The 65800-nt window shown below is 44.2% G+C and overlaps 2 protein-coding genes across 2 annotated transcripts in view; both read left to right on the top strand.

The window, feature by feature from the left end:
- LOC121544755 (cysteine-rich motor neuron 1 protein-like) overlaps nt 1–6494 on the top strand; it is a 153238-nt gene extending 146744 nt beyond the window's left edge. The window contains exons 15-17 of the mRNA XM_041854874.2: nt 5490–5612; nt 5903–6093; nt 6205–6494. Coding sequence (XP_041710808.1) covers nt 5490–5612; nt 5903–6093; nt 6205–6390 — 500 coding nt within the window. The 3' untranslated portion in view covers nt 6391–6494. The remainder of the gene's footprint in view (nt 1–5489; nt 5613–5902; nt 6094–6204) is intronic.
- Nucleotides 6495–24031: 17537 nt separating this feature from the next.
- On the top strand, nt 24032–64655 carry slc24a4a (solute carrier family 24 member 4a). The gene is made up of 17 exons (XM_041854876.2): nt 24032–24945; nt 28333–28446; nt 50467–50543; nt 51245–51319; nt 51475–51559; nt 52455–52558; nt 55023–55097; nt 58462–58487; nt 58570–58623; nt 58835–58926; nt 62166–62335; nt 62769–62925; nt 63299–63465; nt 63717–63831; nt 63977–64089; nt 64215–64280; nt 64356–64655. Exons 1-17 carry the CDS (start codon nt 24783–24785, stop codon nt 64506–64508), a joined length of 1806 nt encoding a protein of 601 aa, XP_041710810.1. The 5' UTR covers nt 24032–24782; the 3' UTR covers nt 64509–64655.
- Nucleotides 64656–65800: the final 1145 nt, after the last annotated feature.

Here is a 65800-nt window from a genome sequence, read left to right as displayed (position 1 = left end):
TAATATCATCACCTCTTGAAGAGCATAGTCAGAACTACACATTTCTGATTATTCCACATTTAGCTCTATCATCAGAGTTATACAGCAAGTAACTGCATGCTTTTCATGATAAGTAAACATCAATTGATCATGTAATTTCAGATACGTGAGTGTAGCCTATCCATTTTGGCATGTAGCTAGCCAGCTAGCTAAGCAAACAACGTGCAATTTAGCTTGCTTCATCTGAGATTAGGCTTTTGGAAAGAGCTTGCCATCGGCAAGTCCCCGTCCTGGTAAAAATGGTTAATCGGAATACTGTCATCACCACTATAGATGGCAAGCAAATGAAACAATATTTGGATATAGCCATATAGTTTATCCCCTGAAAGTTAGCTTGTTAACTAGCTATATTGACGTGATCTGTTGTTAGCTAGCTAGCCAATTTGAGGTGGTCTATCAATCAATGTAGCCTATAATGTCTGTCAGCAGCAATCATGATTAAACACTCTTAAAAGCAATGTTGAAAAGGGGATAACGTTAGCTAACTTTGCTAGGTAAGCCTACGTTGGTTGGCGAAAAAAGGACATTAGGTCTACTTAAGGGCAAATGCGCCCTTCTGGTGCTTGACAGGCAGAGGCCACTAAGGATGTGAAATAACCTAAACCACTCATACTTGTCATGTATAGTTCACTTTTATTTTATTTAACTCAAATATCCAATTAATGGTGGCCAATATTGAGAGATATCGTGAGGCTACCCTCACGTATCTGAAATTACATGATCAATTGATGTTGACTGATCATGAAAAGCGTGCAGTTATTTGCTGTATAACTCTGATGATAGAGCTAAATGTACGCAATTGTTTTTTGAATGATTAGGGTTTGACTGGTGATGTCTAGTAAATTAGCATGCTTTGCTTAGGCTAGGATAATGGCATTGATAATAGCTCCCTCTCTGTTCTCTCTCACCGCCCGGCCCTGGATCGATGAGATGCAGTAGCAGTGTAATTAGCTTTGAGGAGAACTACTTTATCTTCGCTAGATTGTGCCAACCTGTCACTCCAAGCAGACTATAGCAAATGTTCAAAGTATTTGAACGAAAACAAAAACTATTTGAACCCAGGTCTTCTGCAATGCCCCCATAATGACAGCCACGCTTGTGGTGCCCAACAATAGCTGATTGAACAGTTGGAGAAGAGGGCTGATGAAGATCAGACAGAGTAATTGAATCCCTTATTGTGATTGGCTGGAGAGTAAATACAAAATGTCCCCTCTCTTCTCAGATTCAGGCTCAACTAATGAAAAGCCGAAGGTCACTAACTCACTGCAGCTCGCTCACCGAAAATGTTCCCGAAAATCTACCAAGTTTCAATACCAGGAATAATTAATATTATCCAGAGAGTCCCGTAAAATACCTACAAAATCAGGTTCTCCCCAAGTAAGAGTGGTGCTGAGCCACTATGTAAAGATTACAGAGCAAATGAAACTGATATTTAGTAATGATAGAGGAACCATCTTTGATCGCCAAAGACATTGTTGTGAATTGCGAAACAGGCCGTTCATAAATTCAGAGCGTTATCATGTTCCTCAATGAATTCAGCACATTTCAGCAGTAAGGCTATCTTATTACAATAGGCCATCTCGACACAGAGCACACTCAGGACGCACAGAGCGCACCCCGACTATAGCGTTGTCGAATCATACAAACTTTGTGTAACGGCGGTCAAACTAAAGTCAAATGACCAAAGTTGCTAAGCTTGCTAGATAACCTCCTTCAACGAATGACAGAATATCTCCTATATTTGGCAAAATCGAATTGGTGATTATACAGATAGAAGATCAGCTCATGAATAACAGGGAGATAAAAAGATTAAATAGTTTAAATATCAAGGTACAGTGGCTTACGAAAGTATTCACCCCCCTTGGCATTTTTCCTATTTTGTTGCCTTACAACCTGGAATTACATTTGTTTTGTTTTTTTGGGTTTGTATCATTTGATTTACACAACATGCCTACCACTTTGAAGATGCAAAGTATTTTTTATTGTGAAACAAACAAGAAATAAGACAAAAAAACAGAAAACTTGAGCGTGCATAACTATTCAGCCCCCTCCCAAAGTCAATACTGTCAGTGTTGGTGTGGGTGCGTGGAGAGGAGTCAGACGCAGGACGCATAAGCTAAGTCGAACAGGACTTTACTAGATGCACAACCAGTACAAAATAAAGTGCCTCTAACGAGGAGGCAAAACGACAACGCAACCCAGTGCGTATTAATAGCAATGCCAGAGTACTGCACAGGATACCACCAACAGACAGGAACTAAAATAACACACAACTAACGAACACAACCACAGGAAACTTATAAGGCACATAATCAAGACCAAACGGACACAGGTGTAACAGACAGACCAAACCAAACGAACATCGAAACATTCAACGGTGGCAGCTAGTACTCCGGGGACGACGAACGCCGAAGCCTGCCCGAACAAGGAGGAGGAGCAGCCTCGGCAGATTCCGTGACAAATACTTTGTACCGCCACCTTTTGCAGCAATTACAGCTGCAAGTCTCTTGGGGTATGTCTCTATAAGCTTGGCACATCTAGCCACTGGGATTTCTGCCCATTCTTCAAGGCAAAACTTCTCCAGCTCCTTCAAGTTGGATGGGTTCCGCTGGTGTACTGCAATCTTTAAGTCATACACAGATTCTCAATTGGATTGAGGTCTGGGCTTTGACTAGCCCATTCCAAGACATTTAAATGTTTCCCCTTAAACCACTCAAGTGTTGCTTTAGCAGTATGCTTAGGGTCATTGTCCTGCTGGAAGGTGAACCTCCGTCCCAGTCTCAAATATCTGGAAGACTGAAACAGGTTTCCCTCAAGAATTTCCCTGTATTTAGCGCCATCCATCATTCCTTCAATTCTGACCAGTTTCCCAGTCCCTGCCGATGAAAAACATCCCCACAGCATGATGCTGCCACCCCCATGCTTCACTGTGGGGATGGTGTTCTCGGGGTGATGAGAGGTGTTGGGTTTGCGCCAGACATAGCGTTTTCCTTGATGGCCAAAAAGCTCAATTTAAGTCTCATCTGACCAGAGTACCTTCTTCCATATGTTTGGGGAGCCTCCCACATGCCTTTTGGCGAACACCAAACGTGTTTGCTTATTTTTTTCTTCAAGCAATGGCTTTTTTCTGGCCACTCTTCTGTAAAGCCCAGCTCTGTGGAGTGTACGGCTTAAAGTGGTCCTATGGACAGATACTCCATTCTCCGCTGTGGAGCTTTGCAGCTCCTTCAGGGTTATCTTTGGTCTCTTTGTTGCCTTTCTGATTAATGCCCTCCTTGCCTGGTCCATGAGTTTTGGTGGGCGGCCCTCTCTTGGCAGGTTTGTGGTGCCAAATGAATAATGGATTTAATGGTGCTCCGTGGGATGTTCAAATTTGTTTATATCCCAACCCTGATCTGTACTTCTCCACAACTTTGTCCCTGACCTGTTTGGAGAGCTCCTTGGTCTTCATGGTGCCGCTTGCTTGGCGGTGCCCCTTGCTTAGTGGTGTTGCAGACTCTGGGGCATTTCAGAACAGGTGTATATATATACTGAGATCATGTGACAGATCATGTGACACTTAGATTGCACACAGGTGGACTTTATTTAGCTAATTATATGACTTCTGAAGGTAATTGGGTGCACCAGATCTTATTTAGGGGCTTCATAGCAAAGGGGGTGAATACATATGCACGCAACACTTTTCCGTTATATATTTTTTCGAATTTCTTGAAACAATTTTTTTGTTTGTTTTTCACTTCACCAATTTGGACTATTTTGTGTATGTCCTTTACATGAAATCCAAATAAAAATCCATTGAAATTACAGGTTGTAATGCAACAAAATAGGAACAACGCCGAGGGGAATGAATACTTTTGCAAGGCACTGTATCTTAACGGGGACCAACTCTGTTTAAAACATATCCATATATTCTCTCATAGCGTTTGTTGATCACACATTCTCTGCCGAAGCGCTCGTATGGGCAGCAAGTATGGGAGACCGGGGATGCTTGTAACACTTTTTGCATTTTCGTCAATTTCTCAGAGATTGTTTGAGCTACTACATTCAAAATGTGATAGGAACAACTTCCACCTGTCTGTTACAAATTGGTATAGGTATTATCTCTCTAAATAAAACAAATACAAGGAGTGAAATGTTGCAATTTCCCCCACCTCCTGGGTCAGATGTAACAGGGCTTGGAGTGAAATGTAACAGTTTGAAGAAATGCATGTGTGTGAGAGAGTTTGAGTGAGAGAGTTGTGTGTGTGTGTGTGAGTGATTAACCCTCCATTAACTGCCTTTCTCAACTAAACAACAACATCTGAACTAAACAACTGAATGTTTGTTTGTGTGTGTGTGTTTGAGAGAGACAGAGCGGTGGTGTGTGAGAGTGAATGTTGGACATGTTCTTACAACTAACCCAGACCCTCAATTTTATCTACATGTTAAAACTTTAGCATTGCTAAATTACATTAAAAACCTGGTTATAAACCTGGTATATGTTTGGTGAATCTAACTACAAAGCAGTTGATGCCATCACAAAAACAAACAAACAATTACATTCTTACCTCCAAATCTGCAGAATCTATTAGTCTTGCTTTGTCACATGAGGGTTGACGACTAAACTGAGCATGTGCACAGTGAGTCACATGATTCTAGCTTGTTCCTGATTGGAGATATTGAGAGTGTTATAACTATCCCGTGTTACAACCATCCCCGGTCTGCCCTACGGGGAAAATGTTATCACGATATTTTGACATGCATAGGCAAGAGAAGTGCTTTAATAATGCAATCTATGGATTACAAAATAAAGTTAGGAATTTTTATGCGAGACAGGATTTAGGATTTGGGGTTTCAGTACGATTTGGGGTTTCAGTGGGATTGGGACTGGATAGGAAAATAGCCTAAGCTCTAGGACAGGATAGAGTTTTCCCTCATTCCTTTCTGAATTGTTAACAGACTTCATGTCTGTGACAGAGATGCCTATGTAGTGAATTGTGCATAGGCCTATCAAATGTGTGACTGTCTGAAGAGTCACAATGACAGCTCAATGAGGCACACATTATTTTATAGGCTGTAGGGGTTTCCTGTAGGGTTTATTAACTGCATTCGGGTCGCGTGTGCAGTCTGGCACTGTCAATTATCTGTGTGCTTTGAATTTATGGTGACTTTGTGTGAAGTAAATCCGCTAGGCTAAAGGCTTCCATGAGACAACCTGTTTGGATAATGTGCTATTATATTTTTTGCTAATCTGATGCTGCGCGTGTTGTGTATTTTGTGGAATTGCATTAGTGGCGACATTGTAATTTCCCGGGTCTTGTCATTTAATTTTTTCAGGAAATGTGAAGAGTGTTCCCAGTTACCGATGTTAATCCCTACTCACCACATATTTCAATATCACTCCTTCTAATTCCTCCCTCTCTCTCTCTCTCTCTCTCTCTCTAACCGTGTTTTTCCATATTATGTTACAGAGATGTACGCACCAGCCCCCACCAACATGCCCATCGAGAAGACTGACCAGCACAGAGACAGGAAGCAGCACCAGCCTGCCTGGCCCACCCGCAGTGAGAACGACATCATGCCCCAGTTCAGAGGTCAGAGTTCAAATCAAACACTTCCTGCTCTGATAAATAGACACATGCGCACACACACACACACTGTCTGTCTCCTCAGTGCTGCTGTAGCTGCTAAATGTTTCTGCTGTCGTCCATATGTAACTCTTCATCTCCCCACCTGGAGCAGAGTCTGCTGTTTCCTTTTAACCGCTACATATAAAGGCAAATCCTACACTGCACCAATCGCCAGTTAATGGATAATATATTAACATCTTGTGATACAGACTTTTTTGGTGTCTCATAATGTTTGTGTGCTGCCTCTGTCACAGGGAACTTTGGTAGTCTCCAAATGCCCTATCTGGATGGGAAGACCCCAGTGCCCAGAGAGGACACCATGCTGCACTCTGTGGCATGGGTGGCACTGCCCATCATCATGATGCTGTTCACCATCACAGCTCTGCTCTACATCAACCAGAAGAAGCAGTGGATCCCCGTGCTCTGCTATCGCACCCCCACTAAGGTAGGGGGAGCCATTACCCACATGTATGCCTTGTTGGTTTCTGTACTGCTTTACTGCAGGCTGTGTGTTGTTGTTGTTGTAATATGTAATGTGTGTGTGTGTCCTCTGCAGCCCACCTGCCTCAACAACCAGCTGGTATATGTGGACAGCCAGAAAGGCACCAAGGTGCAGGTGGACAGTTCGCAGCGCATGCTCCGGATTGCCGACCCTGACTCCAGGTACAGCGGTTACTACAGCATGCAGAAGCAAAACAACCTCAACAACCTACAGGCTGACAATTTCTACCAGACTCAGTGAGACAGAGAGACTGGCCTCACCTGGCCCCGCCTCGTGTCCAGTACTCAGCAGTCAGCAAGCAGCCAAAGAAAGAGAGAGAGAGAGAGAGAGAGAGAGAGAGAGAGAGAGAGAGAGAGAGAGAGAGAGAGAGAGAGAGAGAGAGAGAGAGAGAGAGAGAGAGAGAGAGAGAGAGAGAGAGAGGAGAGAGAGAGAGAGAGAGAGAGAGAGAGAGAGAGAGAGAGAGAGAGAGAGAGATAATTACCTACAGTACCGTCACAACAACTATTACTTACCACAGATGGACGGAAAAATTACACCAAACCTATCAATGACAAAAGAACTAGCAAAGACAGTTAAATGACAGTATCCTCAAGATGAATAACTAACCAAACAAAATAGAATGATGATGATTTTAAACTACAGCTAACACAATGGAAGTGTATGTGGGTCTTTGTGAATGTGTGTGTTTAAAGTTAGATATACATCTTTGCGATTAGGACAAACTGGGTATTTTTCAAAGTATGGTATTTTCCTGCATTCCTGCTTCCTTGAAAAAGGCCTTTGAAGAGATAAACAGAATAATTCAAGCTAGTGTTTTCTGTTGAACACTGAACTTCTGTTGAACCGCTGACTGTCTGTCAAATCAAAACACACCCTGTGAGAAAGATGCTAGAGGAACGCTGTGGCCAGTCTGAGCTGAGCCATGGCAGGACGGACTGACGACTGCCAGACTCTTATGTGGCGCTGAGCCGAAAGAGAGAGAACGAGAGAAAGAAAGAGGTCACAGACAGAACTCAACTGAGCACCTCTCTCAGGTCTGTTCAACCTGGACTATTCCTCCCTTCTTTCCTTCCTCCTTTTCCTCCCCTCCTTTGAAAACGTTGAAATTGGTTTGTTGTCTTGTTTTCCCCCGTGGAACGTCACCTGTTAGATAGAAGGTGGAAAGGAAGAAGAATAAGCGTCACTCACTCCATTTATTTTCCTTTGATATTCTGCTCAACATGTAAAAGTGTTATTTTCCTGGTCACTTTCAAATCTCCATAATGTTTTGGCTAAATGTATTTTACATCAAAGGGCAGGCTGACTCTGACTTTCACACAATCCAAACAATGGTGTCTTTTATTTGGATAAAGAATAAAGGGGTTCGGGTTGATAAAGGCAGGATGAAGGTACCCACTGGGCACAGATGTCAATTCAACGTCTATTCCGCGTTGGTTCAACGTAATTTCATTGAAATGTAGTTCTTGAGGATTAAGGATTTGAGCATATGGTTTACAAGCTTTTCTGCTTTGTTTCTGTAAGTCCTGTTTTCCACTGAGTTACACACACATAGAGCGACTATTTAGCTCCTTTAGGAAACACTGAGGATACAAGAAAACATAGAATCAAAGAATATGTTCAAATTTATTTTCTCTCGGGGTCTTTGAAGACGAGCTACAGTAAAGTAGCTCTGATATTTTTATCCTTTTGTTTTGTTTTACTGGCTGTGAGACTAACGGTCTCCTCTTCTCGATATTACCCAAGCACCTTTGTCTTCTTTTATTAATTGCAAAACATTATACAGTAGGAACACGTATGTACATATTACTGCTAAAGATGAAAAATACATGAAATATTGTGTGATTATATACAGTATGTATGTGTGTATGTGTATGTTGTTTATGCATATATGTACGTGTGTCAACACACATGCATGCACACATGATTTTTTTCTTCACATGTACATTTCTCAATTAATTTCCTATTGAATGTATTTATGATTGAAAAAGAGATTTTATCTAATAATGGAAAACATGATGAGAACAAGCATTCCATTTGTGTTGCTTGTTTGAAAAGAGGAGACATAGAGACAGGACAGGACAGAAAAAACACAAACATCTTATTCAATAATTTTTTCCCTCATTTATTTGATGTCATTTTCATTTATTTATTTTTTAAACAAAAGCAAAGGTCTATGAGGGCTTTGTTTGATTGGTCTGTGAGTTCCCTATCTATTTGAGTCAATCTGTTTCCCGGAATGAAGCAATGTCCGAAATGCCAACCATATACAGTTGGGAAAAAAAGTATTTAGTCAGCCACCAATTGTGCAAGTTCTCCCACTTAAAAAGATGAGAGAGGCCTGTAATTTTCATCATAGGTACACGTCAACTATGACAGACAAAATGATTTTAAAAAATCCAGAAAATCACATTGTAGGATTTTTAATGAATGTATTTGCAAATTATGGTGGAAATAAGTATTTGGTCAATAACAAAAGTTTCTCAATACTTTGTTATATACCCTTTGTTGGCAATGACACAGGTCAAACGTTTTCTGTAAGTCTTCACGAGGTTTTCACACACTGTTGCTGGTATTTTGGCCCATTCCTCCATGCAGATCTCCTCTAGAGCAGTGATGTTTTGGGGCTGTCGCTGGGCAACACGGACTTTCAACTCCCTCCAAAGATTTTCTATGGGGTTGAGATCTGGAGACTGGCTAGGCCACTCCAGGACCTTGAAATGCTTCTTTCGAAGCCACTCCTTCGTTGCCCGGGCGGTGTGTTTGGGATCATTGTCATGCTGAAAGACCCAGCCACGTTTCATCTTCAATGCCCTTGCTGATGGAAGGAGGTTTTCACTCAAAATCTCACGATACATGGCCCCATTCATTCTTTCCTTTACACGGATCAGTCGTCCTGGTCCCTTTGCAGAAAAACAGCCCCAAAGCATGATGTTTCCACCCCCATGCTTCACAGTAGGTATGGTGTTCTTTGGATGCAACTCAGCATTCTTTGTCCTCCAAACACGACAAGTTGAGTTTTTACCAAAACGTTTTGGTTTCATCTGACCATATGACATTCTCCCAATCCTCTTCTGGATCATCCAAATGCACTCTAGCAAACTTCAGACGGGCCTGGACATGTACTGGCTTAAGCAGGGGGACACGTCTGGCACTGCAGGATTTGAGTCCCTGGCGGCGTAGTGTGTTACTGATGGTAGGCTTTGTTACTTTGGTCCCAGCTCTCTGCAGGTCATTCACTAGGTCCCCCCGTGTGGTTCTGGGATTTTTGCTCACCGTTCTTGTGATCATTTTGACCCCATGGGGTGAGATCTTGCGTGGAGCCCCAGATCGAGGGAGATTATCAGTGGTCTTGTATGTCTTCCATTTCCTAATAATTGCTCCCATAGTTGATTTCTTCAAACCAAGCTGCTTACCTATTGCAGATGCAGTCTTCCCAGCCTGGTGCAGGTCTACCATTTTGTTTCTGGTGTCCTTTGACAGCTCTTTGGTCTTGGCCATAGTGGAGTTTGGAGTGTGACTGTTTGAGGTTGTGGACAGGTGTCTTTTATACTGATAAGTTCAAACAGGTGCCATTAATACAGGTAACGAGTGGAGGACAGAGGAGCCTCTTAAAGAAGAAGTTACAGGTCTGTGAGAGCCAGAAATCTTGCTTGTTTGTAGGTGACCAAATACTTATTTTCCACCATAATTTGCAAATAAATTCATTAAAAATCCTACAATTTTATTTTCTGGATTTTATTTTCTCAATTTGTCTGTCATAGTTGACGTGTACCTATGATGAAAATTACAGGCCTCTCTCATCTTTTTAAGTGGGAGAACTTGCACAATTGGTGGCTGACTAAATACTTTTTTCCCCCTGTATAGACAAGTGAGTTCTGAGCTGAGCAGTACCAGGCTCTCTCAATCTTTTATTCTTCTCTTTCATTTGTCGCTTCTGAAGTCAAAACTATTGAAAAGTGGGTGGACGTAAGCTATGGGAGAGAGGGTGGGAAGGAGGGATGGAGGAAAGTAGGGGTAGTAGTCGACTTTTGATAGTTTGTCTTGGGTGTATCTTAATCTGGCTGACAAAAATTTAAGTAGAATCATACATCTTGGCACTTTTATATAGAAGATAACCTTTTTTGGTTGTTTTTTTAAAACATACTTTTCATTGAAAGAGTTGCCCTTTGTTTTTTTCTGAGCCCTGTGAGACCCAGTGTTATGATTTAGATCCAGTTGTTTCTGAATATTTGATCTACAAAACCTACATTAATTTAAAACTCTCACAGTTATTGTATGCAGGCACTGCATTTCTGTTTATAGGTGAGGATTTCTGACAAGGACAAGAGGGGTAAATATTTACCTTTCAAAACATTAATTGTAGCTGAAGCTTGCTCTAAGTTTTCTCCTAACTTATATGTACAGTCGTGGTCAAAAGTTTTGAGAATGACACAAGGATTGGTCTTCACAAAGTTTGCTGCTTCAGTGTTATGAGATATTTTTGTCAGATGTTACTATGGTATACTGAAGTATAATTACAAGCATTCCATAAGCGTCAATGGCTTTTATTGACAATTACATTAAGTTTATGCAAAGAGTCAATATTTGCAGTGTTGACCCTTCTTTTTCAAGACCTCTGCAATCCGCCCTGGCATGCTGTCAATTAACTTCTGGGCCACATGCTGACTGATGGCAACCCATTCTTGCATAATCAATGCTTGGGAGTTTGTCAGAATTTGTGGGTTTTTGTTTGTCCACCCGCCTCTTGAGGATCGACCACAAGTTCTCAATGGGATTAAGGTCTGGGGAGTTTCCTGGCCATGGGCCCAAAATTTCAATGTTTTGTTCCCCGAGCCACTTAGTTATCACTTTTGCCTTATGGCAAGGTGCTCCATCATGCTGGAAAGGGCATTGGTCGTCACCAAACTGTTCTTGGATGGTTGGGAGAAGTTGCTCTCGGAGGATGTGTTGGTACCATTCTTTATTCATGGCTGTGTTCTTAGGCAAAATTGTGAGTGAGCCCACTCCCTTGGCTGAGAAGCAACCCCACACATGAATGGTCTCAGGATGCTTTACTGTTGGCATGACACAGGACTGATGGTACCACTCACCTTGTCTTCTCCGGACAAGGTGTTTTCCGGATGCCCCAAACAATCGGAAAGGGGATTCATCAGAGAAAATGACTTCTTTGCTGTCCTTCTTGACACCAGGCCATCCTCCAAAAGTCTTCGCCTCACTGTGCGTGCAGATGCACTCCCACCTGCCTGCTGCCATTCCTGAGCAAGCTCTGCACTGGTGGTGCCCCGATCCCGCAGCTGAATCAACTTTAGGAGACGGTCCTGGCGCTTGCTGGACTTTCTTGGGCGCCCTGACGCCTTCTTCACAACAATTGAACCTCTCTCCTTGAAGTTCTTGATGATCTGATAAATGGTTGATTTAGGTGCAATCTTACTAGCAGCAATATCATTGCCTGTGAAGCCCTTTTTGTGCAAAGCAATGATGACGGCACGTGCTTCCTTGCAGGTAACCATGGTTAACAGAGGAAGAACAATGATTTCAAGCACCACCCTCCTTTTAAAGCTTCCAGTCTGTTATTCTAACTCAATCAGCATGACAGAATGATCTCCAGCCTTGTCCTCATCAACACTCTCACCTGTGTTAACGAGAGAATCACTGACATGACGGCAGCTGGTCCTTAAGTTCATTTTCATGGCAAAGAGGGACTTTGCAATTAATTGCAATTAATCTGATCACTCTTCATGACATTCTGGAGTATATGCAAATTGCCATAATCAAAACTGAGGCAGCAGACTTTGTGAAAATTAGTATTTGTGTCATTCTCAACTTTTGACCACGACTGTATTCTCCAGACATAGGAAAAACATACTCAAATCTACTGTATAATCGACAGGTACTGTATGTGAATGCTTTTTCAAAGAACAGTTGATTGGTTTGATTCTCCGACCATTATATACAGGTATATCTATCATCTGGACACAAACTACAGTCAAACCTTACTTAAATACACAATCCACATAAGTTCCGATCGGTGAAGTGATGGATCATAATAATTGATTTGATTAAGGACCATAAGTTCTATTACACTCGCATCACATTGGCTGTAGGTTGCAGGATGTGGCGCTACAACTCCTATGGCTGAGTAAAGTCATACAGGATATGCATCTTATTCAAAATGGGTCTTACAGGGTGAAATCTTTGTATTTTTCAGTGCATCCTCCAAGTATTGTTGTAAATACTTGAGTATCACTTGCCAAAATAAATAAAAATAAACATTGGAAAAGAAAGAGAGAGAGAAAAAATTAGATGTAATTTATTGTGTTAAATGACCTAAATAATTTATTAATGAGCAAGATAATTGAACATGAACATAACAGGGCTTAAACGATGATGCAGCTGAAATTGTGAAACTATTTTAGTGTTGTGTTGGTCTCTCAAAGAGCATTTAAATAAGGTTGTACTTTAGGTAGGTGGAGAAGTTGGAGGATCACAAGCTTCCACATCTTTTCAGGGTTTTTGGTCATGTATGGACCTGCCTTAGCCTGATCCCAGATCTGTTTTTACTGTCTTGCCAACTCCTATGGTCATTGTCACGCAGTTTACTGTAACACAATGTGACAATGAACATGGAGTTGGATAGCTAGACAACACAAACACATCTGATCAGGCTACATCTGCCTTGTCCAAGGAGCACAAAAGCCTGATGCCCTGACGAGCATTTAAAGATAGCCCGTTGAGATGGAAATATCTCTCTGTCCCCATTCTTTCCTGTTAATCCTTTTATTTACACAACTACCAATCCCCTTTAGAGTCTGTATATTACTGTTGTTTCATGCTTATGTAAAAAGAAAAAAATATGTTGATATTGATAATGAGGATATTGCAAAACAAGATTTATTAAGAGGATAGATGAATATTTGACTGAATTTCCCATAGCACAGTAGATTATTTTTTGCAAGTTCTTGTATTATTATTTTTTGTTTCTTTGCAGCACAATAAATAATTTGAAAAAAGCTGTGTGGCTCTTCAGTGCAATCATTATTAGTATTAATAGTACTGGTGTTGTCGTTCTTACCTCTCAGAGAATTTGACACAAACCTGTCCATCTCCTCTGTGATTTCTGCTTCAGTGCTTTCTGCCTCAAGCATAAAATGTCAAAGGTGCACTTTTTGGGCTATTTTCTGCTTGAGGAAGAAATCTCTGTGGGTCTAGAGATAGTCTAGAGGATAGGTTCAATAAATAAATAAATCAAGAGGCACAAAAACACGATTCCACCTGCAGCACTTTGAAAAGATACCAACAGGTCAACCCATTTAGCGATTACTCACTCAGTAAGTTGGCTGAATGCTATGGCACCAAAACATTTTCAGACCCAGCCAGCCAGCTGAGGCAGATAAATAATGTGTGACCACTTCCAGTTGTCTGCTAAGTGATACAGTACCTGGCCCTGTATGTCTCAGTTAACAAGAGCGTAGCGCAAGGTTAAAGGTTCAACTCCCGCAGGGATCACAAACATACTACAAAGTTCGTTTTGGATAAAATAGTTCGCTTTTTCCCCTAAAAATGTTTACCCATGGATCTGCCTGGTCAAAGTACAACCCATAAGCCTTTATTTATATATGAATACATTTTCATACAGCAGTTTAAGGTGCTTTACACACAAGAGAGAGTATTAAGTAGCTATAATGACCTTGGCACTCCATGTAGACTTTCCTCTAACAGAAATGTTCATAGGAATTGTTTCCCAGTTGCAACAACTGAAAATAACACTGAGTCAAGAAATGAGATTCCATCTCTCATTTTTAACAGTATGTGGTAATGTATCTTCTCAGTAATGGACCAAAGTCAATGTCAGTATGTCTGGTGGTGGGTGAATAGGGACTGGACATCAGGGTTCAATTACTATGTCACATTATCTGGTACTGTGCAGCACATGCACAAATGTCAAGTACAAGCCACAGGGAGGAGACACAGAGCTTTTAGAGAACCATGATGGCACATCAAAATAGGCTGATATCCCCTTTCTAGTTCCTGTACCTTTTGCATTACATTCACATATTACATGTCTATAGTTATCCCTTTAGGATTAGTTTGACTCATGATCTGTTTACTAGATACATGTTAAGACATGGCATATGTGACTGAATATGTTGATGATAGTAAGACTAATTCATTCATAACCTCAGTCACATCCATTCGGTGATGATGATGTTGTATAAGTACATTTTAAAGTGTTGCCAAGTGGAATATTGCAGTCAGCCATCACATAATGTTTTCTAGTTGTTGCATAAGGTTATTTCAATTATTCATATTTGAATGTTTGGATAATGTCACACCAGCTTTCGCTTTGGCTCCACCTCCTGTCCAGCCCAGGCGTTCGGCGTCGCCGGCCTTCTAGCTGCTGCCGAACCTGCTGCTGGCAAACGCCCTTTACTCATCCACACCGGACTTGTCTCGTCATCATTATACACACCTGGTTCCAATCCCCACTCTATCACTGTATATATACTCCCTCTGTCATTTGTCTTTGTCGGTCATCGTATATGTTGCTTGTTTTCCTGAGAGGGAAAACAAGCACTGTGGGTTTCGTCCCGCTTTAAGCTATGGTGCTTTAATAAATTCAGTAGTTCTAATCTTGCGACTGCCTCCTGCCTACTCCTCTCTACACTTGTGACAGATAATCCACAGCTCTACCTTTTTTACCATTTTCATAATTGACCAGGCATGCCAGAAATGTCCATCAACTAATCCTCTTACTTCATCCCTAATGCCGACTCTGTCACAGAAGCCCCTATGTTAATGTAACAAGCGGCTCAGCCTGGCAGTGAGTATAGTGTGTATGTGTACCAAGGCAAAGGCGCTACCTCCCTCCCTACTGGCCAGAAAGTATAGGCTATAGCCGTGGGCAGCAGCATGCACTCAACAAGTGTTGTTTTTTCTGATGATAATATCTGTAAACTAACGTTTCTATCTCTAAACAGGAATCATGATTCTTTGACATTTGAGGAGAGAGATTCTTGGAAGTCTTATACACACAGTACCAGTCAAAAGTTTGGACACACCTACTCATTCAAGGGTTTTTCTTTATTTTTACTATTTTTTACATTGTAGAATAATAGTGAAGACATCAAAACTATGAAATAACACATATGAAATCATGTAGTAACTTAAAAAGTTCTAGATTATATTTTTAAGATTTTGATGACAGCTTTGCACACTCTTGGCATTCTCTCAACCAGCTTCACCTGGAATGCTTTTCCAACAGTCTTGAAGGAGTTCCCACAAATGCTGAACACTTGATGGCTGCTTTTCCTTCACTCGGCGGTCCAACTCATCCCAAACCATCTCAATTGGGTTGAGGTCGGGTGATTGTGAAGGCCAGGTCATCTGATGCAGCACTCCATCACTCTCCTTCTTGGTCAAATAGGCCTTACACAGCCTGGAGGTGTGTTGTGTCATTGTCCTGTTGAAAAACAAATGATAGTCCCACTAAGCGCAAACCAGATGGGATGGCGTATCGCTGCAGAATGCTGTGGTAGCCATGCTGGTTAAGTGTGCCTTGAATTCTAAATAAATCACAGACAGTGTCACCAGCAAAGCACCCCCACCTCCATGCTTCACAGTAGGAACCACACATGTGGAGATCATCCATTCACATTTTAGTCATTTAGCAGACGCTCTTATCCAGAGCAACTTACAGGAACAATTAGGGTTAAGTGCCTTGCTTAAGGGCACATCGACTGATTTTTCACCTAGTCAGCTCGGGGATTAGAACCAGCGACCTTTCGGTTACTGACACAACGCTCTTACCCACTAAGCTACCTGCCGTCTCACAAAGACACGGTGGTGGGAACCAAAAATCTCAAATTTGGACTCCACCGGTCTAATGTCCATTGCTCGTGTTTCTTGGCCCAAGCAAGTCTCTTCTTATTATTGGTGTCCTTTAGTAGTGGTTTCTTTGCAGCAATTTGACCATGAAGGCCTGATTCACGCAGTGTTCTCTGAATAGTTGATGTTGAGATGTGTCTGTTACTTGAACTCTGTGAAGCATTTATTTGGGCTGCGACTTCTGAGGCTGGTAACTCTAATTAACTCCTCTGCAGCAGAGGTAACTCTGGGTCTTCCTTTCCTGTGGCGGGCCTCATGAGAGCCAGTTTCATCATAGCGCTTTATGGTTTTTGCGACTGCACTTGAAGAAACTTTCAGTTCTTGAAATGTTCCGTATTGACTGACCTTCATGTCTTAAAGTAATGATGGACTGTCGTTTCTCTTTGCTTATTTGAGCTGTTCTTGCCATAATATGGACTATCTTCTTTATTCCACACCTACCCTGTCACAACACAACTGATTGGCTTAAACACATTAAGAAGGAAAGAAATTCCACAAATTAACTTTTAACAAGGCACACCTGTTAATTGAAATGCATTCCAGGTGACTACCTCATGAAGCTGGTTGAGAGAATGCCAAGAGTGTGCAAAGATGTCATCAAGGCAAAGGGTGGATATTTGAAGAATCTCAAATATAAAATATATTTGGATTTGTTTAAACCTTTTTGGCTACTACATGATTCCATATGTGTTATTTCATAGTTTTGATGTCTTCACTATTATTCTACAATGTAGAAAATAGTACAAAAATAAAGAAAAACCCTTGAATGAGTAGGTGTGTCCAAACTTTTGACTGGTACTGTATAAGTCGACATATTTTGTGATTTCCAGCTAATGTGGTCAAGGATCAGTCCTAACAGTCAATGGATTGCCCTTCACATCCTCGTGAGTTCAAGAGAAGTTTCTTTGAAATCACGTTAAGTAGTTTTACAATGCTAGTCATGGATTAGCTGGAAGTGCTAACTAACATCATTATAAACCACTACACTCTGTAGCTCAGTTGGTAGAGCATGGCGTTTGCAACGCCAGGGTTGTGGGTTCGTATTCCCACGGGGGGCCAGTATGAAAATGTATGCACTCACTAACTGTAAGTCGCTCTGGATAAGAACGTCTGCTAAATGACTAAAATGTAAAAAATTTACACTCACTTTAAACGCACGCACAGACTGATAATCCCCACAGTGTTGATACTCTGACTGGTGCCTCGTCAGCTGACATAACTCACGCAGAAGTTACCCACCCTCCTCATACACTCGTGGAGAATTCAAGCTATTCACATGACCACACTGAGCCGGTCAGGGCCTTCTCTGAGCTGCTGAGGGAAGGAAGGCAAGGTGGAAAACACTGCTGCCAGATTGACACTGGTTCAGCTTGTTTTGTTCAATGAATGTGGGATGAATTCAACTGCTTAACTATTTGTGTTGGTATATCTATAAAATCAGACACCAGCTATAAGAGGCTTATAAAGGTACTATATATAGCTAACAGTGTATTTTTTCAAGGAATCAAAAATGGCATTCAATCTGAAAATTGCATTGAATGTCATCATCATCATTTATGTTTGACAGGAGTTTTGTAGCTAGTCCCTTATTGTCTTTATAATAACATTTGAACCCTAATCATTCATGAGCCTGTCATGTGACCATGGCTGCGACATATGATGATGACGCAGACGTAAGGCTGGGAGTCAGTCAGTGGCCAAGGGTATACAAACTGCCAATCACCTTCAGTCACCTTGAAACCTACCAGCCACTGTGCTGCTAGCTACCGTCTATAGACTATTAAATCTTCCACCATTACGTCTCCATGTCTGTGTCCCAAATGGCACCCTATTCCCTATTTAGTGCACTATTTTTGTCCAGGGCTCACACATATTCTAAATATTACTGATTTAGTGCACTCATTTTAACCAAACTTAAGTTGTGCACTTAGGGAAAAGGGTGCCATTTGGGACACAGCCCATGACTCTGATCTCTGACTCCTGACCAACAAGTGCAATATAACTGTCACTGCCATGTGCAAACATGACAAGATGCAATGTGATGTGTGTGACTTCCTCTTCCAGCGCGCAGTGTCATGTCATGCTGCATCCCTAAATGTGCCCTCCGTATGACACTGAACTAGGCTCATTGACACATCATATGACACAGGCAGCCCAATTCAGATATTACAGTGAATTATAAGTTAAATAATCTGTCTGTAAACAATTGTTTGAACAATTACTTGTGTCAAAGTAGATGTCCTAACCGACTTGCCAAAACTATAGTTTGTTAACAAAAAATGTGTGGAGTGGTTGAAAAATGAGTTTTAATGACTCCAACCTAAGTGTATGTAAACTTCCGACTTCAACTGTACATGTACAGTCGTGGTCAAAAGTTTTGAGAATGACACAAATATTAACTTTCACAAAGTCTGCTGCCTCAGTTTTTATGATGGCAATTTGCATATACTCCAGAATGTTATGAAGAGTGATCAGATGAATTGCAATGAATTGCAAAGTCCCTCTTTGCCATGAAAATGAACTTAATCCCCAAAAAACGTTTCCACTGCATTTCCGCCCTGCCACAAAACGACCAGCTGCCATCATGTCAGTGATTCTCTCATTAACACAGGTGAGAGTATTGACGAGGACAAGGCTGGAGATCACTCTGTGATTGAGTTAGAATAACAGACTGGAAGCTTTAAAAGGAGGGTTGTGCTTGAAATCATTGTTCTTCCTCTGTTAACCATGGTTACCTGCAAGGAAACACGTGCCGTCATCATTGCTTTGCACAAAAAGGGCTTCACAGGCAAGGATATTGCTGCTAGTAAGATTGCACCTAAATCAATCATTTATCGGATCATCAAGAACTTCAAGGAGAGAGGTTCAATTGTTGTAAAGAAGGCGTCAGGGCGCCCAAGAAAGTCCAGCAAGCGCCAGGACCGTCTCCTAAAGTTGATTCAGCTGCGGGATCGGGGCACCACCAGTGCAGAGCTTGCTCAGGAATGGCAGCAGGCAGGTGGGAGTGCATCTGCACGCACAGTGAGGCGAAGACTTTTGGAGGATGGCCTGGTGTCAAGAAGGGCAGCAAAGAAGCCACTTTTCTCCAGGAAAAACATCAGGGACTGATATTCTGCAAAAGGTACAGGGATTGGACTGCTGAGGACTGGGGTAAAGTCATTTTCTCTGATGAATCCCCTTTCCGATTGTTTGGGGCATCCGGAAAACACCTTGTCTGGAGAAGACAAGGTGAGCGCTACCATCAGTCCTGTGTCATGCCAACAGTAAAGCATCCTGAGACCATTCATGTGTGGGGTTGCTTCTCAGCCAAGGGAGTGGGCTCACTCACAATTTTGCCTAAGAACACAGCCATGAATAAAGAATGGTACCAACACATCCTCCGAGAGCAACTTCTCCCAACCATCCAAGAACAGTTTGGTGACGACCAATGCCTTTTCCAGCATGATGGAACACCTTGCCATAAGGCAAAAGTGATAACTAAGTTGCTCTGGGAACAAAACATCGACATTTTGGGTCCATGGCCAGGAAACTCCCCAGACCTTAATCCAATTGAGAACGTGTGGTCGATCCTCAAGAGGCGGGTGGACAAACAAAACCCCAGAAATTCTGATAAACTCCTAGCATTGATTATGCAAGAATGGGCTGCCATCAGTCAGGATGTGGCCCAGAAGTTAATTGACAGCATGCCAGGGCGGATTGCAGAGGTCTTGAGAAAGAAGGGGCAACAACGCTAATATTGACTCTTTGCATAAACTTAATGTTAATTGTCAATAAAAGCCATTGACGCTTATGGAATGCTTGTAATTATACTTCAGTATACCATAGTAACATCGGACAAAAATATCTAAAAACACTGAAGCAGCAAACTTTGTGAAGACCAATACTTGTGTCATTCTCAAAACGTTTGAACACGCTGTAGGTAAGGGTAAAAGTGACTAGGCAATCATTCAGGTCAAATATATTGAAATGTATTTTTTCTCATGGGATGACTGGAAAAACTGTTACATTTTTTGCTCCCACTCCTCTGCTCCCTACAGCGTAATCGAATCCCAGGGGAATAAAGAATCCTCTGAGTGGATATTAACGGAGGGTATTGACTGAGTAGGTTGATGCTATAATATACATTATTTAAAACACTCGTTTTTAAGAGGAGAAAAAGCAGAGCCCTGACTCATGTACCTATTTTTGTTTTTGAGGGAGCACCGATGGCCGAATTCGATATCTTTGAATCATTAATGCATAAAAGAAACCATATCTTAAATCCTATATTTTCAGCATAGGCTACAGATGGATAAAATAGCGGGGGCCTGTGCCCCTCTAGATTTAATGGGCTGGTAGTAACAGAGACCAGTTGGTTGTAATATATCTGGTTATATGACATCTCCTCAACCAGTAAACCATTTACAACCAAATAATTACGTTATTTAAACTTTTGCTAGCTGGGATAGGGGGACCTGAATGAACCACAGGGTTTGGAGGGTGATGCAGACATTGAACACAACACACTGACTCCTATCTGTGTCATAATATCCGTGCCAGTGGTGGCTGGTGAGGGGAGGACGGCTCATGGTAATAACTGGAATGGAATGAATTGAACTGTATCCAACTCCTGGAAACCATGTGTTCGATACTGTTCCATTAACTTTGTTCCAGCCATTACAATGAGCCATCCTCCAATTCAAAGTGCAACCAGCCACCACTGATCAGTGCAAGATATCAGTCAACGCTGCAGTACCTGAAGAGCACTGGGTCTCCACACAAAAAAAAAAAAAGTTGAAAGGATCAGGGGTGGCTACAATCAGCAGACCAGTCATCTGAATCCAGGCCAGGCCATGGCCTACAATCAGGAGACCAGTCATCTGAGTCCAGGCCATGGGCCAGACAAAGCCTCAGCTCTATGACATCATGTGACGTGCCACCCAGAGAGAGAGAGAAACACACTTCCTTCTTTGTGTTTCTCACGGCAGTAGTCTGGCAGTAGCAGCAGGGACAGGCAGTGGAGCACCCACCCACCTTACTGTGCCACTCTGTGCTCAGTTGGTATAAGACCACACCAAGCTTGTGGGTTCAATTCCTTCAGGGATCACATACACATACTAAAGGTTACACGTATTGGCCAAGGTCGTGGTTTCAATTCATGTGGGGATCTCATACATATACTGGAAACGTATTCGCTCACTGTATTTTACGTTGCTATGGATAAAAGTGCCTGCTGAGTGGCATATTGGCCTTTCTGTTTTAGAGCACTCATATGCGTCATAAGCAGCCAACTCCTTCACAGAACATAGAAGACACAATAAGCATATTTAATCATGACCTACAACAATAACACCATGCTGAGAATAAAATACTTATAAATTATGCATAGTAGAACGCTTGCTGTGGTGCTTGGGGAGTTAAGACATATCCTGAACTAATTTTTATATCTATGTAACTTATACAGTGGGGAGAACAAGTATTTGATACACTGCCGATTTTGCAGGTTTTCCTACTTACAAAGCATGTAGAGGTCTGTAATTGTTATCATAGGTACACTTCAACTGTGAGAGACGGAATCTAAAACAAAAATCCAGAAAATCAAATGTTATGATTTTTAAGTAATTAGTTTGCATTTTATTGCATGACATAAGTATTTGATCACCTACCAACCAGTAAGAATTCCGGCTCACACAGACCTGTTAGTTTTTCTTTAAGAAGCCCTCCTGTTCTCCACTCATTACCTGTATTAACTGCACCTGTTTGAACTCGTTACCTGTATAAAAGACACCTGTCCACACACTCAATCAAACAGACTCCAACCTCTCCACAATGGCCAAGACCAGAGAGCTGTGTAAGGACATCAGGCATAAAATTGTAGACCTGCACAAGGCTGGGATGGGCTACAGGACAATAGGCAAGCAGCTTGGTGAGAAGGCAACAACTGTTGGCGCAATTATTCGAAAATGGAAGAAGTTTAAGATGACGGTCAATCATCCTCGGTCTGGGGCTCCATGCAAGATCTCACCTCGTGGGGCATCAATGATCATGAGGAAGGTGAGGGATCAGCCCAGAACTACACGGCAGGACCTGGTCAATGACCTGAAGAGAGATGGGACCACAGTCTCAAAGAAAACCATTAGTAACATACTACGCCGTCATGGATTAAAATCCTGCAGCGCACGCAAGGTCCCCCTGCTCAAGCCAGCGCATGTCCAGGCCCGTCTGAAGTTTGCCAATGACCATCTGGATGATCCAGAGGAGGAATGGGAGAAGGTAATGTGGTCTGATGAGACAAAAATATAGCTTTTTGGTCTAAACTCCACTTGCCGTCTTTGGAGGAAGAAGAAGGATGAGTACAACCCCAAGAACACCATCCCAACCGTGAAGCATGGGGGTGGAAACATAATTATTTGGGGATGCTTTTCTGCAAAGGGGACAGGACGACTGCACAGTATTGAGGGGAGGATGGATGGGGCCATGTATCGCGAGATCTTGGCCAACAACCTCCTTCCCTCAGTAAGAGCATTGAAGATGGGTCGTGGCTGGGTCTTCCAGCATGACAACGACCCGAAACACACAGCCAGGGCAACTAAGGTGTGGCTCCGTAAGAAGTGGCCTAGCCAGTCTCCAGACCTGAACCCAATAGAAAATCTTTGGAGGGAGCTGAAAGTCCGTATTGCCCAGCGACAGCCCTGAAACCTGAAGGATCTGGAGAAGGTCTGTATGGAGGAGTGGGCCAAAATCCCTGCTGCAGTGTGTGCAAACCTGGTCAAGACCTACAAGAAACGTATGATCTCTGTAATTGCAAACACAGGTTTCTGTACCAAATCTTAAGTTCTGCTTTTCTGATGTATCAAATACTTATGTCATGCAATAAAATGCAAATTAATTACTTAAAAATCATAAAATGTGATTTTCTGGATTTTTGTTTTAGATTCCGTCTCTCACAGTTGAAGTGTACCTATGATAACAATCACAGACCTCTACATGCTTTGTAAGTAGGAAAACCTGCAAAATCGGCAGTGTATCAAATACTTGTTCTCCCCACTGTATGTAATTTCTGTAGGCTAAGTGAGATGCATGTAGATAAGGTGTATGTGAAGATAGTCCTCTTGATTAGCTAGATTTGAATAATGCACCAGATTTACATTTAGACCACAGTAACACAGTTTTCTTATTATTGTGTAGCCAACTGTTGGTGTCATTATTATGTAGCTACAGTGTATCAAGTATTATATTCAGTACTCATTGTTAGGATTACTGGTGTCCATAGTAACTATGGTTATTGATTTAAAATATTTGTTACAGAATACAGTAAAGTTTTATTGAGGAACACAAATCATGTGTAAATAATTTATTTAATTATAATATGAGTTTGATCAAATATTTGCAATTGTAAAAAATAATAATAATAAAAATAACATGCAAGGTCACAGTAGCCAAAAATAATCTGATTCAATGAGGATATAATACTAAACACGCATGTGATGAATTTAACATGAATTAATGCATATAAAGGTGCAATATGCAGAAATGTCTGCAATTTCCTGGTTGCTAAAATGCTAATAGTTTGCTTAATTTCAGTTTATTTGACAAAACAAGCAATGTATAGTATAGTAAAGAAGGAAACTTAAGAACAGGAAGCATAGAAATTGCGCACAAAGAACCGACCTACCTCTTCTTAGACTTGCTTTCAATGAGAATGACAGATCTATAACCCACATTTCTATGTGAATTTGGTCGGCCGCCCTAAAAGTTACATACTGCAGCTTTAACTATTACTATAATTTGCAGTTGGTTTTATTTTTACCACCTCTGCAATTATGTCCTGTGTCTTTGAGGCCGTCAGTAAGATGGCCAATTTAGGTCAGGAAGGTAGGATTGGAAAGAGTAGGCTAGTAGATACAGGCAGCTGGCCAATCTATTCCAGCTAGGATGGATGGATAGAGTAGGCTGGTAGATACAGGCATAGTGGTAGGCTACCACCGCGGAGTAAGTCCATTCCAAGCGCCACTCACATGTAGAAGTTGCAGCTACATGTGGGGGAGCGCGCGCTGTGATGGAATGAAAGTGTGGGATGAGCTAATATTTTAGCAAAAAATGTTTTAGCCCCGGAGCATTTTTGGGAGAGGGAGACAATATCAACGGATGGAACAATATCGGAGAATGACCTCTTTTCAATGGCCAATAAATCAACCTTGTTGTAATGAATCCACGGTGGATCGACTGACGGGTGCACACTGGAACAGATAAAGGGGCTGTCGGCAGCTTTTGAAGATGCCAACTGGCACCGGGGTTAGGCTGCTTGAGAAATAGTGGTATATTTAGAATAAACATATAGCCTAGGCTGCAGTCTCCCTAGCCTGCCTATATAATAATGGGAAATGGGAAGATTGTGTAATTTTATTTGATTACACTATAGCAGCATTCTCTCGCCACAGGACACAATTCTCACGTGTGGTTTTCATAATCCAACATCTGAGTAGCGTTTTCCCTGCGGCTCGGAGGGAGCCGGGACTGAGCTCACACATTCACACATGCGAGCTGTTCGCTCCGCTGCTTCGGTCGGGGATCCGCGCCTCGGCCATTTGACATGAGGACGGCATCCCGATCCTTCGCTGTTTGAAACAATAGGCCTACTCGAGCGATTCCTGCGGTACGAACCATCTGTGGCACGGAGCTGAGTGGGACGCTATCTGCAGGGAGAGGGAGGAGGACTAGCCTGCTGTCCGCTATACCCCAGCCTGGTCCCCGCGTACTGTACAGACATGGAGACGCTACCGGAGCAGAACTGCACCATGTCGAAAAAGAGAGCTATAGCTAAAATCTTCAAAGTTCGCAAGCGGAGACAGATGCTTTTCGTTCAAGTCTGTTTTATCTGCAGTATTTTATGTTTGGCATGGTGCATGTCCGCCCTGCTCACAAAAACAGGTGAGAAGAATACGAAGGGAAAGGGATCGCAGGGTTGGTCCGGGAGGAACGCGTTTATAATCACGGGACTATGTGGAACAAAAAAATGAATTTCATGATGTGATTGCGCAAATTTAGCACGCACTGCATTGGTGATAAATTAATATATCATAACTCATAAATCTATGACACTGCTTGTATGAATTATGTATCTGAAGGTCCTTCTGCTTGCCTGCCTCTGAATATAAATCCGCTAGAATCGGCATAGCGGGACGCTATAATAATAACCATGGTTCGGGATGGAGATTTGTGTTATTTGTGGCATGTGCGTCGTGTCCCATTTTGGGAGATTCTTGCATTCTCAACCAAAGATGACATGTAGGCTACAGAGGAACAGGTTACAGCGCTCATGATTTCAACTAGGCAGGCAGGCAGCACACACCTCTGTTCTGTTTGTAGAATGTGTTTATTCTCACTGCACCTGGGACACTCATAAAAGGCCTATAGGCTGCCCACCTATAGCCTATATGGCCCTGACTGACTCACGTGGATTGGCAATCGCAGTGTGTGTCCCTCTCTCTCTCTCTCTGTGTGTGTGTGTGTGTGTGTGTGTGTGTGTGTGTGTGTGCTCAGACAGGCGATGTTTTAGAATATAATGTGAGTGGCAGATCATTCTCAATCAGTCATGATTTACACCATATACTGTATTCCCTTCTTCAATAGGGTCATAGACAAGTTTGTTTTGGTCTCCTATTCATTTTCTGTGACATGTGCTGTCTCTGTCGCCTTGGCCTCATATGGGAGCTATTGGGGGGCGCGGGAGGTGGGTCCCTCGCCCGCTGGGTGGGTTTGTGGAGACCACGTCGGTTTCAACCAGCCTTACTACAGCCAGAATATGACCTCCCTGTATTTAACTGTACTACATCATTCTGAAAAGACTGAAAAGAGACAGAACAACAGTATATATTGTCAATATCAGGTCAGATCACAAAACCTGTTCATGTTTTTGTATAGAACATGATTTAACACACATTTACTTGTATGCACTTGGCCCTTTTGGTGCCATAGATTATGTGTAAGAGCTGAAAAAGAATAACTATTACCTACGTTTATTAAATTATGTACAAGGACATAACATATTCTATATGAACTGTGACAAATCCTTGAATTATTATTTCAGGAGAGGTCACTCAATTGTCAGTGTTAATCTTTCGTTCTTGATCATTAATTAAATTGTTACATCAATGTTACAAAATGATGCAAACAATAGAAAGATAGGGATAGAGTTGAACAGTCAAGACTTTGAATCAGCAACTTATTACAGGACAAGCCATAGAAATTGTATTATGGCATTATGGTATTAAGTGTTCTACCACCAATATGGAGGAATCACTTATAAACTGTCAACATTAAGTTAAATACTCCAGAATGCACAATAATTTTAGAGGCAAGCATTTGTGAATGTGTCCATGTCTGATGCTGTCTTGCCTTTGATATAAATTACCCCTCACTTATCCATACAAGATTAGTTCACAACTGGTGAGGAGATTTAATGAACCACACATCTATCAAATTCCTGACTCCTGAAATATGTTAATCTTTGTAACTTTCTCCACACACACTCACAAACACACAATTATTTTCCAATCGTTCCATTCCGAGCAGAATCCCTACTTATTTCGTTCCATTCCAGTGCTCCGACCAGCATAATAAAGTTCTGAACCGGTTCAAACCCCAAAAAGTAACGGTTCATATAGTTCCTTTTCGTTGAATTTTTTACCCCCTGTAATCAACATAGTTTTAAATTTAGCTAATTAATTTACTCACATTTGTATGTCAATTGTAAAGTATTTTTGTCTCTAATGTCTTTTTCGTTATGTGTCGGACCCCAGGAAGACTAGCTGTCACCATTGGCGTCGGCTAATGGGGATCTCGATAAAACCTCAATCCATCAGGCCTCCCGAGTGGCGCAGTGGTAGAGGTGTCACTGCAGACCCAGGTTCGATTCCGGGCTGTATCACAACTGGCCGTGATCGGGACACAATTGGCCCAGCGTCGTCCGGGTTAGGGGAGGGTTTGGCCGGGGGGGCTTTATTTGTCTCCTTGTGGTGGCGCCTGCAGTTTGACCTCAGTCGCCAGTTGAATGGTGTTTCCTCGGACACATTTGGTGCGGCTGGCTTACGGGTGTTAAGATGTGTGGTTTGGCAGTTCATGTTTTCGGAGGACGCATGACTCAACTTCACCTCCCGAACCCATTGGGGAGTTGCAGTGATGAGACAAGATGTAAAAAATACATCTACATCCACCAATTTGCTTGGATAGAGCAGTTTTGCTATGGAATGGGTAAGCTAGTTGTTTACATGTTTGATGGACAGATAAGTGCTTGAAGCACTGAGCATCATGAGATGACTTGAATGGGAATGTGTGTAGGCTATTACTAGCATAATAACCGCGCATCTTAACACCCGGAAGCCAGCCGCACCAAATGTGTCGGAGGAAACACCATTCAACTTCACTGTTTTACAGAATTATGTACTAGACATTAGGAATATTTTCTGAATCAAAAATTACATTATTAACCGGTTCTCAAGATTAGAAAATAACGGTTATGTTCCGGGACATTAGAGATCACTTTCGTTTCCGGTTTTGTTTCCTTTCCTCAAATTATTTCGTTATTTTCCGGTTGTAGTTGTTTTTCCCCGAACCAGTTCCAACCCCTGATTTGAACATCAACTGTTTGGATAAAATGTGTCAGAGAGAGTTCACTAATTGTATTAGAGTAACTAGGAGCTTAAGGGATTATAACAAATGATATCATGCGTAAGAGGATGGAAGAAACGTAATCACAGACAAGCAACTGTTAGAGCTGGAGATAGCACTGGCTTGTCCGTTGTAAGCAGGCTCATTGTTTTACATACAAATGAGTCCCATTATATTCAGACACACAGTGGCATCAAACGATTTACATGTTGATAAGTTTGATAAAGCACAACACAGAGCTCAATAAGTATTATAGACTGCCACCCTTATAGCATTGGTTAGTCCTAACTACATTCCAAGCATCTGACTTCCTGGTTAGACCTTCCTAGATTTATTTCCAGGGATTCTCCAAGTGGGGAGTGGTTGCACCTGAGACGGTCGCTGTCCACTCTCCTATGGTGCTGAACTTCCACATTTCAATGTTGTCGCTGTCTGCTTTAATGGTGCTGAATATCTGACCACCTCTATTACAGCTTGTTTGTTTAATCAACATTGGACCTTTTGCTCCTCTGACAGATTCACCACATGAATCTGCACCACATCGGCCCTGGTCAAATGAAGTGCACTAAATAGGGAATAGGGTGACATTTGGAATGCAGAGCCCAGTGTTTCAATACATGTTCACTGCCTGTCTCTTTCCTGTTGTAGGACATGGTCTGGTCCTGGAGCAGGGGCTGGCTGACACATCAGACCGTCTGGGACGCAGGCTGATGGCCTTGGATGGGGACAATGACACACTGGATAAGAACTGCACCGAGCCAGGTAGGTAGTGTTCCCTAACCCATCCCAAACCATTACCCTAACCCTCTAGCCTAAACCTGCACAGAGCCAGATAATGTCGCTAAACCTGCACTGAACCAGGCAGTGTAGTAGTGAACCCTCATTTTGTCTAGAGCCATGTTGTGCATCTTATACCTGCACAGAGCTAGGTGCTGCACTGTTCCCTAAACCTGAACAGCCAGCAATCTACTGCAGCTTGGGAGGACTTCATAGAAAAGCTCTTCAGAGTGTGTTATACAATAGCACAGCCCACATGCTTCCTACAGCCTACACATGCTCTGAGTCAGTCAGAAAAAGAACAGATGGAGTGAGATGGGAAAAGATTGGTTGCCTTAGATGTTTCACTATATCTACCACCACTAGCTCTCTAGTTAGTCTATTTGTTCGTCAGAAGAGCCACAGTTTTTACTACTGTGGTTGTGGTGCAGATGAGATTTGCAAATGAGGGCATCCAGCTGAATGACGAATGAGATGAGTTAGTGTTGGAGGCACAGGACAGAGCTGTAAATCTCCACTATATAGGCGAGAGAGAGAGAGCAGAGGACTGAAGCCTGACAGAAAGCAAGCTCAATTACTGTTCCAGTTCAGCATGCAAACCCAAAACCATTATGTTCTGTTCTGCACATAATCATTTCAAAATTATGAACGTAACAAATGATAATATCATGGCAGAACTGACAGTGGTATCATGACATTTTAAATAAAGCTATCTCTCTTTTTTAATTGCTGTGTGTTTACATTTGTTATTTTTTTTATCCTTCCCCTATTGGAGCTGGTCTCAATTTGATCTTATTTTTAGGGTATATTGATTTATCATTGGTTTATTTTTGACACACTTATGTGTTCATATTGATGTTATAATAAACACAACCTTCTGCATCAGAACAGCCCTCAGAATGGTACTGATAGTCCCCTTCCTGACAGGACCATTGATGTGCTGATAGTCCCCTTCCTGACAGGACCTTGGATGTGCTAATAGTTTTCTTCCTGACAGGACCTTGGATGTGCTGTCTAATAATAGAAGATTGTGCTATTTTTAGACCACAATTGTCACGAGTTACAAAGCCAGAACCCAGAAGCAGACCAGGACAAGGTAAGTTGAAACGAAGGTGAGTGTTTATTTACAAATTCAAGAGTGATGCTGAATAATCCAGGGAACAGAGCGGGCGGCGTTGATTAGTTGTTGGGGGTGCAGTGGTTGATCCAATCATGGCTCGGCAGCCGCCGACCACCAGGCAGAGGTTGGATGAAGGTTCCGGACGAGTGATGTTCATGGCTAACGATCCGGCAGGGAATGGATGTTAGGCCAGAGCCTAAGAAGGGTGATGATCAGGACCAGGTGTGCAGATTGCTGATGGGATGCAGGTGCGGAAATCAAGAGAGCTCCCCGGAGCGTTCCAGAACCCTCGGGAAACTGGAGATCCCGAGCAGAAAAACTAGTCCACAGACAGGACCCGACTCAGACTGCCGGGATCGTTACAGTACCCCCCCTCCGGCGAACGCCACCGGGCGGACTCCCGGAGCGCCAGGATGGAGGCGGTAGAAGTCACGGATGAGGTCAGCATCTAGGATCTGTCGCCGCGGAATCCAACTCCTCTCTTCAGGACCATACCCCTCCCAGTCCACGAGATACTGGAAACCCCGGCCCCGCCGTCTGGAATCCATGATGCGTCGCACCGTGTAGGCAGGACCACCTCCGATCATCCGAGGAGGAGGAGGAGGAGGCGGAGGAGGCAACAGAGGACTGAGGAAAACAGGCTTGAGGCAGGAGACATGAAAGGTGGGATGGACTCTGAGCGTCCTCGGGAGTTTGAGTCGAACTGCCACCGGATTGATCACCTTCTCCACCACAAACGGACCAATGAACTTCGGTAACAACTTCCTAGACTCAGTCCGTAAAGGAAGATCCCGTGTGGCCAACCAGACCCTATCTCCGATGGTGTAGGTGGGAGCGGGGATCCGGCGACGATTCGCCTGGAGCTGATACCGGTCCGAAACTCTAAGGAGTGCCTTTCTGGCCCGATGCCAGGTCCGGTGGCAACGACGAATATGGGCCTGAACAGAAGGCACTGAGAGCTCCTTCTCCTGAGAAGGGAACAAGGGAGGTTGGTAGCCATACAGGCACTGGAAGGGAGACATCCCAGTGGCAGATGTAGGGAGAGTATTGTGGGCATACTCAACCCAAGGCAACTGAGAGACCCAGGAGGTGGGGTTGGAAGAGGCCAGGCAGCGTAGCGTGGATTCCATCTTCTGGTTGGCTCTCTCCGCCTGACCATTAGATTGGGGGTGAAAACCAGATGTGAGACTGACTGTAGCTCCAATGGCCAAACAGAAGGACTTCCAGACAGCAGAGGTAAACTGAGGGCCACGGTCGGAAACGATATCACTGGGCAACCCGTGGACCCTGAAAACCTCCCTAACCAGGATCTCGGACGTCTCCGAGGCAGAGGGAAGCTTGGCAATTGGCACAAAGTGGGCGAACTTGCTGAATCTGTCCACAATAGTCAGAACGACCGTGTTCCCCTCAGAAGCGGGCAACCCAGTGACAAAGTCCAGGGGCCAGATGCGACCATGGTCGCCGGGAATGGGAAGGGGGTGAAGTAGTCCAGAGCTGGGCCGATTGGTACCCTTATTCTGCGCACACACTGGACAGGCAGCAACATAACCCCGAGTATCCTCGGCCATGGCAGGCCACCAAAAACGTCTGCGAAGAAACGCCATCGTCCGAGCCACGCCAGGGTGACAAGCCATCTTGCTGGCGTGGGACCATTTGAGGACCGCAGGACGAACCGACTCAGGCACAAACAACCGACCGGGTGGACCGTTACCGGGACCGGGCTGCGTCCGAAGAGCCGCCATCACCTCCTCCTCAATCTTCCACCTAACAGCTCCCACGACGCAGTTCCGGGGGAGAATTGTCTCGGTCTTGGACCCACTCTCCTCCGTCTTGGAGAACATCCGAGACAAGGCGTCCGCCTTGCCGTTCTTAGATCCAGGTCGGAACGTCAGGGAAAAATTGAATCGTCCGAAAAACAACGACCACCTGGCCTGACGGGAGTTGAGACGTCTAGCCGATTGCACGTAAGCAAGATTCTTGTGGTCAGTCCAGACAATAAACGGTTGCTCCGCCCCCTCAACCAGTGGCGCCACTCCTCCAAGGCAAGTTTCACCGCGAGAAGCTCCCGGTTACCCACATCGTAATTCCTCTCCGCAGGCGAAAGGCGACGAGTAGTAGGCGCAGGGATGGAGTTTACTGTCCGTGGAGCATCGCTGCGACAGGATGGCGCCAACTCCCACATCAGACGCGTCCACTTCAACGACGAACTGACGGGCCGTGTCCGGTTGAGAGAGAATCGGTGCGTTGGTGAATCGCCTCTTCAAATCCAGAAACGCTCGATCCGCCTCCGGATTCCACTTGAAGCTCCTGATACTGGAAGTCAAGGCAGTTAACGGAGCGGCCACACGGCTGTAATCCCGGATGAATCTGCGGTAGAAATTCGCAAACCCCAAAAATCTCTGGAGCTGCAATCTCGTACCGGGCTGGGCCCATTCCAGAACCGCTCTAACCTTCTCCTGGTCCATCCTAATCTCTCCCCTGGAGATGATGTACCCAGAAAGGATGTCGTGTGGGCGTGAAACTCGCACTTCTCGGCCTTCACGAACAGGCGATTCTCCAACAATCGCTGCAGAACCTGCCGGACATGCTGGACGTGGTCGGAAGGTTCCTTCGAGAAGATCAGAATGTCATCCAGGTAAACAAACACAAAGAGACCGATCATATCTCTCAGGACGTCGTTCACCATACTCTGGAATACCGCTGGAGCATTGGTCAGTCCAAACGGCATCACCTGATACTCGAAGTGACCCATCGGTGTATTGAAACCCGCCAACCACTCGTCTCCCTCTCTGATCCGGACCATGTGATACGCATTGCGTAGGTCTAACTTGGTGAACACCGTAGCACCCTGTAAGGAGTCGAAGGCAGAACTCATCAAGGGCAGGGGATACTTGTTCTTGACCGTGATGTCATTCAACCCCCGATAATCAATACACGGTCGAAGAGAGCCATCCTTCTTACCCACAAAGAAGAATCCTGCCCCCAGGGGTGATGACGAGGGGACGAACGAGACCAGCAGCTAGGGACTCCTTGATGTAGGTCTCCAAAGCCTCACGTTCAGGGCGGGAGATACTGTATAACCTTCCCTTGGGGTAGACAGCTCCAGGGAACAGGTTGATGGCACAATCATATGGTCGGTGGGAGGGAGTGACAGAGCCTTCTGCTTACTGAACACTTCCCCCAAATCGTGATATGTCTCGGGAACCAGGGACAAATCTGGGGGTTTAGCCTCAATCACCTGACTGGGAACCGAATGGGGACAGGCAGTCTTGAGACAGTTAGCATGACAATCAAGGCTCCAACTCGTTACCTTGCCCGTCACCCAATCGAACGTGGGATTGTGTTCCTTCAGCCAGGGGTATCCAAGGACCAGAGGAACATGGGAAGACGGCAGAATGAAGAATGAAATCATCTCCGAATGATTCCCCGACAACAGCATCTTAACCGGTTCAGTCCTCATCGTGATACGTGCCAGACTACTGCCGTTCAGAGTGGTCGCTTCAATGGCTTCCGGCAATTGCTCCTTGGAAAGCCCCAGCTGTTCCACCAACTCGGCATCAAGAAAGCTTCCATCGGCACCTGAATCGATAAAAGCGTTAATCGCTAAGCTCTGATTCCTGTTCACAAGGGTAGCCGGGAAACGGGGTCTGACAGAGGTACTGAGAGGTTGAAACTGGCTCGCTAAAAGTCCTCCCAACTTTAGCGAGCCGGGCAGTTTGACGACCGCCGGGAACAAGTGGAGATGTAATGTCCCGAGCTACCACAGTAGAGGCAGCAGTTGGTCTTACGTCTATGTTGACGCTCCTCCTTGGTTAACCCGTGCCGCCCCACTTGCATGGGTTCAGAATCGGGAGAGAGGACCTCTCCACTAATCCTTTGTGGTGGAGAATGATCGACGTGTTCTGGTCCACCACCCGACCCGACTGGGAACTGAGAAGCTGATCGATTGGACGGACCCCATTGCTTCTCCCTCCTTCGCTCTCGGACTCGATTATCCACCCGAATAGACAAGGCTACCAAGCTGTCCAGGTCACTAGGCTCCGGATAGGAGATCAACTCATCCTTGAGCTGCTCCGACAGACCCTGGTAAAAGGCCGCTTGCAGAGACTCCTCATTCCACCCACTCTCCACAGCCAACGTCTTGAACTCGATCACGAAGTCGGCCCACGCTCGCGAGTTCCTTGGTGAAGCGAAAACAGGCGCCTAGCTGCGTCCCTCCCTCGGACGGAATGGTCGAAGAGCTTCCTCATCTCGGCCGTGAACCCCTGGTATGAAGCCATGCAGGGGTCTTGTCGTTCCCAAACGGCTGAAGCCCACTCCAGCGCTCGACCACGCAGCAACTCAATCACAAAGGCTATCCTAGCCTTGTCTGTGGCATAAGAGTAGGGCTGTAGATCGAACACTAACCCACACTGCATAAGGAAAGAACGGCATCTTCCCAGCTCCCCCTCATATTTATCCGCGTCGGAACCTTGGGCTCACGGAAGGACACAGCTCCAGACGCGGCAGGCGAGATGGGTGAAACCGGTAGTGGATCCTCCACCGGAAACTTGCGCTGGTTCTGGACCTCCGTCAGACCGGTAGAAAGGTTCCGAACTGACAACGCTATCTCCTGTAGTGCCGTGCTATGTTGTCCCAACATCTTCTCCTGATGGGAAATGGCATGGCGAACAGAGTCCAGGTCCGCTGGGTTCATTACTGGCCGGATCGTTCTGTCACGAGTTACAAAGCCAGAACCCAGAAGCAGACCAGGACAAGGTAAGTTGAAACGAAGGTGAGTGTTTATTTACAAATTCAAGAGTGATGCTGAATAATCCAGGGAACAGAGCGGGCGGCGTTGATTAGTTGTTGGGGGTGCAGTGGTTGATCCAATCATGGCTCGGCAGCCGCCGACCACCAGGCAGAGGTTGGATGAAGGTTCCGGACGAGTGATGTTCATGGCTAACGATCCGGCAGGGAATGGATGTTAGGCCAGAGCCTAAGAAGGGTGATGATCAGGACCAGGTGTGCAGATTGCTGATGGGATGCAGGTGCGGAAATCAAGAGAGCTCCCCGGAGCGTTCCAGAACCCTCGGGAAACTGGAGATCCCGAGCAGAAAAACTAGTCCACAGACAGGACCCGACTCAGACTGCCGGGATCGTTACACAATACAGCAGTGAGCTGCTGTACGGTATAGACTGACTGACTCTGACTGACTGACTCTGACTGACTGACTCTGACTGACTGACTCTGACTGACTGACTCTGACTGACTGACTCTGACTGACTGACTCTGACTGACTGACTCTGACTGACTGACTCTGACTGACTGACTCTGACTGACTGACTCTGACTGACTGACTCTGACTGACTGACTCTGACTGACTGACTGCTTCTCACACATCAGAAAAAAGCAGGTACAAACACAAACCTTAGAAGACCAAGAAAACTACTGACGACACAGACATTTTATTACTCAGTTTATTTGAAAGACTGAAGTTGTTCAAATGGGATACCATGCTTCCTAAACCTTCCAGTCATCATTAACAAAAAAGCTAGTTGTATTTTAGCTGCTCACATCTGTTCACACTGCCTAGCCTGTGTTGACATACACATTGTCATCCTTTGTGTTTATTGATATCAATCAATCTCTATCAGCTGGGCACATTTCTGGTGGTACAGTAGATGAATTGCAAACATCAAGGCACAGCACCTAACCACTTAGTGCTGAATTAACTTCAGAATAGAGTAAAAAACATCTGGCGGGTTCAGTTCGTGAAGTAGACATTCAGAAGGCCTCATAGGCTACATGTTCGTCGTCAAACCCACTGGCTCCAGGCCATCTATAAATCACTGCTAGGCAAATCCCCGCCTTATCTTAGCTCATTGGTCACCATAGCAGCACCCACCTGTAGTCTACGCTCCAGCAGGTATATCTCACTGGTCATTCCCAAAGCCAACACCTCCTTTGGCCGCCATTCCTTCCAGTTCTCTGCTGCCAATGACTGGAACGAATTGCAAAAATCTCTGAAGCTGGAGACTCTTATCTCCCTCAATAACTTTAAGCATCAGTTGTCAGAGCACCTTACCGATCACTGCACCTGTACACAGCCCATCTGAAATTAGCCCACCCAACTACCTCATCCCTATATTGTTATTTATTTTGCTCTTTTGCACCCCAGTATCTCTATTTGCACATAATCTCTTGCACATCTAGCATTCCAGTGTTAATACTATTGTAATTATTCTGCACTATAGCCTATTTATTGCCTTACCTCCATAACTTGCTACATTTGCACACACTGTATATATATTTTCTGTTGTATTTCTGACTTTATGTTTTTTTTACCCCATATGTAACTCTGTGTTGTTTTTATTGCACTACTTTGCTTTATCTTGGCCAGGTCGCAGTTGTAAATGAGAACCTGTTCTCAACTGGCTTACCTGGTTAAATAAAGGTGAAATAAAATAAAAAATAAAAAAATACTGCAATCAACCAATCAATCAATTAATCAATCAAATGTATTTATAAAGCCCTTTTTACATCAGCAGATGTCACAAAGTGCTTTTACAGAAACCCAGCCTAAAACCCCAAAGAGCAAGCAATGCAGATGTAGAAGCACGGTGGCTAGGGAAAACTCTCTAGAAAGGCAGGAACCTAGGAAGAAACCTAGAGAGGAACCAGGGGTGGCCAGTCCTCTTCTGGCTGTGCCTGGTGGAGATTCTAAGAGTACATGGCCATTAAGGCCAGATCGTTCTTTAAGATGTTCAAACATTCATAGATGACCAGCAGGGTCAAATAATAACCACAGTGGTTATAGAGGGTGGAACAGGTCAGAACCTCAGGAGTAAATGTCAGTTGGCTTTTCATAACTGAGCATTCAGAGGTCGAGACAGCTGGTGTGAGAGAGAGAGAGCTAGAGAGGAGAGCGAGAAAGAGAGAGAGAGAGAGAGAACAGCAGGTTGGTGCTGCAGTGGATAGCTGCCGTCTTACGGGCTCCTGACCAATTCTGCTATTTTGTGTGTTTTTTTACACTGATCAATTTTTTTTTCTACATAATATTTCCGCCATAATTTCCTATGACCGAAAACAGCTTCTGTGGATATACTGCTCATTCCGGACCAGGCCCTAATCCCTGGGACTCGAAAGAGAAAGAGATGGTGCAAGAGAGGCAAACGAGTGGGCTCCCTGACGAGACTACGTCCACGAGTAAATAATTTGCCTCTACCCTTCGTTCTACTGGCCAACATACAATCACTAGAGAACAAAGTGGACGAGCTCCGTTCGAGACTATCCTATCAATGGCACCTGAAGAACTGTAATATCCTATGTTTCTTGGAGTCGTGGCTGAACAAGGACATGGATAATATACATTGTGATGTCACGAGAGGCTGTGTCCTGGAGGGACGTTACATCCCCCTGAGGTGGCTGCAAACCCAGACAGCTATGGCTCCATCTGCTGGTATGGTCGGGAACTCCACCCCTCTATGGCCAATCTTCCCACGCAGCTGAAACAAATGAGGAGCTGATGAGCTGAAGGTTTGGGAAGGGAAGAGACACAGTCTCCAACCTGGGCTCTCTGGAGGACAAGAGTGCTGCACGTCCACTTCCATGAGGAATATAAGGATTTGGAGATACTTACCTTTGGGGAAATACTCACCTTTGGATATATGCACCTGTGGAAATACGTGGGGGACATTTGGAAGGACGTTTTGCTGGGTTGGCCACTAGCTGCAACGTGGAATACAGTAAGACTGGGGAAAAGTTATTTGAGCGAGTGAGAGTTATGATTTTGGATGTGGAAGAGACATCCCTGAACTGTTAACCCTTAAAGAGCCACAAGAGAACAGAATTGTGTTAGACTTTCGTTAGTTTCCCAAGACCTTTAATAAAATCCCTGTTTTGATTGAACCTGGTCTCCTTGCACTACTTGAGCAATCCCGCTGAAAGCTGTGTAGCCTCTCGTGACGTCACAACATCTAGAGGGTTTTTCTATGCATCGTCAAGACCGAATGGCAGCTTCGGGTAAGGTTAAGGGGAGAGGTGTGTGTCTCTCTGTTAACAACAGCTGGTGCGCAATCTCTAATGTTAAGGAAGTCTCGAGGTACTATTTACCAAGTTTTCATCTATATTTTTCATAGCTGTCTATTTACTACCACAAACCGATGCTGGCAGTCGGACCACACTCAATGAGCTGCACAGGGCCATAAGAAAACAAGAAAATGCACATCCAGAGGCGGCGCTTCTAGTGGTCGGTGATTTTAATGCAGGGAAACTGAAATCCGTCTTACCAAATTTTTACCAGCGTGTCACCTGTGCAACTAGAGGCGAAACAACTCACCTTTACTCCACACACAGAAATGCATACAAAGCTCTCTCCCGCCCTCCATTTGGCAAATCTGACCATAACTCTATCCTCCTGATTTCTGCTTACAAGCAAAAGCTCAAACAGGAAGTACCAGTGAAGCATTCAATACGGAAGTAGTCCGACAAAGCGGATGCTAAGCTACAGGACTGTTTCGCTAGCACAGACTGGAATATGTTCTGGGATTCATCCAATAACATTGAGGAGTTTACCACATCAATTACCGGTTTAATTAATAAGTGCATCGACGATGACGTCCCCACAGTGACCGTACGTACATACTGTATCCCAACAAGATGCCTTGGATTACAGGCAACATCAGCACTGAGCTAAAAGCTAGATCTGCCGCTTTCAAGGAGCGGGACACTAATCCGGACTCTTATAAGAAATTCTGCTACGACCTCCTACGAGCCATCAAACAGTCAATATAGGACTAAGATCGAATCCTACTACGCCGGCTCTGATGCTCGTCTGATGTGGCAGGGCTTGCAGTTGCAAACTATCACGGATTACAAAGGGAAACCCAGCCGCGAGCTGCCCAGTGACGCAAGCCTACCAGACGAGCTAAATTCATTTTATGCTCGCTTCGAGGCAAGCAACATTGAACCATGCATGAGAGCACCAGTCCGGACGACTGTGTGATCTCGCTATCCGTAGCCGATGTGAGTAAGACCTTTAAAAAGGTTAACATTCACAAGGCCGCGGGGCCAGATGGATTACCAGGATGCGTACTCAGAGCATGCACTAACCAGCTGGCAAGTATCTTCACTGATATTTTCAAACTCTCCCTGAACCAATCTGTTATATCTGCATGTTTCAAGCAGACCACCATAGTCCCTGTGCCCAAGAACACCAAGGTAACCTGTCTAAATGACTATTGCCTCATAGCCATGAAATGATTTGAAAGGCTGGTTATAGCTCACATCAACACCATTATCCCAGACACACTGGACCCACTCCAATTCGCATACCGCCCCAAAAGATCCACAGATGACACAATCTCTATTGCACCCCACACTGCCCTTTCTCACCTGGACAAGAGGAACACCTATGTCAGAATGCGGTTCATTGACTATAGTTCAGCGTTCAACACCATAGAGCCCTCCAAACTCAGGACCCTGGGAGTGAACACCTCCCTCTGCATCTGGATCCTGGACTTCCTGACGGGCCGCTCCCAGGTGGTGAGGGTAGGCAACAACACATCCGTGCACAACTCCAACACCATCAATAAGTGGAGCGGATCGAGAATTTCAAGTACCTTGGTGTCCACATCACTAAGGATTTATCATGGTCCACACACACCAACACAGTTGTGAAGAAGGCATGACAACGCCTCTTCCCCCTCAGGAGGCTGAAGAGATTCGGCATGGACCCTCAGATCTTCAAAAAGTTCTACAGGTACACCATTGAGAGCATCACCGCTTAGTATGGCAACTGCTTGGCATCCGACCGCAAGGCGCTACAGAGGGTAGTGCGTACGGCCCAGTACATCACTTTTTACTGCTGCTCTTTCATTATTTGTAACATTTATTTCATTTTATTTTATTTCATATTTTTTGGTATATTTTTTGGGTATTTTTTCTTAAAACTGCATTGTTGGTTAAGGGCTTGTAAGTAAGCATTTCACTGTAAGGTCTACACCTGTTGTATTCGGCGCATTTTGATTTGATTTGATCACTGGGGCCGAGCTCCCTGCCATTCAGGACCTCTATTCCAGGCGGTGTCAGTGGAAGGCCCTAAAAATGGTAAAAGACTCCAGCCACCCAACTCCTCTCCTCTTCAGTGCTGACAAGCTGAGTCTTGGGTAGAGTGATGTACGCACGCATGCATGCGCGCACGCGCACACAAACACACACACACACACACACACACACACACACACACACAACTGTCAGGCAGACTGGATCAGCAGGGCACTCTGCGGACCCAGCACAGAGCTTCTCCACTGATAGCTCTCAGCAAGTCTGAGTGTGTGTGACACATGGACTGGTGTGTATGTGTATGGTTTATGGTATGTGCCAGTGTGGTGGTGAGATCTGTAGTGTACAATACAGAATGAAGGAGGGAGGGAGAGAGAGAGGAGAAAGATAAGAGAGAGAGAGAGAGAGAGAGAGAGAGAGAGAGAGAGAGAGAGAGAGAGAGAGAGCTAAAGGCATCCTACTGAGCTGAAGGCCAACTAGAGGTCATTGTGCCTGTCAAGTGAGGAGGAGGGAGGCCTCTCTCTCTCTCTCTCTCTCTCTCTCTCTCTCTCTCCTCAAATCATATCAAATCAACTCTCTCGCGATTTACTGTACCTTATCTCAGTGTAGCTATCACAGTGCTAGTTTGGATACTGTTAGTGTGTAAAATCCCAATTGGGTTTTTGACTGATGTGCTCCAATATCTTGTTATACTATAGTACTACTGTAGGCTACTGAACATGTAGTACATGTTCAACCATGTATTTTCTTCTTGCAACACAAATGCCACTTAGAAAATACTTAAATACTGAATCTTGAGGGAACTGCTAAACATTAATTGTCCTTATTTCGAATCAACATCAAAGCATTCCCTTGCTACAGCAAGAAGGAGGAGAGGAAGCATCACATATATACAGTAGCTATTTAAAAAATATATACACTACCGTTCAAAGGTTTGGGGTCACTTAGAAATGTCCTTGTTTTCGAAATAAAAGCAATTTGATTGTCCATTAAAATAACATCAAATTGATCAGAAATACAGTGTAGACACTGTTAATGTTGTAAATGGCTATTGTAGCTGGAAACGGCTGATTTTTAATGGAATATCTACATAGGCGTACAGAGGCCCATTATCAGCAACCATCAGTCCTGTGTTCCAACGGCACGTTGTGTTTGCTAATCCAAGTTTATCATTTTAAATGGCTAATTGATCATTAGAAAAACCTTTTGCAATTATGTTAGCACAGCTGATAACTGTTGTGCTGATTAAAGAAGCAATAAAACTGGCCTTCTTGAGACTAGTTGAGTGTCTGGAGCATCAGGAATTGTGGGTTCGATTACAGGCTCAAAATGGCCAGAAACAAATAACTTTCTTCTGAAACGCGTCAGTCTATTCTTGTTCTGAGAAATGAAGGCTATTCCATGCGAGAAATTGCCAAGAAACTGAAGATCTCGTTTATCGCTGTGTACTACTCCCTTCACAGAACAGCGCAAACTGGCTCTAACCAGAATAGAAAGAGGAGTGGGAGGCCCCGGTGCACAACTGAGCAAGAGGACAAATACATTAGAGTGTCTAGTTTGAGAAACAGACGCCTCACAGGTCCTCAACTGGCAGCTTAATTAAATAGTACTCGCAAAACACCAGTCTCAATGTCAACAGTGAAGAGGTGACTCCGGGATGCTGACCTTCTAGGCAGAGTTGCAAAGAAAAAGCCATATCTCAGACTGGCCAATAAAAATAAAAGATTAAGATGGGCAAAAGAACACAGACACTGGACAGAGGAAGATTGAAAAAAAGTGTTATGGACAGACAAATCGAAGTTTGAGGTGTTCGGATCACAAAGAAGAACATTTGTGAGACGCAGACCAAATGAAAAGATGCTGGAGGAGTGCTTGATGCCATCTGTCAAGCATAGTGGAGGCAATGTGATGGTCTGGGGGTGCTTTGGTGGTGGTAAAGTGGGAGATTTGTACAGGGTAAAAGGGATCTTGAAGAAGGAAGGCTAACACTCCATTTTACAACGCCTTGCCATACCCTGTGGACGGCGCTTGATTGAAGCCAATTTCCTCCTACAACAGGACAATGACCAAAAGCACAGCTCCAAACTATACAAGAACTATTTAGGGAAGAAGCAGTCAGCTGGTATTCTGTCTATAATGGAGTGGCCAGCACAGTCACCGGATCTCAACCCTATTGACCTGTTGTGGGAGCAGCTTGACCGTAAGAAGTGCCCATCAAGCCAATCCAACTTGTGGGAGGTGCTTCAGGAAGCATGGGGTGACATCTCTTCAGATTACCTCAACAAATTAACAACTAGAATGCCAAAGGTCTGCAAGGCTATAATTGCTGCAAATGGAGGATTCTTTGATGAAAGCAAAGTTTGAAGGACACAATTATTATTTCAATTAAAAATCATTATTTCTAATTTTTTGCTATTAATTTTGCATGGAAAACTAGGAAATTTCTAAGTGACCCCAAACTTTTGAACGGTGGTGCATATATATATATATATATATATATATATATATATATATATACATATATATAATCTTTGTAAATTATATCATAAATAGGACTGGTGGAGTTATGTCACACATGCAGCTAACAAAAATATATGGAAATGTCTGCTCTACCCAAAATTACAACCAACTAATTGCAGCATTACTGGAATGGAAGAGACAAGTGGAAGGGGAAAAAGTAAGGAACTTGTCTGTTGGCCCTGCATTAAAGACCAAAATTGGTTAAAGAAAATTGTGATAAATAAAAAAGTATACCAGTTTCATTTAAGGACCCAAAAAATGACAGCTGTGCCAGATAGATTGCAAAATAGTTGGGAAGAGATTTTTGATGTACTGATTCCATGGCACATGGTTTATGAACTGATACACAAAACGACGGCGGATTCAAAACATATAATCTTTCAATTTAAATTATTATACAAAATTCTTGCAACCAATAGAACGTTATGTATATATTGGAGATACAACCATCCCAACTCTGCCCAACCCATTTGCTGCGAAGAGACAGAATCATTAGATCATTTGTTTTGGTACTGCCCATATTTAGCTTGTTTTTGGTTGCAGGGCCAGGAATGGCTGTCACGACTTCTTCCGAAGCTGCCTCCTCTCCTTGTTCGGGCAGGCTTCAGCGTTCGTCGTCACCGGCCTTCTAGCCACTGCCGCTCCTCATCTCATCATTCCATTTGTTTTGTCTTGTTTTACACACACCTGGTTCATATCCCCTCATCAGTCCCTGTATAAGTATTCCCTCTGCCCCCAATGTCTTTGTGTGTGATTGTTTCATGTGGAGGTGTCGATAATCGTTAAATGCTTTATGTACTGTATTCGCCGGGATATTCACCCGTGTGTTTTGTTTTTCTCCAGTGCGCCGTTATAATGGCTGAAGAATTGCAACATTTACCGGAACTCTGCAAATAGCACTGCTGGGTGATTTTAAAAGTCTCAGTCAATCAATCAATAATATAATAATACCTTTAGCAAAAATGTTTATCTTTAATTTACAATCTGTATAAACTATGAGAATAGAAAGGTTCAGACGTTTTGTGAAACATCACAGCACAGTTAAAACATATATGGCAAATAGAAGAAAAAAATGGATGGTGTTAAAGGATAGATGGGAGGGGTTGAGTGGAGCTGAAGGGTGGGACTAAAAGCAACAAGATAGCTAATGTAAAATATACTGTGTCCGTAAAATGTATATAGGTTCAGAACTTTTTTTGAAACAGCACAGTTAAAAATATTTGGCCAATAGAAATCAAACTGGATGGTCTTCAAAGATAGATGGGAGGGGTTAAGGGTAGCTGAAGGATGGGATTAAAAACAAACAAAATATAACTATTGTAAAATACATTGTGTCCGTAAAATGTATATAGTATGTATAAGCTGGAAGTAGAAGCCTAAGTGTTGTTGTCCATTAGTTTACTCGAATTAGGGGAGGGGTGGTAGGGTTAGGGGAAAAAATAAAGGAAATATATATTTTTTAAAGATATATACAGTACCAATCAGAAGTTTGGACACACCTACTCATTCCAGGGTTTTTCTTTATTTTTGCTATTTTCTACATTGTAGAATAATAGTGAAGACATCAAAACTATGAAATAACACATATGGAATCATGTAACCAAATAAGTGTTAATCAAAATATATTTTATATTTGTGATTCTTCAAAGTAGCCACGCTTTGCTTTGATGACAGCTTTGCACACTCTTGGCATTCTCCAACTGTCTTGAAGGAGTTCCCACGTATGCTGAGCACTTGTTGGCTGCTTTTCCTTCAACCCAAACCATCTCAATTGGGGCGAGGTCGGGTGATTGTGGAGGCCACGCAGGCAAAAAGGACAATGTCAGAGTTTAATTCAATAAGAGAAAAGCTGTGAAATGGAGAGTTGAATATAAAGAGAAGGGAGAGCCAGAAAAGTAGTTTGGGAAAGATTTGGTGAAGTGGTAAACGAGGATGATACATACCAGTGCTGGCTATGTTATGTGTGATGATTGTGAGGCGCAGTTAGATACTGTCTGTAGAGGGACTATCTTGATCAAGATCATAAAAGCTGATAGTATTTCAACCACATAAAATATGCATCCAAGCCAAACTGAAATCTTATCAGAAACATGTTGGGTCGTTTTCACAGCTTTCTATTTCCTTGCAACCGGTGAAACTGATGTAGTTTGGAAATTTGGCACAGAAAATCTTTTCAGTTTTTTTAGAGTTAGGCTATTGCGTTTTCTTCCCGGTCCCTAAACGTCTTTGCTCAACGAAAGAAGCAGAGATGACAGAGAAACCTTTACCGATGTCAACTAGATTGAAGTATTCATTCAATCAATCTATTACATAATTCTGGTGAGCCAGGGTTTATTTAGTCTTCTATGGCAACATATAATGACAGAAGAGAAGCTGCATGTATCGTTAATTAAAGACAAGTTGACTAACAAATAGCCTACTAAAATGTCTGAAATTATAAGCAGAAACATATCTAAATCAGACCCCAAAAAATCCTGCACCCCCTGTCAATATATCATTCCGCCATCTCTGACTGTAGCCTACACCGCATTTTCTATATTAGCGGGTTAGGTTCGGGTGCGGGCCTCAGATTTTCAATTAATCACATATAGTCGGGTGATTGCAGATGAGTTATTAGCAATTGCGGGCGGGTGCAGGTGAACAAACAGCTGACCCGCTCACCACGAGTAGATATGTATAGGGGGAAGGTGACTAGGCATCAAGATATACACTGCTCAAAAAAATAAAGGGAACACTTAAACAACACAATGTAACTCCAAGTCAATCACACTTCTGTGAAATCAAACTGTCCACTTAGGAAGCAACACTGATTGACAATAAATTTCACATGCTGTTGTGCAAATGGAATAGACAACAGGTGGAAATTATAGGCAATTAGCAAGACACCCCCAATAAAGAAGTGGTTCTGCAGGTGGTGACCACAGACCACTTCTCAGTTCCTATGCTTCCTGGCTGATGTTTTGGTCACTTTTGAATGCTGGCGGTGCTTTCACTCTAGTGGTAGCATGTGACGGAGTCTACAACCCACACAAGTGGCTCAGGTAGTGCAGCTCATCCAGGATGGCACATCAATGCGAGCTGTGGCAAGAAGGTTTGCTGTGTCTGTCAGCGTAGTGTCCAGAGCATGGAGGCGCTACCAGGAGACAGGCCAGTACATCAGGAGACGTGGAGGAGGCCGTAGGAGGGCAACAACCCAGCAGCAGGACCGCTACCTCCGCCTTTGTGCAAGGAGGAGCAGGAGGAGCACTGCCAGAGCCCTGCAAAATGACCTCCAGCAGGCCACAAATGTGCATGTGTCTGCTCAAACGGTCAGAAACAGACTCCATCAGGGTGGTATGAGGGCCCGACGTCCACAGGTGGGGGCTGTGCTTACAGCCCAACACCGTGCAGGACGTTTGGCATTTGCCAGAGAACACCAAGATTGGCAAATTCGCCACTGGCGCCCTGTGCTCTTCACACATGAAAGCAGGTTCACACTGAGCACATGTGACAGACGTGACAGAGTCTGGAGACGCCGTGGAGAACGTTCTGCTGCCTGCAACATCCTCCAGCATGACCGGTTTGGCGGTGGGTCAGTCATGGTGTGGGGTGGCATTTCTTTGGGGGCCGCACAGCCCTCCATGTGCTCGCCAGAGGTAGCCTGACTGCCATTAGGTACCGAGATGAGATCCTCAGACCCCTTGTGAGACCATATGCTGGTGCGGTTGGCCCTGGGTTCCTCCTAATGCAAGACAATGCTGACCTCATGTGGCTGGAGTGTGTCAGCAGTTCCTGCAAGAGGAAGGCATTGATGCTATGGACCGCCCGTTCCCCAGACCTGAATCCAATTGAGCACATCTGGGACATCATGTCTCGCTCCATCCACCAACGCCACGTTGCACCACAGACTGAGTTGGCGGATGCTTTAGTCCAGGTCTGGGAGGAGATCCCTCAGGAGACCATCCGCCACCTCATCAGGAGCATGCCCAGCCATTGTAGGGAGGTCATACAGGCACGTGGAGGCCACACACACTACTGAGCCTCATTTTGACTTGTTTTAAGGACATTACATCAAAGTTGGATCAGCCTGTAGTGTGGTTTTCCACTTTAATTTTGAGGGTGACTCCAAATCCAGACCTCCATGGGTTGATAAATTTGATTTCCATTGATAATTTTTGTGTGATTTTGTTGTCAGCACATTCAACTATGTAAAGAAAAAAGTATTTAATAAGATTATTTCATTCATTCAGATCCAGGATGTGTTGTTTAAGTGTTCCCTTTATTTTTTTGAGCAGTGTATAATAAACAGAGTAGCAGCAGCGTAAATTATGATTGTATTTGAGTGTGTGTGCATGTGTGTACAGTCAGTATACATGTGTGTGCATGTTATGTGTGTGTTGGAGTGACAGTGTGCACGAGTGTGTAGATTCCTGAGTGTGTGCATAGAAACCGTGCAAAAACCTAACTCAGATAGTCCATGTAGCCATTCTGTTAGCTATTTAGCAGTCTAATGGCTTGGGGATAGAAGATGTTCAGGAGTCTGTTGGTGTCAGACTTGATGCACCAGTACCGCTTGCCGTGCGGAAGCAGAGAGGACAGTCTATGGCTTTGGTGGCTGGAGTCTTTAACGATTTCTCATGCCTTCCTTTCACACCGCCTGACATAGAGATCCTGGATGGCAGGGAGCTCGGCCCCAGTGATGTACTGGGCTGTCCGCACCACCCTCTGTAGCGCCATGCGATCGAGGGCGGTGCAGTTGTCATACCAAGCAGTGATGCAGCCGGTCAAGATGCTGTCAATGGTGCAGCTGTATAACTTTTTGAGGATTTGAGAGCCCATGCCAAACCTTTTCAACTTCCTAAGGGGGAAGAGGCGCTGTCGCACGTTCTTCACGACTGTGCGAGTGTGAGTGGACCATTTTAAGTCCTTAGTCATTTGGACTCCGAGCTCTCGAACCCGCTCCATTGCAGCCCCGTTGATGTAGCTGCAGTGTACTCCCTGTTCACCCTTTCGATAGATGATCAGTTTTCTCTGTGGCTTTGCACATGCTTGGTTAACCAAGCAACATACATATAATCAAACAGCCACTATGAGGCTGTATTGTAGATTTGACCTGTCAAAAGAATGTGTGTGTATGTGTGCCAACCATGGGTCTCTCTCTCTCTCTCTCTCTCTCTCTCTAGATATTTGTTAGAGAAATTAAGAAATTCAGAAGGGAAATTCAGTTACAGTCAACTTCACCCACAGGGCCATTTCCATGACTCTGCTGGTGGAGGGCAGCTGTTTGCTTGAATGAAAAAATAATGAAGGCCAGGGCCAGTGGGGGAAGTTGATTCAGTACACTCTTTATAGACAGAGATGATATCTGATTACTCATCTTCATAACACACACAAATACACACACACTTACAAGTACTCAGAGACACACACATATGATTTGCGTGTGCACACTTACACATGCAACGCACACTGTCAGGCACGCAAGTACACACACACACACACACACACACACACAAACAGAGAGCTCTCAGGACAAATGCACTGTGTCCTAACCTAACTTCTGGATTGCATGCGTCTCCTCACATTTGTTGTTTTGAGACATGGCACTAGCTGAACGCGCTGGCTGGCTGTTGTCTACTGCCGAGAGAGTAATGGTGTTGTCTTCAATTATTGATCACTGCTGGTTGGGTTCCTCAAATAGGCTTGTAAGGGAGCACCTGTCAGGGCAGGAGAATCCTGGAGGATCCTGGGTAGGAGGACTGTGGCAGAGAGGCTTCACCCATTAGGGGAAGAAACATCCATGACACTCCACAAACATTTGGCTGACCCTGGTCCCTGGTCCTCGATCGGCCACAGGGTTGTTAGGGTGGGAGTCCTCCTATGGCACATTTCATGTCCAGTCAGATTTGACACAGCAGTGAACCCAAGTCAGATTGATCTGTGCTATTTCTGGAGGTTAGTGTTATGTGTGTCTTGATTAACGATATGGTAACCAAAGATCTACAATTTGTTAACAGAAATTGTAAGAGCAAAGGTTTAAAACCCCAAAACAGATATCAATGCATTAGGTTATTATACAAATGCTTAACTTACAAACCAATACAAGTATAATGAATCTGTTCAGTTACAGTATATACTGTAGTCTATATGGGAAATCAAAACTGCCTCACTCTCTCGCTAGCTTATGTAACAGTTCTGAACATACTGTATCAAAATGCAGACTCCAAATGGCATGAGTTGTCAGGTTGAATCGTTTAATCGAGGCTAGCAGACAAGTCTAGTGGTGTGACAGTGACAGACTGCGTGAGTGCTATGTGGACTGGAGCAGGAGACTGATGATGACGCTACGTTGGAGCTAGCTGCTAGCTCAGATAGATGCTCGCCCCTCTCCTTCCCTTCCTCTCTTCCCTTCCCAGGGGGTGACCTTGAGGCCTGTCCTCTGTTATGGAGGAGGGTGGGGGAGAGTGGGGGAGTGTATCGCTGCTGAGGGCCTGCTGGAAATCTGATCAAGGCTACAGTGTCCCCACCATTTGATATGCCTCTGGGAGGGAGGCTGCTACTGCTACTACTGCTGCTATGTCTGCTATTCTCGGATGCTAGAGAATACTACTGTACACTTGATAATAATGTCAATATATGCAGTTATTTATGCCCTTATTGAGTGAACCCGTTTGCTCTTTGATTATTTTATATTGTATTTTCAGTTGGTACAGTATAATATTTAGAATTGCGTTATTAGATTTTATGTGTTATCTATGACTTGATAATTACAGATATATTAATTTGCTACTATTTTGATTTAAAGGGAGTGTAATCAGCTTAGATTGATTTGATGAGAGAGAAAGACGTCTGTCCATTAGCTGTGTATTTGTACTCTCTTTGTGGTTTGATTGGAATCGGAGTGCACACACGTCTCCCTTCTGTATCCCTTGTGGACATCTTGTGTCTAGTGGGCTTCTGTCCAACCTCCAGAGAGAGATGCAACGGGATGACGTGGTGAGAGAGAGGGGGGGGGGAGAGAAAAGAGAGAGAGAGAGAGAGAGTGGTGACAGAATGCAATGACATCATTGGTTGGAGAGGTAGCAGATGGACACATGGATCTCGCTGTGTCTCTGTGTCTCTGGAGATGTGGTGCCGAGTAGGCCGCTGATCTGATCCAGGAACAGATGGGCCGTTTGGGCAACAGAGCCTAACCCACCAAAGCTTACCACTCCTGAGGGATATCACCCTGTGGTGAAGCATGGCTCTCACCCACACAGCTCTAGAGGCAGGATGCAGACTCACCCGCACAGCTCTAGAGGCAGGACTGAGACTCACCCACAGAGCTCTAGAGGCAGGACTGAGACTCACCCACACAGCTATAGAGGCAGGACTGAGACTCACCCACACAGCTCTAGAGGCAGGATGCAGACTCACCCGCACAGATCTAGAGGCAGGATGCAGACTCACCCACACAGCTCTAGAGACAGGATGCAGACTCACCCACACAGATCTAGAGACATGATTGAGACTCACCCACACAGCTCTGGAGGCAGGATGCAGACTCACCCACACAGATCTAGAGGCAGGATGCAGACTCACCCGCACAGATCTAGAGTCAGGATGCAGACTCACCCACACAGCTCTAGAGTCAGGATGCAGACTCACCCTCACAGCTCTAGAGGCAGGACTGAGACTCACCCACACAGCTCTAGAGGCAGGACTGAGACTCACCCACACAGCTCTAGAGGCAAGATGCAGACTCACCCACACAGCTCTAGAGGCAAGATGCAGACTCACCCACACAGCTCTAGAGGCAAGATGCAGACTCACCCACACAGCTCTAGAGGCAAGATGCAGACTCACCCACACAGCTCTAGAGGCAAGATGCAGACTCACCCACACAGCTCTAGAGGCAGGACTCACCCAGCTAGTTTTGGAGGCAGGACTCACCCAGCTAGTTTTGGAGGCAGGACTCACCCAGCTAGTTTTGGAGGCAGGACTCACCCAGCTAGTTTTGGAGGCATGGTTAATAATCACCAAGGCTTCTAGAAGCAGGACTCTCAGACTATTAGATTTTCTCTGAGACAACCAAACTCTTTTAATGCAGGTTAAGAGTCACCCAAACTCACCGTGTGAGCTCTAGTTTAGAGGCAGGACTTTCAGACTCATCTAGCTCTTTGAGGCAGGACATTAAGTGTGATAAAGGCACAGATATCATTTTTTTTTTACATTAAGTTGATTTGATTGTTGTTGTTTGTTTTATACCCAAATGATTTATTTGAACTATATAGGCTGTTTTGTTTTGTGTGATGTTGTAAGACCAACCCATGACTTTGGAGATGTTTTTGTTTTCTTTCAGCCATCAATGAGTTCCCTGAGGATATCTTCACCACCTACCAACGCACCAGAGGAGCTGTCCTGCTGCACATATTTGCGGTAGGAGATTAATTTTATGTGTGTTAAACACCATGTGGTTCAGTAAATCAGGCATGTGTTGTCGACTGTGTGTGTGTGTGTGTGTGTGTGTGTGTGCATGCTTGCGTATATCGGTGCATGTTTCTAGCGTGCGTGTGTCCATCCGTGCACTAATTAGTGGACTAAGAGATTACCCTGCTGTGTCCTGGGCACTTCATCCGGGATAAGTCATGCAGCTCTCTGACAGACAATTTTATGACAATTATAAATATTCTGTCAGCCTTGTGTCGTTGTGGATGACCTGTTATCTTCCTGTCATGTGATGTCCTGGGCTGTGCTGTGAACAACACAGGTTGGTTTGTACCCAGAGCCCTAGGCAGGGCCTGTCATCGCAGCCTTACACAACAAAAGTCACATCAAACATGCATCCTCAGATGACTCTCCTCTCTCTTTGGCAGGAAAAACAACTTTCTACTTTGTGAGGGCAGGATAGAGGATAACAGGACATGTGTACAGTGAGGCTGATATAATTGCATATATTCTAACTCAGTGTTTTTATACAGTAGATTGTTCACTGTGCCCAGGACTATATCCTCTCTAACCCTCTCTCTACTCTCTCTCTTTCTTTCTCTTTCTCCCCCCCCTCTCTCTCTCTCTCTCTCTCTTTCTCCCCCCCCCCCTCCCCTCTCCCCTCTCCCCCTCTCTCTCTCGCTCTCTCTCAGGCCCTTTACATGTTTCTGGCCTTGGCCATCGTCTGCGATGACTACTTTGTGATGTCTTTGGAGAAGATCTGTGAGGTGGGTGAATTGGAGTCCCAATAACATTCTCCTCTAAACCTCCTTCCTCTCCCTATTACGCCAGTGAGGTGTTGATGTGATGTGTTTGTGTGTTGATGGTTAATGTATGAGGCTTCTGTGTGAGACTGTGCTTCTTCCTTCTGTGTGTCTGTCAGAAACTGGACCTGAGTGAAGACGTGGCAGGAGCTACGTTCATGGCTGCTGGCAGCTCAGCACCAGAGCTGTTCGCCTCGATTATAGGTGAGACGGGCTGTCTGATACTCCCACACACACTTACACTGTACAAAACCTGCTTAGATACATGCAGATACATTACCATCAGTAGTATGTAGACTGTGTGTTCAATTCTCCACATTGTATAGGTTTCAGATCAATGTTGTCAAAGAGGTGATCATATTGGGTTGATCTCTCTCTCTCTCTCTCTCTCTCTCTCTCTCTCTCTCTCTCTCTCTCTCTCTCTCTCTCTCTCTCTCTCTCTCTCTCTCTCTCTCTCTCTCTCTCTCTCTCTCTCTCTCTCTCTCTCTCTCTCTCTCTCTCTCTCTCTCTCTCTCTCTCTCTCTCTCTCTCTCTCTCTCTCTCTCTCTCTCTCTCTCTCTCTCTCTCTCTCTCTCTCTCTCTCTCTCTCTCTCTCTCTCTCTCTCTCTCTCTCTCTCTCTCTCTCTCTCTCTCTCTCTCTCTCTCTCTCTCTCTCTTCTATTTAAGGGCTTTATTGGCATATGTTAACATTGCCAAAGCAAGTGAAGTAGATAGTAACAAAAGTGAAATAAACAATCAATAAACTATGTGTCTCTAATATGGTCATACATTTTGCAGGATGGTAGGAAGTGCAGCTCAGTTTCCACCTCATTTTGTGGGCAGTGTGCACATAGTCTGTCTTCTCTTGAGAGCCAGGTCTGCCTACGGCGGCCTTTCTCAATAGCAAGGCTATGCTCACTGAGTCTGTACATAGTCAAAGCTTTCCTTAAGTTTGGGTCAGTCACAGTGGTCATGTATTCTGCCACTGTGTACTCTCTGTTTAGAGCCAAATAGCATTTTAGTTTGCTCAGTTTTTTTGTTAATTCTTTCCAATGTGTCAAGTAATTCTCTTTTTGTTTTCTCATGATTTGGTTGGGTCTAATCTCTCTCTCTCTCTAAGGTGTGTTTATCACTCATGGAGACGTGGGTGTTGGAACCATAGTGGGTTCAGCAGTATTCAACATTCTATGCATCATCGGTGTGTGCGGAATCTTCGCTGGACAGGTGTGTGTGTTTGCGTGCGTACGATCTCCATGTGCCTCAGTCTGTATTGTTGCACCCTGCCAGAAGGGGACCATTGTGTTAATCACAAATCACACATACTGTATGCTACAACACATGCTATGTTATGCCCAGGGGCGTAGTGCAGTTTTGCGCCAAGCAAGAAGTCTGGGTTTCATCTATTTGTTTCCTGCCCGTGAATTTGATGGCAAATCAGTTCTTTCAACATAGCCAGCTAACAATGCTAGCAAGCTAGCTAACTAGTTAGCTAGTGTGTTTTGATTTGAATACGCCACACTATTTTCTGGTTGTTTCTACGGTCTCCTAACCCATGAGGACGACTGCAATGGATGGCGAGCTGACAGTGATGAATTCATCGCTCAGTCTGAGGATTCCTCTGAAGTTTTGTGCGGTTGTCATAATTTAGTGAGTGGGAACTTCATCTCGTACAAGACCTATGGAGAAGTTGCAGTCAGATGGCGGGGAAGGCGAGGTGCCGGTGAGACGCCTTGAATGGAGAGCGAACTGTGCTGCCTGCCTGCCACTGAAGGACCTGCTCATCTCCCCCTGTTGGCAAACCCCTCCTTCTGCTCAACTGTCACCCCATCTGTTGGATGCTTGAAATTCCCAAAACGTTCAACTCTAGCTGACAGTTGTCATAGTCCAGACCTACTCTCTGTTATGTAGCTACATATATACAGTGGGGAGAACAAGTATTTGATACACTGCCGATTTTTGCAGGTTTTCCTACTTACAAAGCATGTAGAGGTCTGTGATTTTTATCATAGGTACACTTCAACTGTGAGAGACGGAATCTAAAACAAAAATCTAGAAAATCACATGATTTTTAAGTAATTGATTTTCATTTTATTAAATGACATAAGTATTTGATACATCAGAAAAGCAGAACTTAATATTTGGTACAGAAACCTTTGTTTGCAATTACAGAGATCATACGTTTCATGTAGGTCTTGACCAGGTTTGCACACACTGCAGCAGGGATTTTGGCCCACTCCTCCATACAGACCTTCTCCAGATCCTTCAGGTTTCGGGGCTGTCAATGGGCAATACGGACTTTCAGCTCCCTCCAAAGATTTTCTATTGGGTTCAGGTCTGGAGACTGGCTAGGCCACTCCAGGACCTTGAGATGCTTCTTACGGAGCCACTCCTTAGTTGCCCTGGCTGTGTGTTTTGGGTCGTTGTCATGCTGGAAGACCCAGCCACGACCCATCTTCAATGCTCTTACTGAGGGAAGGAGGTTGTTGGCCAAGATCTCGCGATACATGGCCCCATCCATCCTCCCCTCAATACGGTGCAGTCGTCCTGTCCCCTTTGCAGAAAAGCATCCCCAAAGAATGATGTTTCCACCTCCATGCTTCAGGGTTGGGATGGTGTTCTTGGGGTTGTACTCATCCTTCTTCTTCCTCCAAACACGGCGAGTGGAGTTTAGACCAAAAAGCTCTATTTTTGTCTCATCAGACCACATGACCTTCTCCCATTACTCCTCTGGATCATCCAGATGGTCATTGGCAAACTTCAGACGGGCCTGGACATGTGCTGGCTTGAGCAGGGGGACCTTGCGTGCGCTGCAGGATTTTAATCCATGACGGCGTAGTGTGTTACTAATGGTTCTTTGAGACTGTGGTCCCAGCTCTCTTCAGGTCATTGACCAGGTCCTGCCGTGTAGTTCTGGGCTGATCCCTCACCTTCCTCATGATCATTTATGCCCCACGAGGTGAGATCTTGCATGGAGCCCCAGACCGAGAGTGATTGACCGTCATCTTGAACTTCTTCCATTTTCTAATAATTGCGCCAACAGTTGTTGCCTTCTCACCAAGCTGCTTGCCTATTGTCCTGTAGCCCATCCCAGCCTTGTGCAGGTCTACAATTGTATCCCTGATGTCCTTACACAGCTCTCTGGTCTTGGCCATTGTGGAGAGGTTGGAGTCTGTTTGATTGAGTGTGTGGACAGGTGTCTTTTATACAGGTAACGAGTTCAAACAGGTGCAGTTAATACAGGTAATGAGTGGAGAACAGGAGGGCTTCTTAAAGAAAAACTAACATATCTGTGAGAGCCGGAATTCTTACTGGTTGGTAGATGATCAAATACTTATGTCATGCAATAAAATGCAAATTAATTACTTAAAAATCATACAATGTGATTTTCTAGATTTTTGTTTTAGATTCCGTCTCTCACAGTTGAAGTGTACCTATGATAAAAATTACAGACCTCTACATGCTTTGTAAATAGGAAAACCTGCAAAATCGGCAGTGTATCAAATACTTGTTCTCCCCACTGTATTTTATTTTCAAGCGCTTTGAGATTATTTTTGTAATGAAAAGCGCTATAGAAGCTGAATAAATTATTATTATTATGAGGCTAAGGACGTGCACAAAAGGAATGTGAAATCTCTCTCTCTCTCTCTCTCTCTCTCTCTCTCCCTCTCTCTCTCTCTCTCCCCTCTAGGTGGTGTATCTGACTAAGTTTGCAGTGTTCCGTGACTCGCTCTACTACACTCTGTCTGTGTTGGCATTGATTGCAGTGAGTAGCTGATCATCTCATCTCTAGTCTACATTACATATTGAGGCCATTCAGACTGATAGAGCCCCCAATGGCTGTTTAACCTTAATTTACTAACTGTCTAGGCTACTGGGCTAATAAAGGGTTGTGGGAAGGAGATGGTCAAGCAGCTGCTTGTGTGTCTGTGTGTGTGTGCGTGTGTGTTTCTGGGACTCTCTGTAATATAGAAAGAACTGGGCCCATATCTACAGTTGAAGTCAGAAGTTTACATACACCTCAGCCAAATACATTTAAACTTAGTTTTTCACAATTCCTGACATTTAATCCTAGTAAAACTTCCCTGTCTTAGGTCAGTTAGGATCACCACTTTATTTTAAGAATGTGAAATGTCAGAATAATAGTAGAGAGAATGATTTCTTTCAGCTTTTATTTCTTTCATCACATTCCCAGTGGGTCAGAAGTTTACATACACTCAATTAGTATTTGGTAGAATTGCCTTTAAATTGTTTAACTTGGGTCAATAAGTTGGGTGAATGTTGGCCCATTCCTCCTGACAGAGCTGGTGTAACTGAGTCAGGTTTGTAGGCCTCCTTGCTCGCACACGCTTTTTCAGTTTTGCCCACACATTTTCTATAGGACTGAGGTCAGGGCTTTGTGATGACCACTCCAATACCTTGACTTTGTTGTCCTTAAGCCATTTTTCCACAACTTTGTAAGTATGCTTGGGGTCATTGTCCATTTGGAAGACCCATTTGTGACCAAGCTTTAACTTCCTGACTGATGTCTTGAGATGTTGCTTCAATATATCCATATAATTTTCCTTCCTCATGATGCCATCTATTTTGTGACGTGCACCAGTCCCTCCTGCAGCTAGGCACCCCCACAGCATGATGCTGCCACCCTCGTGCTTCACGGTTGGGATGCTGTTCTTCGGCTTGCAAGCTTTCCCTTTTTCCTCCAAACATAATGATGGTCATTATGGCCAAACAGTTCTATTTTTGTTTCATCAGACCAGAGGACATTTCTCCAAAACGTACGATCTTTGTCCCCATGTGCAGTTGCAAACCGTAGTGTAGCTTTTTTATGGCGGTTTTGGAGCAGTGGCTTCTTCCTTGCTGAGCGGCCTTTCAGGTTATGTCGATATAGGACTCGTTTTACTGTGAATATAGATACTTATGTACCTGTTTCCTCCAGCATCTTCACAAGGTCCTTTGCTGTTGTTCTGGGATTGATTTGCACTTTTCGCACCAAAGTACGTTCATCTCTGGGAGACAGAACGCGTCTCCTTCCTGAGCGATATGACGGCTTTTGAAGGTAGGCCTTGAAATACATCCACAGGTACACCTCCAATTGACTCAAATAATGTCAATTAGCCTATCAGAAGCTTCTAAAGCCATGACATCATTTTCTGGAATTTTCTAAGCTGTTTAAAGGCACAGTCAACTTAGTGTATGTAAACTTCTGACCGACTGGAATTGTGATACAGTGAATAATAATTGAAATAATCTGTCTGTAAACAATTGTTGGAAAAATTACTTGTGTCATGCGCAAGGTACATGTCCTAACCGACTTGCCCAAACTATAGCTTGTTAACAAGACATTTGTGGAGTGGTTGAAAAACAAGTTTTAATGACTCCAACCTAAGTGTATGTAAACTTCCAACTTCAACTGTATACACCTGTTCTGAAAGGCCCCAGAGTCTGCAACACCACTAAGCAAGGGGCACCACCAAGCAAGCGGACCCATGAAGACCAAGGAGCTCTCCAAACAGGTCTTGGACAAAGTTGTGGAGAAGTACAGATCAGGGTTGGGTTATAAAAAAATATCAGAAACTTTGAACATCCCACGGAGCACCATTAAATCCAGTATTCAAAAATGGAAAGAATATGGCACCACAACAAACCTGCCAAGAGAGGGCCGCCCACCAAAACTCACGGACCAGGCAAGGAGGGCATTAATCAGAGAGGCAACAAAGAGACCAAAGATAACCCTGAAGGAGCTGCAAAGCTCCACAGCGGAGATTGGATTATCTGTCCATAGGACCACTTTAAGCCGTACACTCCACAGAGCTGGGCTTTACGGAAGAGTGGCCAGAAAAAAGCCATTGCTTAAAGAAAAAAATAAGCAAACACGTTTGGTGTTCGCCAAAAGGCATGTGGGAGACTCCCCAAACATATGGAAGAAGGTACTCTGGTCAGATGAGACTAAAATTGAGTTTTTTGGCCATCAAGAAAAATGTCTGGCGCAAACCCAACCCTTCTCATCACCCCGAGAACACCATCCCCACAGTGAAGCATGGTGGTGGCAGCATCATGCTGTGGGGATGTTTTTCGTCGGCAGGGACTGGGAAACTGGTCAGAATTGAAGGAATGATGGATGGCACTAAATATAGGGAATTACTTGAGGGAAACCTGTTTCAGTCTTCCAGAGATTTGAGACTGGGACGGAGGTTCACTTTCCAGCAGGACAATGACCCTAAGCATACTGCTAAAGCAACACTTGAGTGGTTTAAGGGGAAACATTTAAATGTCTTGGAATGGCCTAGTCAAAGCCCAGACCTCAATCCAATTGAGAATCTGTGGTATGACCATCCAACTTGAAGGAGCTGGAGCAGTTTTGCCTTGAAGAATGGGCAGAAATCCCAGTGGCTAGATGTGCCAAGTTTATAGAGACATACCCCAAGAGACTTGCAGCTGTAATTGCTGAAAAAGGTGGCTCTACAAAGTATTGACTTTGGGGGGGGTGAATAGTTATGCATGCCCAAGTTTTCAGTTTTTTTTGTCTTATTTCTTGTTTGTTTCACGAGAAAAAATATTTTGCATCTTCAAAGTGGTAGGCATGTTGTGTAAATCAAATGATACAAACCCCCCAAAAATCCATTTTAATTCCAGGTTGTAAGGCAACAAAATATGAAAAATTCCAAGGGGGTGAATACTTTTGCAAGCCACTGTAGAGGCCCAGCGGCCTGATAGACAGATCATCATGAGAATAAGGGAGTACAGAGAGAGAAAGCAGAGGAGAAAGGGAGACCCACAGAGAGAGGGAGACAGAGAGAAAGAGAGGGAGAGAGAGGGGGAGAGATGGCCTGGAGATCTCACAGAGACTTCAGAAACTCACTTCATACTGTGTCATTGCTTTTATAGCAAACAGTGTACAGGAAATGTTTTTTGACTGTGTTACTTTCTCATAGCATCTGTCTGACAGTAACTAGACATACTAAATGCATCGCGACTTTCAAGTTTTTCTAAGTTAGAGTTTCGATAAAATATAAAAATATGAGTTTCTTGATAACAAAAATAAAAGTTGATGCTCATCTTCCTAAAAATATGTACTGTCTAATTTATGTATTTTTTTGTTAATATGTTTCCCTCTTTCATTTTCTCAGTTCATCTATGATGAGAAGATAGTGTGGTGAGTACCCTGCTGTGTGTCTCAGCAGTGTGTGTGTGTGTGTGCCTGCAGACATGTGACTCTACTCTGTCTGTCTCTGCAGGTGGGAGAGCTTAGTGCTGGTAGTGATGTACTTTGGGTACATTCTGATTATGAAGTGAGTTCCACTGGGACCTGTTCCTTCCTGTCTCAAAGACACACACGCACACACACACACACACACACACACACACACACACACACACACTAGAGCACCTGAGCACACGCAACAAATAGTAAAATCCACATATATACTCATACTTTGCACACACTAAGTTACATAAACTCTCAACTGAATATGTAAAACCTTTTCTCGTTTCTCCCATCAGATTTAACACCAGCATCCAGAACTATTTCTCAGGGAAGGAAGACAAGAGCTTGGCCAACGGTAACACGGTGATCAGCAGCGAGCTGGAGGATGGTAATGCTTGTTATGACAGTTACATATGGGATGATCCATCCAAGCCGTTACTCTCTCCAGGTAAAGGTAACCAGACAGGCTTTATGGTCACCTCTCAGCCAACACTGGCACTCTGACCGGCCTTCTATCAAAACAACTACTCTACTGTATCTGGTTGTTCTAGAAAACCTAGAAACTACTCTCAGCCCCTACTCTTGGCTCTTCCTATCTGGTTTAACAGTCCTCTCCACTTTGGCTTGATGTCATTCGTACCCCTTTGTAAACTCTTAGCACTGATCCTTCAAACAGAGTTACATAAATATCTTCTCTATAACTATTTTAGACTTCCACCGACTTTCACTGTATCTTTCACCGAGTGACTCTGAGAGCTCTCCTCTCCTGCCTGGTCTAGTAGAAACAAGCTAACCTCCCTGCTGCCGTGTGGCAGCCCTGTCGCTACTGTAGCGAAGCCTGTCTGTTTAGCCTTACTAAACCTACCTGCCTGCCGTCACCTGGTCTGTCAGCTGTATCGCTGTGCCGTGTAGTGATGTGTATTGTCGTGCTGAGCTGTGCTATGCTGTGCCCTGTCTCGCCCTCTTCTGCTGTGTCAAGTACAGTCCATTATTCCAGAGTCACAACATGTGCATGCATGTTGTGTGTGTTTTGGTGTTGGTGCGTGTGTGTGTGTGTGCGTGGAGACATTTGTATGTGTGTGTGACTGTGTGTATGGTATGTGAGTGTGACTGTGTGTATGGTGTGTGTGTGACTGTGGACAGTGCCTTCAGAAAGTATTCAGACCCCTTGACTTTTTACACATTTTGTTACGTTACAGCCTTATTCTGAAATTGATTAAAAATATATATACACACACACACAGAATACCCCATAATAATAAAGCAAAAACTGGTTTTTAGACATTTTTGCTAATTTATAACAAATAAAAAACTGAAATATTACATTTACATAAGTATTCAGACCCTTTACTCAGTACTTTGTTGAAGCACCTTTGGCAGCGATTACAGCATAGAGTCTTCTTGGGTATGACGCTACAAGCTTGGCACACCTGTATTTGGGGAGTTTCTCCCATTCTTCTCTGCAGATCCTCTCAAGCTCTGTCAGGTTGGATGGTTGTCCTTCTGGAAGGTTCCACCATCTCCACAGAGGAACTCTAGAGCCCTGTCAGAGTGACCATCGGGTTCTTGGTCACCTCCCTGACCAAGGCCCTTCTCCCCTGATTGCTCAGCGATTACAGCATCAAGTCTTCTTGGGTATGACGCTACAAGCTTGGCACACCTGTATTTGGGGAGTTTCTCCCATTCTTCTCTGCAGATCCTCTCAAGCTCTGTCAGGTTGGATGGGGAGCGTTGCTGCACAGCTATTTTCAGGTCTCTCCAGTGATGTTCGATCGGGTTCAAGTCCGGGCTCTGGCTGGGCCACTCAAGGACATTAAGAGACTTGTCCTGAAGCCACTCCTGCGTTGTCTTGGCTGTGTGCTTAGGGTCGTTGTCCTGTTGTAAGGTGAACCTTTACCTCAGTCTGAGGTCCTGAGCGCTCTGAAGCAGGTTTTCATCAAGGATCTCTCTGTACTTTGCTCCGTTAATCTTTGCCTCGATCCTGACTAGTCTCCCAGTCCCTGCCACTGAAAAACATCCCCACAGCCTGATGCTGCCACCACCATGCTTCACCGTAGGGATGGTGCCAGGTTTCCTCCAGACGTGACGCTTGGCATTCAGGCCAAAGAGTTCAATCTTGGTTTCATCAGAACAGAGAATCTTGTTTTTAATGGTCTGAGAGTCTTTAGGTGCCTTTTGGCAATCTCCAAGCGGTCTGTCATGTGCCTTTTACTGAGGAGTTGCATCTGTCTGGCCACTCTACCATAAAGGCCTGATTGGTGGAGTGCTGCAGAGATGGTTGTCCTTCTGGAAGGTTCTACCATCTCCACAGAGGAACTCTAGAGCTCTGTCAGAGTGACCATCATGTTCTTGGTCACCTCCCTGACCAAGGCCCTTCTCCCCTGATTGCTCAGTTTGGCCGGGCGGCCAGCTCTAGGAAGTCTTGGTGGTTCCAAACTTCTTCCATTTAAGAATGATGGAGGCCACTGTGTTCTTGGGGACCTTCAATGCTGCAGAATTTTTTTGGTACCCTTCCCCAGATCTGTGCCTCGACACAATCCTGTCTCGGAGCTCTACGGACAATTCCTTCGACCTCATGGCTTGGTTTTTGTGAGATCAATTGAATTTTCCACAGGTGGACTCCAATCAAGTTGTAGAAACATCTCAAGGATGATCATTGGAAACAGGATACATCTGAGCTCAATTTCGAGTCTCATAGCAAAGGGTCTGAATACTTATGTAAATAAGGTATTTCTGTTTAGTTTTTTTAGAAATGTGCAAACATTTCTACAAACCTGTTTTCACTTTGTCATTTTGGAGTATTGTGTGTAGATTTCAGAGGATTTTTAATTATTTAATCTATTTTAGAATAAGGCTGTAACGTAACAAAATGTGGAAAAGGGGAAGGGGTCTGAATACTTTCCAAAGGCACTGTATATGTCACATACACACGCTGAAGGTTTTAGTGTGCCTCACTCTGGTGGCTGATGATCTCATCTGACAGTGTCTTCAGGGGGCCTTCAATGGGCCTTGAACTGGGCTCAGTGGGGCCCATTCTGCTGTCACACCAACACTTTAATTACACCTCCTGACATACTGTATCTTCTGGCTGTTTCAAGTTTTCAAATTTCAAGTTTTAATGTCACGTGCACAAGTACAGTGAAATGCCTTTCTTGCAAGCTCCAACCCCAACAATGCAGTAATCAATATCAATGCAGCACTAAAAATAACACAAGGTAGAACAAAAACACAGGAAATAAAAATAAGAAATAAGAAGAACACGAGAAAGTAAGAAGCTGGTGTGTGTTTAAGTGTCTGTGTGTGTATGTGTGTGTGTGCATGCGTTTGTGTGTGTGTGTGTGTGTGTGTGTGTGTGTGTGTGTGTGTTTGTGTGTGTGTGTGTGTGTGTGTGTTTGTGTGTGGGTGTGCGTGCGTGCGTGAGAGAGAGAGAGTCTGCTGGTCTGGCATGTGGGTGTATTAGGCACGTGTGTCTGGCCATCCTTGAAAAAGGCATGTCCTTTGTGGTTGTGTAAGAGTAGAACAGCATGTCTTTTTCTTCTTCTTCTTCTGGTTGGTTGGTGTGTACAGTTAGTCCTACTTGATGTGTCTGTCTGTGCTCTGTATCTCACCATATCTGTGTATCTCCAGTGAAGCCCACTAAGAGGTACAGTCGTGGCTCTGTAGTGATGGTGGATGAGATTATTAACTCCAGCCCTCCTAATTACCGTTTCCCCGACGCCGGCCTGCGCATCATGATCACCAACCACTTTGGCCCCAAGACACGCCTCCGCATGGCTAGCCGCCTCATCATCAATGAGGTGGGTGAAGTCACTGGGGTCAGGGGTCAGTCAGGCTTATTGGAGAGGAGCTCAGTAAAAGTGATTTACTTAGAAGTTAAGAAAGCTTGGCTAGTTCAGTTAGTTTACTAGTGTACCGGTAGTAAGCTAGGCCTACTGGAGAAAAGTACATTGTAGGACGATTTACTAGAAAGCTAGGAGAGGAGAGGAGTACAGTTTAGAGTGATAATTAGCCGGTGGACTGCATGCTTTAATCATCCTTGGCACATCATATGATCACTGTTTGTGTCTGTTTTGGTGAAAATATCCTGGGAGATATTCATAAAACTTTACTAGCTCATAAAGTCACTGTTTACAGAGGGGAAACACATACATATTCCATGAAGCATGCGGGCCAGTACATCAGTTGACTGTGTGTGTGTGTGTGTCTGTGTGTGCGTGTGTGTGTGAGCAGCAACAGAGGTTGGTGCAGGCGTCTAACGGTGTGGACAACGTGACCATGGTGATCACTGATGGTAAACCTGAGACCTTGGAGAACGGCACCGTACCAGAGGACAAAACTGTTGAGGAAGAGGAGGGAGAAGCCCTGAATTCACCCTTCACCGTCCCTGGTGAGTGTGTGTGTGTGTGCATGTATTTGACCTAGATAGTTTGTGTGTATGTATTGATATGTAGGCTACGTGTGCCTTTAAAAAAAAATATGTATGTAATTCTGTCCTTGAGCTGTTCTTGTCTATTAATGTTCTGTATTATCTCATGTTTCATATTTTGTGTGGACCCCAGGAAGAGTAGCTGCTGCTTTTGCAACAGCTAATGGGGATCCTAATAAAATACCAATGTATGTTTGTTATATATTTAATTACATTTGGCTGGTAGACCAATAAACTACTTTTACACACCCTACTGAAACTTAACACTCACCTCCTCAGTGTACTCCATTGGTTGTGATGAAGCTGTGCTGCTGTTCCTTGTTCCCTCCACAAGGGGGCTGCATGGAAACAGTGAAGTGGCTGATCTCCTGGCCCATCCTGCTGCTACTCTACTTCACTGTGCCAAACTGTGCCAAGCCTCGCTGGGAACGCTTCTTCATGCTCTCCTTCTTCCTCGCCACCGTGTGGATCGCTGTCTTCTCCTACTTCATGGTCTGGATGGTGAGACACATTGGAGATTCTTTAGAACTTACATGTCACTGTCATTTTGTGTTCCAAACCAGAGTTGAAATGGTTTGAACTTTATACAAATTATCAGTGATGAGACGTCCTGATAACCAATCAGTTAGGGAATCTCTCTCTTCTAGTTGCTAGCTAGCTTTGACACTGTGCTGGATATAGGCTACCAACCAAGGTGCATGCTATTTGGAAGATTTCTGTTTAATCCGTTAAATGTGTATCTGTGTGTGCAGGTCACCATAATTGGCTACACTCTGGGCATCCCTGATGTGATTATGGGAATCACCTTCCTGGCAGCTGGCACCAGTGTCCCCGACTGTATCGCTAGCCTCATCGTTGCTCGGCAAGGTACATCACTGCACTCTCTTTTTCCCTATCTCTGTCTCTCTCTCTCTCGCTCTTCAAAATCTTCTAAAAAAATGTTGTACCAATGTACAGTATACTGTAAAGTCTGTACAGAATTGTCCATATTGTTATGTCCATCTCTCTATAGGTCTTGGGGATATGGCGGTTTCCAACACCATTGGTAGTAATGTCTTTGATATCTTGGTGGGACTGGGGCTCCCCTGGGCGATACAGACCATGGCTGTGGACTATGGCTCTGAGGTAAAGGAAGTACATCCAGGAACTCAGTCTTTACACTGTTTTACCCCCAATGGGCCTATGTTACTACTGCTTATCAATACCTCATGACTCTTGATCTTGATCTAAAATTCTCTCTCTCTCTCTAGGTGATGATCAGTAGCAGAGGGCTGGTGTACTCTGTGGTGCTTCTTCTGGGCTCTGTGTTTCTGACAGTGAGTTAAAGGAGACGTCTCTCTCGCTATCTTTCTCTCTCTCTCTCTAACACTCTCTCCCTCTGTGTCCTGCAGGTTCTGGGGATCCATGTGAATCATTGGAAGTTGGACCTTAAGCTGGGTGTGTACGTGCTGGTGATGTACGTCATCTTCCTGTGTTTCTCCATCATGATCGAGTACAACGTGTTCACCTTCGTCAATCTGCCCATGTGTCTGGAGCAGCTGTAGGACGGCCTACACCACCGGACAGGTGTCCCTGCTGAATTATAGACTCACACAGCCCTCTGGATCTAAACTTAATCACTAACTAACTCAATAATTTCTATCCTGAAATCCCTATCCCCCACACACATACACTACCGGTCAAAAGTTTTAGAACACCTACTCATTCAAGGGTTTTTCTTTATGTGTACTATTTTCTACATTGTAGAATAATAGTGAAGACATCAAAACTATGGAATAACTCATATGGAATCATGTAGTAACCAAAAAAGTATAAAACATATTTTATATTTGAGATTCTTCAAATAGCCACCCTTTGCCTTGATGAAAGCTTTGCACACTCTTGGCATTCTCTCAACCAGCTTCACCTGGAATGCTTTTCCAACAGTCTTGAAGGAGTTCCCACATATGCTGAGCACTTGTTGGCTGCTTTTCCTTCACTCTGCGGTCCGATTCATCCCAAACTATCTCAATTTGGTTGAGGTCGGGGGATTGTGGAGGCCAGGTCATCTGATGCAGCTCTCATCACTCTCCTTGGTAAAACAGCTCTTACACAGCCTGTAGGTGTGTTGGGTCATTGTCCTGTTGAAAAACAAAGGATAGTCCCACTAAGCCCAAACAAGATGGGATGGCATATTGCTGCAGAATGCTGTGGTAGCCATGCTGGTTAAGTGTGCCTTGAATTCTAAATAAATTACAGACAGTGTTACCAGCAAAGCACCCCCACAACATAACACCTCCTCCTCCATGCATTACGGTGGGAAATACACATGCAGAGATCATCCGTTCACCCACACCGCGTCTCTAAAGACACGGCGGTTGGAACCAAAAATCTCAAATTTGGACTCCAGACCAAAGGACACATTTCCACCGGTCTAATGTCCATTGCTCGAGTTTTTTGGCCCAAGCAAGTCTCTTCTTATTATTGGTGTCCTTTAGTAGTGGTTTCTTTGCAGCAATTCGACCATGAAGGCCTGATTCACACAGTGTCCTCTGAACAGTTGATGTTGAGATGTGTCTGTTACTTGAACTCTGTGAAGCATTTATTTGGGCTGCAATTTCTGAGGCTGGTAACTCTAATGAACTTATCCTCTACAGCAGAGGTAACTCTGGGTCTTCCATTCCTGTGGCGGTCCTCATGAGAGCCAGTTTCATCATAGCGCTTGATGGTTTTTGCGACTGCAGTTAAAGAAATGCTAAAAGTTCTTGAAATGTTCCATATTGACTGATCTTCATGTCTTAAAGTAATGATGGGCTGTCGTTTCTCTTTGTTTATTTGAGCTGTTCTTGCCATAATA

This window comes from Coregonus clupeaformis, chromosome 29 (genome assembly GCF_020615455.1).
Source record: "Coregonus clupeaformis isolate EN_2021a chromosome 29, ASM2061545v1, whole genome shotgun sequence".
Classification (NCBI taxonomy): Eukaryota; Metazoa; Chordata; class Actinopteri; order Salmoniformes; family Salmonidae; genus Coregonus; species Coregonus clupeaformis.
This window is presented reverse-complemented; position numbering and strand designations above follow the sequence as displayed.

What these genes read in the sequence shown, in the direction of transcription:
- slc24a4a (XM_041854876.2), top strand. Translation starts at nt 24,783, where the DNA reads ATGGAGACGCTACCGGAGCAGAACTGCACCATGTCGAAAAAGAGAGCT. An exon ending in TAAGAACTGCACCGAGCCAG is followed by an intron (nt 28,447 to 50,466) that starts GTAGGTAGTGTT and finishes GTTTTCTTTCAG; the next exon opens with CCATCAATGAGTTCCCTGAG. An exon ending in GGGTACATTCTGATTATGAA is followed by an intron (nt 58,624 to 58,834) that starts GTGAGTTCCACT and finishes TTCTCCCATCAG; the next exon opens with ATTTAACACCAGCATCCAGA.